The sequence below is a fragment of the Orcinus orca genome, chromosome 2 (assembly GCF_937001465.1).
Source record: "Orcinus orca chromosome 2, mOrcOrc1.1, whole genome shotgun sequence".
Taxonomy (NCBI): domain Eukaryota; kingdom Metazoa; phylum Chordata; class Mammalia; order Artiodactyla; family Delphinidae; genus Orcinus; species Orcinus orca.
Genome location: NC_064560.1, coordinates 191587187 through 191658011, shown reverse-complemented (window position 1 = coordinate 191658011; position 70825 = coordinate 191587187). Strand labels below are relative to the sequence as shown.

Below are 70825 nucleotides of genomic sequence, written 5' to 3'. Positions count from 1 at the left end.
TATTCATAGGATAAGTAAGCTGGGTGGTCTTAGATGTGGGGAAAGCAGATTGGCAGGGGGAGAAAGTGAGGGAATCAGTGTTCTTCGCAGGCACATCTGGGTTACATGCTTCTTCATGGGATACATGTTCAAAAATGGAAGGGCTTAGCATAATATGAGGGTGGAGTTTTCAGCCCTCCAACATCAAAAGGTCATCCGTCAGACACCTGTGCTGGCCCAGTCTGGAAGTCGGCGGTCCCAACCAGTCTTGGCCAGCTTGAACTGGGCAGGCGCTGACTCCAGGTTTCTGCAAAACAACTAAAGCCCCCCATTACTTTAGTGCCCCAAACATCAGTGGTGTTATCTATAGCGGTGGTTAGGAAGTCTTGTGATGTTACCTTGGCTACATGAAGCTTGGAGGGTATGCAATTAAAGGGAAAAAAAAGAAAGCGGCTTAATCAGTAAAGGCGGGTTACAGGCAGAGGGTTTTTGAACAGGCTGTTCCCTTGTCTGCTGTTCCGTAACGGCACAGAACACTCAATCCTGCACACTCAAGGATTTCTGTTAAGGCACCAGCTTCTGTGCCTGTGAGGCATGGTTTCAGGATGAGTAGCAAGAGATTGGCCTCCTCAGGTAGCCATAGACCCAGCGCATCCCCCCGGCCCCCACTGAACACGGTGACTCGCTGCTTGCTTTGTCCACGTGCATACCTGGACTGTGGACCCTTGGTGACCTTCATGTGAAATATCCGTGGATTATTTTGATGTATGATCCTTTGTCTTGAAAACGTATATGACGGCGCCCTCGACGTCTCACAGGTGGAACGGTTCTCAGAGCTTTCTGAGAATCTGCTTCCTGGGTGATGATCCTCAGTTTGGTGTGAATAAAATTTCCTTCTTTTCTTCTTGACTTGAAAGTTAATTGAATTTTTGTCAACAGTATGTATGAAAGTGTCTGTTTCTGCCGAGATAAGGATAACGGAGAAAGTAAGATAAAGAGAATGAGATGAAGAAAAGCAAAGCCAGACCCCATTCACAATGCTTCAATGCATGTTTCCCCACATTCCTTACCTGCCCATTAAGGAGCATATATGGTTATTACTGATGCATAAGAAGTCTCCATTGTGAAGACCATGAGGTCTCTACCACGCACACATGTTCCTGTCTGTGATTGGTCCTTATTTTGTGTATGCTGTGCAGAGTTTTAAAACATGATATTACTTTATATCCATCTTTCCTTTCATGGTTTCTGGCTTTTGTATATATAGTGCTTAGGAAGTTCACTCTAACAGATTTTCCTTTAACTTAATTTAATTTTTAAATGATGTGTTCATTTCCCAATATTTGTAGAATTGATTACCTTGTCTCCATTGTTTCAAAATGCCATCTTGGATGCAACGAGTTTTACTATTTACAGAATACTTCCTAAATTTCTTATGACTTGTATTTATACCTCTCTTCTTCTTTTTTTTTTTTTTTTCTTACCTGTCTAGATTTTTTTTTTTTTAGGAAAGAGTTTCAACATTTTGTACTGAAACCTCTTTGGGGTGACCTAAAGTCGTGTTGGAAATTGCTTTAAAAATAAATGTTCATGGGGCTTCCCTGGTGGCGCAGTGGTTGAGAGTCCGCCTGCCGATGCAGGGGTCATGGGTTCGTGCCCCGGTCACGGGAAGATCCCACATGCCGCGGAGCGGCTGGGCCCGTGAGCCATGGCCGCTGAGCCTGCGCGTCCGGAGCCTGTGCTCCGCGGTGGGAGAGGCCACAATAGTGAGAGGCCCGCGTACCGTAAAAAAAAAAAAAAAAAATGTGTTGAATGAATGGATGAGTGGAAAGGTAAGTTTGAGAGTCACCGGGCCTACTGTTGGTGTTTAAATCCACGACACAGAATGAGATCCCTCAGGAGGAAGAAAAGATATACAAGAGAAGAGGAGCAGTGGGGAGCCTGGGAGCACCATGGTGATGAGACAGGCAAGGAGGCGGAGCCGCGGAGGACGAGAGGAGTGGCAGTAGAGGACGGGGAGAGCAGAGGGCATGGACGTGGGTGGGAGCGCTTCGAAATGGAACAAAGCGTTGACTGTCTGGTGCCGCTCTCGGACATTTGGCTGCTGGCTCTAGCAAGGCAAGGTCAGCGGCAACTCTGGAGAAATGGGTTGAGGCAATAATGGGAGAACGTGGAGATGGTAGAGACAGCTTCTGCCCTGAAAGAAAGAAAAGACATGGGCTGGAAGCTGGAGGCGTGACTAGGGGCCAAGGGAGATGTTTTTGCTTTTGATTTGAGGATGGGGGTTGTTAGAGCCTGCAGTCTGCCCCGGAGGGTGATCCAGTAGATGTCATTTATGGACGGTGCAGGAGAAAAAGGAAACGAAGGCAGGAATGAGGTCCTTGCAGAGGCAAGAAGAAATGGGGTCCACGACCAGGTGGACAGGAGTCCAGGGTCCACAGGTGCCTCAGGACATCTGACCCCAGGCCCAGGGCAGGGAGGCCAACCCAGGTCCCGCCCACGGAGGACGTGAAACTGCTCCTTCAAGGCCAAGGGGAGACACTGACGCTGCTGAGAACCTTCCACGCATTCGCTTTAGCCCTCTTCTGGCCCCGTGGGTGCTACCATCGTCATTTTCATACAAGTGGCTTAGAGAGGTGAAATCATCTGCTCCGAGTCACAGAGCTCACGGAAGGCAGAGTGGATCTGAACTCAGTTCTGCCTGGCTTCCGACCTTAGGGCTCTGCTGCTTCTAGCACCAGGTCGCTGGGGTCACGATTAGCTCAGGGCTTGGGCATGGCTGAGGCTACAGTGGGGATACCCTCAATGGCTGCGCTGAAGGCGTCCTGAGACATGGGGACTCGAGGACATTTCTGTGGATGAGGGCACGGGCAGTTTTGATGGGAAATAGGAACACAGTTCAGAGAGCATGGATGTTTTAAAACCCCATCCCAGGTTTAAGGAGCCTCTCCTCATTCTGTGGATAGAGAGGAGTTCTGAGACCTCAGGGGCTGGGAGGACAAATGCCTCATCATCACCTCTCCTAAAGCTGCCTGGAAAAGCGGCAGGGTCCTTCTGCTCATCTGTGTCACTTTCTACTCCCTAGGGTCACAGATGTGTTTGTGCCCCGGATGTTCATCACCGGAAACCTCGACCTGAAAAAGACTCTCTCCTACCTGGGTATCACCAGAATCTTTGAGGAACACGGTGATCTCACCAGAATCTCCCGTCATCGAAGCCTGAAAGTGGGTGAGGTAAGCCTGCCTGGCCCAACGCTGCCCCCTCCAGCACAGGGAGTCTTCATACAGCCCCAGGCCAGAGCCACTGTCGCAGCAGCTGTACGAGCCAAGAGTTCACCCACCAGTCAGGCAGGGCTCGAATCCAGCTCCGCCTCTAACCAGCCGTATTGATCCTGAGCAAATCACATAACCTCCCAAGCCTCGTGTTTCTAGTCTTTAAAATCTGAACCATCAATCTCCTGGTCCTACTTTGGAAGTTGATTCAATGCAGCAAACAATGGATGGAGGCTTGGAACATTCATCAGGCCTAGAACTGACCCAGGCTTGTGAGGATTAAGTCGTAAACATGTTCTACGTAATGTAGAGATAAGCAAGCAAAGGACTCCATGGTCTCCAGCAAGGCTGAGCACCTGCCTATTGGCAGCAGTCAGAGAGGACCACTCGGGGTAGGGTGCCCAGATTTAGCAGATAAAACACAGGACACCAGTGAAATTCAAATTTCAGATAAGTGATGAATGATTTTTTTTCGTATAAATATATCCTGAATATTGCATGGGATATACTCGTGCTAAAAATTTCATCGTTTATCTGAAATTCAAATTTAACTGGACATCCTGTATTTTATCTGGGAACCCTACTTTTAGGCTTAAAGGGCACTGAGAAAGGGGAAGATTTCAGCAAGCAGAGAAGGGTGCGGGCAAGATCTTCCTGTAGGGGGAGCAGCATGGCCTAAGGATAGGAAGTGGGAAGGCGTGGAGCCCAAGTGGGTGGGGATTGGCTGGGGCTAAATTCAAGCCAATCTAGGAAGGATCTGAGTTGCCAAGATGAGCTGACAGTAGGTGGATCACTCAGCTGTATTTTCTAGCTTGCAACAGGAAGAAAGACAGTTAATAGAACTTTATTGCTTTTAAAAGTTTTCCTGCTGCAGACTTTGCATAAACATTCCATACCACCTGCCCCTTTCCTATAGGCCTTTATTGAGTTCAATGGCCCTTTTCTTTTCCGCAGTCAGATGTGCTGATAGCTGCGATTCTATACGTAAACATCAGCTCTTGGCTTGCCAGTAAAATTGTTAGCATTTTGTAGAATGGAATGAAATGTATCAGTATTTCACAGAAGCCCATCAATTTCCCAGCGTCAACTACTTAGCGACAGATGTTGATGCCTTTCAGGTGGATCTGGGGTCTGAGTCATCAGTCCCTGGAATCTGACTCCTTCTTAACGTTCCACCAGGAGGATGAAAGGAGTGTGAAGCGGGCTGGAGGCTTTGGGCCAGGGATGCCACCATCTCCCTTCCATCTAGCTAAAGTTCAGGATAGCCTTTCTGCCATTATTACCATTGATGCTGCCCTGTAAGTCATGGGAGTCATAGCAGACCCCACTCTGTCCCCCTCCCTGTAGCTGATGCTCCCCCTGCATCATTTCTTTCCTTCATGCTGCATCTACTGTTGAGCATCCTTCAGTGATGACAGCAGAAAAGCCAGGAGCCCTGGGGCAGCTGGCACCAGCCAAGTTACTGCTGTGCTGGGTGACTCTGGCAAAGGCCTCTCCCTCTCTGGGCCTCTTGCTGGCCTTTGCCCATCCAGGACCTCCAAGTGGCTTCGCAAGCACTGACTTCGCTCCTGTTTCCCTCAGGCGATGCACAAGGCTACCCTGAAGATGGATGAGAAGGGCACAGAGGGGGCCGCGGGCTCCGGAGCACAGACACTGCCCATGGAGACACCGTTTAAGGTCAAGATAAACAAACACTTTGTGCTGATGATTAGGGAGAATGGAATGAATAAGCTGCTCTTCCTTAGAAAGATTGTTAATCCTTCTGGGAGATAAGGGGGAAATCTGACTTGCTACAGACCTCAACTATGTTCTGGGGTTGAATGCGTTTTGTCTCCCTGGGATTGAGACCACAGGGACTTTCTCACCTAATCTCACACTGTCATGCGCTCCCCAAACCACTGTCCAAACAGGCCGCACCACTGACTTGTGGCCATCAGTTTTCTCCCCATTCAAATGTCAGGATTAGATGCTCCACCCACAACCACTTGACAGTGATCTTCTCCCCCTCTGGCCGGTGGAGGGGTTTTGTGATTTAATAAACAACACCCCCAAGGTCTGCTGACTGTTGGTGGACAATATGGGGAAGCTGTGAGCCACGATGAGTACCTGGGGTTCAGAATGAGTGAGACCCGGGTTCTAATCTTAGAAACAAAGTGTCTTTGGGAAAGCCATACCCTCTCTGTGCCCCTGTTTCCCTACAGAAACAGACAATGATTGAGGACAAATGATAATCCCCTCGAGGGCTCTGAGGAAACTAGCGCACTGCTTCAGAGAGGTTAATTCCCCTTTGAGAGCCCTTGGCTTTGAGTGTTTGGCACGTGGGCTACACAGGTATCTCCCCAACAGGGTCCACACGGGAGCTCTGGACTCAGCCCAGCAAAACAGGAGTGGGGCTGGTCCAGCGTTAGAGTACATGCAACCTAGAGTAGCCGCAGTCAGGACTCAATGCCAGGTTTGTCTGACTCCAGAGCCACTATTTCGGCCCAAAACGAAGAGCCCTGGGGCTTGAACCTGTCAGCAAGCTCAGCTGAAGAGTGAATGGGGTCCATGCACCGCCCCTGGAAAGCATGCCCCTGCAGGGTCTGCATATGACCACCAGGAGGCACTAGTGTTCACAGGGCTAAGAATATGAGTATGAGGTTTCTTTAAGCACTTGATTCCGTTGTTTCCTGCTGTGAATTCCCAAAGCCAACGCCGAAGGTGTTTTGGGAGGAGGGGATCCTCACTGGCTTGACCCTAAGGAGCCTGGGAGCTGGAAGCAGTTGCCAACCCCTAGCATTCACAGCTCACAGTGCCTTTTGTGTTCTGGTCTCAGCTACCCCTCCGGCAGTCAGAATGGACATTCATAGGCTAGATGTGGAAAGTGAGGCTCAGAGAGGTGAAGTGACTTCCCTTTGTCCTAGTGGCTAGGCGCAGGCAGCGAACAGCTGTGTCATCTGGTTTGGGCAGGAAGGGAGGGGCTCCCCATAGACCTGGGGGTCCAGTTAGTCATTCCTCAGCTCCAGTCCAAGGTAAGAGAGCTGCCCCGTCCCGGTTAGCGTGTGTGTGTGTGTATGTGTGTGTGTGCACGTGTGTGTATTCAATAAGCACCTTCTCCTCTGTCCTGGGTACCCGCAGGGCCCTGGAGATCTACCCCCCACAAAAGACGGTAAGGAAGGCAGCCTGGAGAGGGATAGAGCCGGTTTAGGGTGTTAAGTGTCAAGATTGGGGAGCACCAGAGTAAGCAGCCTCTCTCTGAGAGGGTGGGGAGGGCAAGAAGGTTGAGATCCTGCACCCAGGACACAGATGTGGGAGCAAAAGGACCCCCATGGAGTACTTTGCTGACAGTCACCATTCCCCTGGCACCAGCCTGGGGGTGGAGGTAGGAGGACACCAGATGAACACCAGAACCCTCATGAGTCATCTCAGGTCCATGACATATGCCACTGGGGACATGGGACAGGAGGGTAAGCCACTTAGTAGCTGGGTGACTTGGGCGTGTCATTTAAAGCCTCTGAGCCTCAGCACCCCCTCCTTTGTTGAAAGGTGCTGTCCCCTCTACTGGGCATGCTCACCTCCTGCCTAATGAGCTCCTACTCATCCTTCAATGCCCAATCCTTTATGACCTCTTTATGGAATTTTCTCTACCAAGAAGCCCTTCAGTAAAGTACTCACCTCCACGCATTGTGATGGCTCCTGGGTCTGAATTTTCCCTCCACCCCCATGTGGGCTACAATCAAATCCTGCATGAAACAATGACTTATGGGGCAGCAATCCCTGGGCTAGAAGCTGATACAAACAGACCTGGCCCCTGCCTTCATGGAGTTAATATCCAGTGAAAGAAACAGCCATGAATCGAGTAACAACACATAAATGTATGATCATGAGCTCTAGTGAACATGATGAAAGGCGGTCATGGGGTGCTTTGAGAGTTTGTAATGGGAGGGTCTGACCCAGTGTGGGGGATCAGGCCCTGGGAACATGACAATTGGGAAAAGCTCTGAATGCTGGGAGCATATCTGTTTTTGAACCATAGCTATTAATTAAAACTGCATATGGGTGTATTTTTCCTCATGTAGTTAATAATACGTAAAACACTGGTTGGTCTTTCAAATGGAAATGAAGCTTAATATCTAGTGCTTTATTCATCTTTATTTTAACTAACTTTATTCTAAAAAGGACTGTTGCACCTCTTCCATATTTTTCTATATGATTTCCTACTTTCACAGCCATATTTTCATTCTTCACTACAGAAATAAATTCTACCTGGGCAAAAAAGAGGAGGAAGCAGCTGGGATGGGGAGCAGAGGGAAACCGTACCAAGCAGAGGGAACAGTATGTGCAAAGGCCCTGAGGTGGGATGGTGGTGTGGACAAAAAACTGAAATGAGATGAACATGCCAGAGCAACAAAATAAGGCAGGAGGAAGTGGGCGGTGAGGCTGGAGAGGTAGGCTGGGGCCTCGTGGGCCACGGGGAGAATGCTGGTCTTTAAATGAAGGACTGTGGACAGCTTTAGCAGGCATTTAGTTGGAGGGTGACCCAGACAAACTCGTGCGTTGTTAAGTGTCCCGATGGCTGCAGACTGGGCATCCCTGTGTCCCCAGGGCCCAGAGCCAGGTCACATGGAGAACATGCTCAGTACGTGTTTGCTGAAAAGAAAGACTGTCCCAGAAATCACCCATGTTCCGGACACAGCCAGCCCCACCCAGAGCTCTCCTCTCCTCAGGGAGGGAAGGCCATGCGCCTTTGCCTGGCAGGCCTGCCGTGGGGCTCAGCCATGCCTGCTTCTTCAACACACCCTCTGCATCGCCACCTCCCTGCCCTGTTCCTGCCGTCCCACCCCGCCCGGATGCTCCCCTTGTTCCTCATACTCTCCCCCTCCCACCAGTTCCTTTCAACGTGTTACTCATCCATCCAGAAAAGGCTGACTGCTACTTCTTCTAAGAAACCTTACCAGGCCACATGTTTGGGGACTGACAGACCTCATGAGCGGATGAATGTGCTTTGACTTTGATGTAACCAACACTGACTATATGCCTCTCAGGAGCCTGGCACTGCATAGGGCCTTTCCCCAAACCCCTGACACCCCAACCCTTCAAGTTAGTGTGGCCATTCCATTCTACGGATGAGAAAACGGAGGCTCAGGGAGATCACTTAATTTGCCCAAATCCCCACAGCTAGAAAGCCACAGAGCTAGGACTCTGGAACATTTGTCCATCCATCCATCCATCCAACAAAGGTTTGCCAAGAGTCCACTCTGTGCCAGGGACTGTTGCAGGGGCTGAGACACATCAGTAAACAAAACATATCAAACTCCTTGCCCTTGTGGGGCTTCCAGGCTGGGAGACAGAGGCAGATGACAAACAGGAGTAATAACTAAATAAGAACATTGCATAGCGCAGGTCAGGGTGATGGGAGGGACTGCTGGTGGTCAGGTCGACCTCTGTGGGAAGGTGGCATCCCTGAGATGCTGCTTTCCGTGGTCTCTGAGGTATGATCGGTGTCTGGAGACTTCTGACCCAGGAGATGCCCACGAATGGGTGTACTTGATGAGAGGCGAGAGGCTAGCCTCGGCCAAGGACGGAAGTGCCCAGCATCACAATCCCATGCCCCTGGGACGTGATCCAACTTGACCTTCCAGTAATGCAGAAAGCCTTTATGTGACTTCCGAGCAGACGGCTTTTCAAGCACACGCAGGGTGCCAGGAGGCTGGTTTCCTGTCTGCCTGGGCTGAGGTCATTCGTGTGGTCACACACCGGAAGTGACAGGCTGGTGTGCTGGCGAGGATAATCACAGGTGAGAAGCCCTCCTTCCTGGCCCTGATTTTCCTGCAAACTGTGTGACTCGGGCAAACACCTTCTTCTTCCCGGGCCTCCATTTCCCATTTGTGCCATGATGGGGTGGCCCTGGATGGTCCCCCAAGGCCCTTCTATCTCAGACAATACTTTGACACTCATATCAGAAATGACAGAACTGACTCCAGAGTTTTATCTGCATGTTCATTCTTCCACGCATTCATCGAATCAACAAATATTTTTTGAGCATTTGAGTCTGTGCCAGACAGGGTGCCAGTGTGGGAAAGCCAGGCGAGAGCTTAGGGTCCCGTGGCCGGCTTCCTCTGGCTCAGGCCCAGCCAAGAGAGCGTTTCCCACCCTCCTGGGTCACCTCAGTGATCAGGAGTGACAATAAGAGTCCAAGGCCAAGGCACCCTTTTTCTTTGTGAAACGTGCTTTCCATTTCCACTTAATTTCCCAACTTTCATCCACTCCTGAACCACTTTTACGATTGTGGCTGAACCCCCATCTCTTTCATTCCCTTATTTACCTAGATTGATCTTTAAATCGATGCACGTTTAAAAAAAAAAAGTTTAAGCAGAAAAATTAACATCACAACCAAATATAGAAAACGAAAAATAAAGACTTGACACAAATAAAAATTAATGGTAAAAATATACAACGCAACCAAGGTGGTGATTATATTCCACCGAGACCGTTTTCTCCTGCAGCCTCTGAGACTGAAGCCTGCTCTCTTTGTTAAAAAGGAAAGTTAACAGCCACCCGATGGCTGTAGAGACATGCTGGCAACAAGGAGAGACCTCCTCCTTGAGGAGATCAGGAAGGAGAGCTGGTAAAGGAAGGATAGTGCTCCTGCACAGGTCCACGTCACAGGCAGAAAGCACTTGAGGTTGTTTCATGGAAGTCACCTTCCCCATCCCCTGCCCCGGAGTCTCAGGCCAAGGTTGGAAAGTGTTCATGACTTATGTGCCTGATTGGCCAGTCTTCTTTCTTAAAATAAATGTTAAACTTTTGAATCACTTTAGATTTACAGAAAAGTTTTGAAGATAGTACAGAGTTTCTGCCTCCCCTGGCCCCGATTTCCTCAATGTTAGCATCTTACGTAACCATGAGGCACCTGACACAATTAAGGAGCTAATGTTGGAACATTACTATCAACTGAACTTTATTTGGACTTCAACAGTTTTTTTTCACTAATATCCTTTTGTCTGTTCCAGGGTCAAACCCAAGATACTGTGTTGCGTTTAATGGCCTTTCACCTTAAGGACTTTGGCAGGGGCTTCAAGGCGCTGGAGGTTGGCAGGAGGCCCTGGCGTCAGATAGGCTGAACTTCAAATTCCAGCTCTGTCTTGCATTTGGTTTGTGACATTAGGCAAGGCACTTAGTTGGGCCCAATCCTTAGTTTTTCCTCTCTGTGAAGTGGGGATGGTCAGAGACGTCTCACAGGGTATTTGAGGGGCTTCCATGATGTAATGCGTGCGAATCTACTTTGCACGTGGTAAACATCCATCCGTATCTGTGACGGCTGTTAAAGGCATCCAGGCTGGGGAGGGAAGTGCACTGTGTGCGCTTCCATGAAAGCCGCTTGTCCTTCCAGCACAGGTAACATTTTGACTGTTGTTTTTCTTGGCATGATGTAAACAAAAGACTCACAGATTCCTGGAATAGGCTGGGGAAAGGGGCTCCCCAGGAGAAAGATCCCTTCTGGAGCGGGAAGCCTGTGTGTTTCATAACGTCGAAATAGAGACCTCCTTTCCAAAACCAACCAGAAACAGATGAACAGTCAGAAAAAAAAAACTCCTCAGGGCTTGGGCATCTGTCTAGATCTACCCACCTTCCACATCTCCACCCTCAGCTTGACTCAGATGCCTACAAGTCAGGTGATCATCCAGGCAGGCTAAGAAATGAGCAATGTTGCAGCAAAAGAGGTTGCCAGGAGCTCTGGGTAGCCCTTCCCCTTGAGACAGGTGCACAGGTCCACAGTGGGTAACGTTGGGAGGCTCTGAAGGGTCACTTGTGGTTAAGATGGCATTGCAAGGTCAGCCTTGAGGCACCCGATCTGCTCCACAGTTAATAGCAAAAATACATTAAATATATACATATAAAGAGAAAAGTATATGAAGTGATATGAAGATCTTCATAAACCAGGAATGGGACCAAAGCATAAAGATATGTGAGGCAGGCAGGAGGTCCTATAGCCCAGAAAGGAAGAGTCTAGAGTGGCCCGGACACAGCAGGAGAGGCTCCATGTTGGAGGATGGACTTGGGAGAAAGATTCCATCTTGATGGGACCATGGATGGGGGTCCGCTCCTGCTTTGTTGCTGAGCCAGCCAGATTGGTCTTATGATCTGGGGAGAAACAGGCCTTTGCTTTCCAGGAAGTCCAAGACCTCAGCAGCTGAGGAGCTCAGAGCCAAAAGTAATCATGGAGAGCTTCTCTCTGGGGCCAGGGCACAAGCTGTGTGGGGAGGGAGCGGCCAGCTTTCTCCACTCCCAAACCTTCTCATATTTCCCTGGAAAGTCTGACTCTGCAGTTCTAGGTTGGGCCTGGGAATCCGAACTTTTACAAGACTACAGCCAAGCTTGGAGAACCCCATACTCCTTTAGGTCGCCAACTTGTGTTTCGCCAACTGTAGGTCTTTACAAAAGGCCCTGGGCGTGGGTGAATCAGCAAAGCCTGGCCCTCGGGGCTCCCACCTTTCCTCCCACTGCCCTCCCACTGCCTCCACCATCTTTATATTTCCCTTTATTCTTCTCCCCATCACTCCCTGATCATAGTCCCTGTCCCGGAGGAAGCCACACAAGGTCCAGACTGTCTGACCAGGAAGACAGACACGTAGGAATGTAAATTGCTCTGGTTTGCTCCAGGTGTTTCTAAAGGGAGGCACAGACTTTATATGGGACCCAGGAATACTTGGTGAGTGGGTGATTTGGAACTGGAGCTGGCAGGTGGAAAGGAGTTTGTCAGGTGAGAGAGTGGCGAGGGCAATCTAGACAGACTGAAAATCATGTGTGATCATACCTCATAGGGAAAGAAATGGCAGGGCTGCATTCATTTCATTTTATTTTATTTAGTCTATTTTACTTAGGTATAGTTTATATAGTGTAAATTACACAAATATTTCTGGCCATTTTTTCTTCAAAGCTTCTTCTGTCCTCCCCTACCCACTTTTTGCCTAGACTGCAATTACACATATGTTAGGCCACTTGATTTTGTCCCACAGGTCACTGGGACACAGTTATTTTTTTCCCCCCAGTTTGCTCTCTTCAGTTTGGAGAGCTCCTATTGCTCTATTTTCAAGCTTACTGACCTCTTCTACAATTTAGATTTTCTTATGAACCTAGCCAGTGAATTTTTCATTTTGGTTACTGAATTTTTCATCTCCCAAAGGTCAATTTGATTCTTTTTTATACATCTGATTTTTCTCACATTATATCAATGTTTTATTGTTTAAGCATATTTAAATAGCTATTTTAAAGTCCTTGTCTGTTAATTCCATAATTTCAGTCATGTCTATGTCTGTTTCCACTGACTGATTTTTTTCTTCTGGACATGGATCATATGTTCCCATTTCTTAGAATATTTAACAATTTTTGATTGGATGCTGGACATTGTGGCATTACAATTTTTTGATCTGGGTTTTGTTGTCTTCCTCTATGGTGTGTTGACATTGGTTTTGACAGTGAACTAAATTACCTACAAAACTGCTTTATTCTGTCAATGCATATTTTCAGGTTTTGTTAGGGTGCCTAGAACAGCTTTAAACCAAAGTTAATTTAGCCTAATGTCAAGATGCAAAACTTCCAGGGTCTCTACTGAATGCCCCAGGTGTTCCATGAGGTCTCGTCACTCTGGCTGGTTATAACCTAAATACCTCCCCATGCTATGTGAATCCTAGGAATTGTTCTGCTTACATCTTAACAGCAGGGTTTTTTTGTTTGTTTATTTTTGTTTTTGACCAACTTTGTGGAATTTCACTTTGTGCGTGCAGAGCTGAGCACTTAGCTTTGGATTTAAGCTAATGTACATTTTTGCTGCACAAATTGTAGCTTCTTCAGCTTTCCCAAACTCTGATACCCATCCTCTAAGCAAATCTACCATGTTCTCCTTGGGCTCCCCTCCCTGTGTACAGAACGTGCCAATAGGCAGAAAATTGAAACAATTATAAGACTTACCTCATTTGTGTCCCTTCTCTGCCTGTTGTTCAGTGTCTGAATTGTTTCATATTTTTTGTGTCTCAACTGTTTCATATATTTTGTCCAGTCTTCTAACTGCAAGTCCAATGTCAGACTTATCTTGGCCAGAAGTGTAAGTCAATTCACATTTTATATACGTATATACCTGTGGAATGATCATCCTAATTAAGACCCTAAAAAAGTCTCTTTTGCTCGTTTCCAGTCAGTACCACCCCTCAGAGATAAATTGCTCATTTAATTTTATTTCAATTATTGAGCACTTATTATTGACCAAACAGTGCTGTACAGGGAGAACAATATAGACAACTTCCTGATTCATTAAATTTTCAGCCACACAAATAAAAGCAAAATTATGACAATGGTAGGTATTTCACTAAGAGGTTAATGGTGCTATGGAAACATTTCATAGGAGGATTTTTTCTTATCTGGGTAGTCAAAGAGATCTTCCTTGAGGAAGCAACATGAGCTAAGATCTAAACAATGAATATGAATTAATTAGGGGGAAGATCAGTGAGGGGAGTGTGGGTAACATTCTAGGAGTAGGGTCCAACAAGCATCACCTGTGAGGATCACGAAAATGGGCAGAATGGCTGGACATAGCAGTCTGAGCATTGGCTTTCAGATGTGTGATGAAGTTAGAGAGGCCAGCAGAGCACAGGCTCTGTGGGTTGGATTAAATGTCAGCGCCCACTCTGGGAAATAGGAGGCTGTTGGAACATTTAACCTACGTAAGTGATATGTTGACAAGGGGAGTGAGGAAGAAGGAGGTGCAAGGATGAGTCCTAGGTTTGAATAACTAGGTGAGTGGTGGTGCTGTGGAAGGAGATGTTGAAAGGAAGTTTCGGTTGTAACTTTGGTTGGGAGATGGTGCTTGGGAAAGAGTCTCAGTCCCATTTGGGTCACATTGAGCGTAAGGTTCATTTGTGACATCAGAAGGAGATATCAAGTAGGTGGTTAAATACATGAAGTTCAGAAGAAAGGTCTGGGCTGGAGCTTGAAAGTAATGAAAGATTTGCGTCTCTTAGTAATGAAACCGTGGGCATGATGAGGTCAGCTGGAGAGAACGGAGAGATTAAAATGAAGAGGGCAACACAGCCAAGTACAGATGCTGGCAGGCTCGCCAGCACGTGAGGACTGGGAGAAGAGGAACCAGCAGAGGACACAAGGGGGAGGAGCAGAGAGATACGATAAATCTAGGAGGACGCGGTGTCCCAGAGCCAAGGGGAGGGAATGCTTAGGGCTGAGTGTGGTCTCCAGTGTCAGAGGCTCCTGGGAAGTCAGGTAAGATGAGAACTTAGATATGTTCATGGCCTGGTCCTGGTTCTGTGGACCCAGAAGCCAGGCTAGAGTGGGCCAGGGGGTGAGTGGAAGGTGAGGCCATGAATACACAGCTCTTTCAGATTTGGGCCGTGATGGAGAGGATGGAGATAGAGCAATAGCTAGAAGGCAATGTGCTGGTGGTAGCGGTGGTGGTTTGTCTTGATGGACAAGACTTGAACGTATTTATAAATAAATAAAAACAAACTTATGGGTACCGAAGGGGAAAGGGGGATGGATAAATCAAGAGTTTGGGATTAGCACATACACACTACCATGCATAAAATAGATGACCAGCCAGGACCTACTGTATAGCACGGGAACTATACTCAATATCTTTTAATAACCTGTAAGGGAAAAGAATCTGAAGAAGAATAGATATATATGTATGTATAACGGAATCACTTTGCTGTACACCTGAAACTAACTCAAGTTTAGTTGTAAACTAACTACTTCAATAAAAGATAATTAATTAATTATTTTAAAAAGCCAGTGGCAAGGATCCAGTTGAGTAGCGTTTAAACACAGAAGAGAGAGATATAAGGGTCCTGCGATGGAGATAAAGGAAGGTTTCTAGAGTTTGGGGAGGGAGGTGGACCTTAGAAGTAATGGGGGAGGGGAGGAGTGCTGGGGAAAGCAGGGGTATGTCTGATGGGGGAGGGGAGGCAGTTCCTTTTCCGAAGGTCTCTCTTTAATGTGAGGTAGGAGGCAAGGTTGTCTGGTGTGTGTATGTGTGTGCACGCATGCGTGGGTACATACGTTTGTGGCAGGGTGAGGAGTCCATCTCAAGGAAAAGGAAAAGGTTGAGAGATTCCCCAAAGTCTGTGTGCGAGTGCGTTGGTGAGAGCTCTGTTGCCAGGCAAATAGAGGTGGCTGGTTGGGAATTCACAGTGGACCAGCCCGCCTTACTGAGCCTCCTTCCCCACAGCACTGGCAGAGAAAGAGCAGAGAGGTGGCTCATTCCAGGTGCGGGGACTCACCAAAAGTGAGTGTCACAGACACAGCGGCCCTGGGGAGCATAGGGTTTGGGAATGAAATGAAGCTCTTTGACAGCAAGCTAGATAAGGAGGCAAATGAAGACAGGAGAGGGTGGGTGGACTAAGGGAAATGGGACCAGCTGTCCAGGAAACGGGACCAGCTGTCCAGGAAACAGGACCAGCTGTGTGCTCCAGGATAAAGCTGGGGGGCAGGTAAGTTGGGGCCCAATGGAGAAAGACCTTGAATGCCAGGAGTTGGGCATCCCTCCCCAGATTGGTGGGGAGCCATGGAGGGATCTGAGCAGGTGGGTGACCCCCGAGATTTGCATCTGGGGGAAGCGCAGGCTGTCTGCAGTGTGGTTAGTGACTGGGGCTGGAAGACTGTCAGGGATTGAGGGGGTGTGAGCCTGTGGAGGGTGAGATGAAGGCAGTGGGGTCTGGGAAGTAGGACCCTAGACGGGGCGAGCACAGAGAGGACGGAGTGTCCCTGTCACCTCGTCAGGCAGAGCCCCCAGCAGGACGCACACATACCTCCATGCAACAGTCGTCACCACGGAGAGAGGGGCGAGGGTCTTCATGGGGCTGGGGGAGAGAAGGAGTGGCCTCGGGTGGACAGGAGTTTCGGAGGAGAGAGGACAAGCGGGGAAAGAGGTTGGATTTTTTTTTGTTTTTTGGTTGCACTGTGAGGCATGTGGGATCTTAGTTCCCCGACCAGGGATCGAACCCACGCCCCCTGCAGTGGAAGCGCCAAGTCTTAACCACTGGACCGCCAGGGAAGTCTCAGGAGGTTGGATTTGAAGAGCTGACAGAATAAGATATTTTCCTGGTGCTTTTCCCCCAAGAGCATAAAGACCTGCCTCTTGAGACCTGTGGACGTGGAGCCCAGGCTGTCGAGTAAGGAGCCCTTTGAGGCCTCCTCCCTGAGGCCCAGAGAGAAGCAGCAACTTGCCTAAGGTCACGCGGAGGCCAGCGCCATTGACGGGGCCGGGACTCCTAGCAGCCAACACCCATGAGAGGCTACTAGTTCAGAGGGTGCCCCCTGCTCAGCCCAGATCCCCACTCAGCAGGATGGGGGGCACGGAGTCCGAAGTCCTCCAGCAAGGCCGTGTCTGCTGATGGGGATGTGGGCTCCCGGGGAGGCACAGGGTGTTAGCGGGTGCCCCACCCCACCAAGACCACTCCAGGATGGGACTCTGGCCCCTGGTAGGTTGGCCCCGTGCTCCCTGGTGCCTCATCCCTGAACCTGGCAGCAACTCCCGTCCCTCTGGGCCCGGCCTACAGCCTCTCCCCGCTCACAGTCGCAAATATCCAGCCACAAGCCCGTCTCTCCACCCCGCTCCCAGGTGAAGAATGGAAAAGCACCAGAGCCATGAAGGAGAAGCGGCTTTGATCTATGCCCCCTGGGCCCAGGGTGGGATGGCTTAGGGGCTCAGCTTGGAACGTGTGGATAAAGGGTCCAGTAGGTGGGTGGATCTATGTGAGCCCCGCTTAGAGAGAAAACTCAACTCTAGTCAAACAGACACAAAGCTACAAAACAAAAAATGGGTGAATCAAATAAATGGAAATGGAGAGAAATTTGCAGTTTCCTAAAGGAATTACTCATTCAGCAGAAAGATTCCTCGTATACTTTCCTCTAATTTTAGTCACATTTGGTATAATAAAGTGTTATCCAATTTACATAAATTTAGTTTCAACAAAGAGGCTGTTGGGAGCGTGGCTATCACGTTGGGGCTGGCCTGACATAGGCAAGCGCCCTATTGCTCTCCATCTTCTCTGAACAACTCTACAGGGTGCAGGTAATTACCCCTATGTCACAGAGCGGAGAAAGAAAACTGAAGTCCAGAGAGGTTAAAAACTTGCCCATCGTGGGGCTTCCCTGGTGGCGCAGTGGTTGGGAGTCCGCCTGCTGATGCAGGGGACGCGGGTTCGTGCCCCGGTCCGGGAAGATCCCACATGCCAAGGAGTGGCTGGGCCCGTGAGCCATGGCCGCTAAGCCTGCGCGTCCGGAGCCTATGCTCCGCAACGGGAGAGTCCACAACAGTGAGAGGCCCGCATACCGCAAAAAAAAAAAAACTTGCCCATCATGAACGTCAGAGTTGATACAAGCCCAACACTGACTTACTCCAAAACTGCTGGAGTTTCCAACTGCTGTCGGGTCACTTAGTCTAAAATCCTCCCGGCGCCAGTCTTGCTGGATGAGGCCCGCGGAGGGAGCAGGAATTTTAGTATTCTTATAAGGCAGGTGTGCTAGGGACAAAACCTCTGTTTTTGTTTATTATTGGAAAATGTCCTGATCTCTCCTTAACTTTTGAAGGGTAGTTTTGCCAAATGTAGAATTCCCCTGGTTGACAGTTTTTTTTTCTTTTGGTGCTTTGAATGTGCAATCCAACTACCTTCTAGCCTCCCTGGTTTCTGATGAGAAATCAGCTGTGAATCTTACTGAGGATATCTTGTACATGATGAATCACTTTTCTCTCGCTGTTTTCAAGATTCTTTCTTTAGCCTTTGCTTTTGACAGCTTGATTATGATGTGTCTAGGCTCTGGATCTCTACGTTTATACTATTCAGATACTGTTGAGATTTTTGAATGTTGTACATGAATGTTTTTCATCAAATTTCAGAAGTTTTTGGACATTATTCCTTCCCATAATCTTTCTCCCTTCTTTCTCTCTTCTCTTTTTGGGATCCCATTATGTCTATATTGGTATGCGTTACAGACTGTCACAGGTCTCTGAGGCTCTATTCATTTGTCTTCATTCTTTTTTCTCTCTGTTCCTCTGACTATATAATCTCAATTGCTGTATCTTCTGGTTCACCAGTTTTGGGTTTTTTTTTTTTTCCCTTCTGCCTAGTCTAAGCTGCCATTGAGCTTCTCTAGAGAATTTTTTTTAATGTTTATTTATTTATTTATTTGGCTGCACTGGGTCTTAGTTGCGGCACGTGGGACCTTTAGCTGCGGCATGCAGGAACTAGTTGCCTAACCAGGGATTGAACCCGGGTCCCCTGCATTGGGAGTGTGGAGTCTTAGCCACTGGACCACCAGGGAAGTCCTCTAGAGAATTTTTTATTTCAGTTACTGTGCTTTTCAACTCCAGGATTTCTATTTGTTTCTTTTCAAAAATAATTTCTATCTTATTATTCATGCTCTTTATTGGGTGAGACGTCATTCTCATACTTTCCTTTAGTTATTTAAACATGGTTTCTTTTAGTTGTATGAACATGTTTAAAATAGCTGATTTAAAGTCTTTGCCTGAACTTCCTCAGGAAAATTTCTATTGATTTCTTTCTTTTTTTGGCGGGGGGGGGGAGGCTGCGTTGGTTCTTCATTGCTGCGCACAGGCTTTCTCTAGTTGCGGCGAGCAGGTGCTACTCTTCATTGCAGTGCGCGGGCTTCTCATTGCAGTGGCTTCTCTTATTGTGGAGCACGGGCTCTAAGCATGCAGGCTCCATAGCTGTGGCTCACCGGCTCCGTATTTGTGGCTCACGGGCTCCAGAGTGCAGGCTCGGTAGCTGTGGCGCACGGGCTTAGTTGCTCCACGGCATGTGGGATCTTCCCGGACCAGGGCTGGAACACGTGTCCCCTGCCTTGGCAGGCGGATTCTTAACCACTATACCACCAGGGAGGCCCTGATTGCCTTTTTAAGTTGACTTTATTTTTTAAGAGCAGTTTTAGTTTCACAGAAACATTGAGGGAAAGTGCAGATTTCCCATCTACCCGCCAACATGCAGATCCCCTCCATTACAAACATCCCCCACCAGAGAAGTATGTTTGTTACATTTGATGAACCTACACGTCATAATCACCCGAAGTCCGTAGTTTATTTTCACTCTTAGAGTTTTACATTCTATATTTTTGAACAAATGTATAATAATATGTATCCATTATCATGGCATCATACAGAGTGTTTTCACTGCCCTAAAAACCTCTGTGCTCTGCCTCCCACCTGATCTTTTTACTGTCTCCAAAGTTTTGGCTTTTCCAGAATATCATACTGTTGGAATCATACTGTGTGTAGCCTTTTCAGATTGGCTTCTTTCACTTAGTAATATGCATTTAAGCTTCCTATTTGTCTTTTCATGGCTTGATAGCTCAGTTATTTTTATCTCTGAATCATATTCCATTGCCTGCTTGTACCATAGTTTTTTCATCCATTCACCTACTAAAGGACAACTTTGTTGTTTCCAAGTTTTGGCAGTTATGAATAAATGCTATAAAAATACAGGTGCAGGTTTTTGTGTGGACATAATTTTTTATTCCTTTGAATAAATATAAAAGAACATGATTGTGGGATCATACGACAAGATTATATTTGTTTTTGAAAGAATCCACCAAACTGTCTCCCCAAGTGGCTGTACCATTTTACATTTCTACCAGCAATGTAGTAGAGTTCATAGCCCCACATCCTAGCTAGCATTTGGAGTTGTCTGTGTTCCAGATTTTGGCCATTTGAATAGGTCTGTAATGGTATCTCACTGTTGTTTTAATTTGCAATTCCATGATGACATATGATGTGAAGCATCTTTTCATATGTTTGTTTGGCATCTGTATATCTTCTCTGCTGCAGTATCTGTCAGGGTCTTTGGCCCATTTTTTTAATCAAGTTGTTTGTTTTCCTGTTGTTAAGTTTTAGGAGTTCTTTGTATATTTTGGATAACAGTCCTTTATCAGATGTGTCTTTTGCAAATATTTTCTCCCAGTCTGGCTTGTCTTCTCATTCACTTGTCATTGTGTTTCACAGAGCAGAAGTTTTTAATTTAAATGAAGTTCATCAATTATTTCTTTCATGTATAATGCTTTTGATGCTGTATCTAAAAAGTTATTGCCATACCTGAGATCATCTAGGTTTTCTTCTATATTATCTTCTAGGTGTTTTATAGTTTCGTATTTTAAATTTGGGTCTGTGATTCAAGTTAATTTTTATGAAGGGTATCAGGTCTGTGTCTATGTCTAGATTTTTTTTTTTTTTTTTTTTTTTTTGCATATCGATGTCTGTTCTTCCAGCACCATTTGTTGAAAAGACTTTTTGCTCCATTGTATTCCCTTTGCTCCTTTGTCAAAGTTCAGTTGACTGTATTTATGTGGGTCAAGTTGGGGGCTGCCTATTCTGTTCCATTAATCCATTTGTCTGTCCTTTTATCAATAACACACTGTCTTGATTACTGTAGCTTTGTAGTAAGTACTGAAGTTGGCTAGTGTCAGTCCTCTTACTTTGTTCTAGGGTTCCAGCCCTATGTTTTCCCTTCAGTGACTGCCAGGCTGCTATATCTCACTGCTAATTCAGGCCATTATACTTTCAGGCTACAAAAGAGCTGGGAAGTGGAGAATGGAACTAGGGCAAGTTAAAGTACCACAAAGCTCACTGTTCTTACCAAGATTTTGTTGTTTTTCTTTAACAAATTGTTCCCTGATTTTATGAAAGCATTTGGTTAATTTCCAGAGTTCTAAAAAAGTTAATTCTGACCATTGTTGCAGTTTTCTCATTGTTTTTATGGAGGAAAGAGTTTTCAGAGGTCCTTACTTCACCATTCTCGCTGTCTTCACCTCACTAATTGTACTTTGACATAAAGACGTCTCTTCTCTCTTTGTGCTGGCCAAGTAGGAGAAGCGTTTTAACCCTGCATACACAAGTCAAAGCTTCCCATTCCTGGTGGGCAAGAGGACCACTGTGCATGTTCCAATGATGCACCAGGCGGAACAAGTTGGTTTTGGGGTGGATCCAGAGCTGAACAGAGACAGAGACACTGTGGCCTTCTTTGTCCTCCCTGGCGAGGGCAAGATGAGGCAGCTGGAACATGCCTTGTCAGCCAGGACACTGAAGTGGAGCCGCTCACTCCAGAAGAGGTGGGTATGTATGCCAATTTGCTGTGGCCTGAGGCAGGTGATGGTGCACACCCAAGGATGAGGAAACTGTCATGATAACAGCTGTTGCATAATCACTCCTGCACATTGAGCACCAACTACATGCTGGACAGTGAGCTTGGGACCGCAGACATGTTCTCCTTTGAACTTCACGAATACCTGACAGATGAGAAGTGTTACCACCCCCATTCACAGATAAGGAAATAGAGGCTCCAAAAGGAGAAGTGGATCGCCCCAGGTCATGTAGCTAATAGATCACTGCAAAAGTATTACGTCACGGTAGCTATTCTGTGTCAGCAGAGCTCACTCTATCAGCCAATTCAATATTGAATTCTGTAGAATTATTGCATAAACACACACACACAAAACTTGCTATTCACCTATAAAATGAGGATAATAATATTATCAAACTCACAGGTTGTTGAAAGGATAGAATAAGTTGCTATTTTTAAAGTGCTTAGGAGAATGTCTGAGGGATGGTAAGTGTTCAATAAATGTTACTCAGTCGTAATAGTCTTAGTAGTTCTGTGGTTATTATGGAGGGTATCAAAAGGATGTTAATCATAAGATAACCAGGCATGTCAAGGTCTAATGCACAGTCTCTTAGCAATATTTTCCTGGCAACATTAGCATCATTCCCAGATGCTCATAGTCTAGGAGGAGAGAAAAGACAGTTTTAGGGATAACTGTAATTCAAGAAAGACAAAGGTCAATGGGTGGGCAGAGTCCTGAGGCGCTTCTGAGCAAAGAGAGATCACAGCTGGGATTGAGGGAAGGCGTCAGTGAGGTGACACATTTGAGCCACAGGTATGGAAAGGACACAGGGGCTTGGGAAGGGCATTCTGATGACAAAGGCAAAGCGGGGATCAAGGGACACTGTAGGATGCTTCAGGTTCCTTCTTTCCTAGACTGCAACCAGGGATGGATAGAGAAAGAGGAGGCAGCACGGAGACTGGGCTGGGGGAGGGCTCTCTAAAGAGCAGCGGACAGAGCAGAGAGAAGATGGAGATGGCCAAGCCAGTGCAGGAGACGGTAACAGGGGCGAGAGAGCTGTCCATTGTGCTAGATGTCCCAAGAAGTCCCCCAATGAGGAATTTAGATGTTCATCCAACACTTTTGTACTTTCACTTCTGTGACTAAGTACATGGCCTTGGGAAAAGCACTAAAACTAAGATTTACCATCTTTAACATGGAGATAATGTTGATGAATGTGTCTGGGACAATGCCTGGCACATAATAAATGCTCAGTAAACGTGAGCTATTCACTCTTGGTTCAGAAAAAACCATCGCAGAGAAAGAAAAGTGTACCAAACTCTAGGCCTATGCTGTTCGATATAGGAGCCACCAGCCACACGTTATAACCTAAATTTAAATGACTTAAAATTAAGTACAATTTTAAATTTACTTCTTGGCACTATCCACGTTTAAGTTGCTTAATAGCCACATGGGGCTGGCTAATGACTACCATATTGAACAGCACAGGTAGAGAATATTTCTAACTTTGCAGAAAGTTCTACTGAACTTTGCTGCTCTCAGGGATTAGCGGGGTTTGTCTCAGGAAGGGTGGTAAGAGGCACATTCTGGGCCAGGGATGGTAGACACACTTCCATGGCTGCCCAGTGCCTCCCCTGGGCCTCTGCTATAGTCATCTTTGCTTGTCCCCCTTCTCAGCTCTGCCCCCTACTTCATTAAGGGGCCCATTTTTCATCTCGTATATCTCCAAAGCTGGACTTGCTCATCCAGGAGGCTTACTTCCAGAGCAAACTGGGTTGGTGGTCTGGGATGTACTGATCCCTCTAGCAGCAACCGGTGCCTGGAGGAAGAGCGGAGGCTCCTGAAATGTCACCTGGAATGGTCACCATGGGCTTGTGATCACATCTTGTTCTTTCTTCTTTTCCACAGGTGCTTAGAGGTGTTCATTCCAAAATTTTCCATTTCCTCCTCCTATAACCTGGAAATATCCTCCCCAAGATGGGCATCTGGGATGCCCTTGACAAAGATGCTGATTTTTCTGGAATCACAAAGAAAGACTTCCTTCAAGGTTCCAAAGTGAGTTGGTTGATTAGCACATTTGCATGAAAGCGTGAGTCGGAAGGGCCCGTAGAGACTGGCCTGTGGAGCAACCTCATCTCGTTGATTAGCAACCAGAGGCCCCAGGAGGCAAAGTGACTTCTGTGTAACAGGAGGGCTGCATCTCACGGCTGCCAGGCCTGTGGCTTTATGGCCGTCATACCACTGATACACAGGCATCTTTTATCCCTCTTCAGATAAATGTCCAACTACAGTGCTCTGAGAATCAGACCTCTACTCGGCAGGCAGCTCTGCTGCCCCAAACCCACTGCAGATGAGTAGCTGTCCCCTGGCGTTTGACCTCACCTCCCTAAAGCCTAGGTGCTCACACCAAGGTCATAATGTAGCTGCTCATAGGCCATGAGTACCCTGTAGATGTGTTGTGTTTGGTCTGCAGTCAGAAGAAAGTAAGAAGGAGAAGAAGAAAGGGAGGAAGAAAACGAAAAAAAAGAGAGGGAGGGAGGGAGGGAGGAAGGAAAGAAAAGGAGGGAAGGAGGGAGGAAAGGGGGAAAGGGAGCTGACTTCTAAAATGTAACATACTGGACCTAAAAATTTAGATTCTGATTCTCTTTATTGAGCATTTACTATGTGCCAAGCCCAATTCCCACATGGCAACAGTGAGCCCAAACAGTCAGCCCAAGGGAGCCCTCCAGGTTCCCCATGTGCCCCCTGCTCTTACAAGACATCTCATCATCTCATGGGGGTTACCTGCCCAGCCTCTGTCCACATATGAGTTTCTGATTCCCAACCTAAAAATTTATTTTTATGACAGATTATAATGGTCAGAAGTGGTCCTGGGCCACAGAAGGGGATCTCTGTCACCGGTGTTCAGGGAAAGAATGCAGACAGGTCTCACTGGAATACGATGATCATAATGAACCTTTCCCATGAGATGCTTTTCTGCACATATGAAAAACAGTGATTAAAGTTCAAATTTTAAAAAAGAAAAAGAAAAACAATGGTTGTAATTGTCGGGAATTCTCCAGCCCCCTGCAGTTTGGGAGTACATTAATTTCTTCCCTAGAAGACCAAGCAGGGATCCAGCATTTAGGAATCCCTAACCTAGATCTCCTGTGCAACAATGGTAGCAATTACAAGTGCTAGCAAGTTCATGAGCACTTGCTTTGTAAGATCTTTAACTCATTGGATAAACTTGTGGGAGGCATGCAGGTACGATCATCATTTCATAGAAATGAAAATTGAAGCACACAGCACCCAAATAAGTTTTGCAACAGTAAGTGGCAGAACTGGGACTCATTTAACTCCGTGCTTAAGGGCCAGCTGACCAGTGACCACAACAGCTGTAGTTAGTTGAGCCAACCTAATGCCAGGTATCACCTTGGAGCCACCCGAGGGGGTGTCCCTGTTCCTAGGCAGAACACCAAAACTCAGTAAATAAAGGTGTCTGCATGTGAACTGCTAATGTTTCCTTTTCCCTTGGCAGGTGGCTCACGAGGCTGTGCTGGACGTCAGAGAGGAGGGGACCCAGGCTGCAGCAGCCACCGTCACCAAACTCAGAGTCCAGTCCACATCCCTTCTTACTCCACCATCTGTTTCAATAGGTCCTTCATGCTGCTGATTATAAACAAAGTCACACAGACCACGTTCTTCCTCGGGAAATTTGGGAACCCCACTAAGTTATAGGTGGAAAAAGCCCTGTCATCTGAAGACACACTGACATGCACAGAAAACGATCCTCCGCACTGCCTGACTCCCCAGATGTGGAGGCGTGCCGCCTTCTGCTCTCAGGTTCCACCTGACCCTGGCAGAGCTGCGTTCAACTCAGTCATCCAAGGCAGCAGAGCTCCCAGTCACAAGCCAGAGCCCATTAACCTCCAGTTTCTTTTCCACAAATTCTCCCAGGTGACTAGCTTCATGGAACAGTTCTGGGTTGGTGTATTTCCAGTCCTCGGAGCCCCTGGGAAGGGTGACATGTAGGTCAGTCACCTTTATTGCAGAATTACAAGAATAAATTCAATAAACCCCAAGTGTGAATCCAGTCAGCAGCCGTGTTCCCACACGTCTCCAGGGTCTTCACCTGAAGAGGGTCCATCGTGCTGACTGGCAGCGGCTGGGTTGTTAATATGTGACATTTCAGGGGCTGCATGAATTCATTCATCCATTCATTCAACAAAAACATTGAGCACCTACTATGTGCTAGGAGTCAACCAGACAAACGAGTCCCTGGCCAATTGGGCCCCCATGGGGGCAACCGACGGCCACCACCACAACTGTAAAACCAAACCTATAAATAAACATGATTGTTGCAGGTTACGATCAGTGCTGTGAAGGTACGGAATAGGATGATTTGAAGGAAACGAGATGGCGAGGGGCGTTTCTGTGAGCACAAAGGCTGAGTCCGGGGTGAGCAGGTGTGTTGGAGGGACAGTAGGATGCCCTTGTGGCTGGAATGGCAGAACCAAGGTCAGAGAGGTAAGGGGCGGTCAGACCGCGTAGGGTGTTATCGGCTAAGGAAAGGAGTCTGGGTGTGTGGGGAGAGGGCATTAAACCAGTTGAGTTTCTCAAACCGGAAAGTGAAGGGTTAAGGTATAGGCTGTGAAGACCTCTCTGAGTCTGTGCAATGGTTTTCCATCATCAGGGCTGCTGCCTTCCTGGCTCTGACGCTGTCACACACACGTACACACAGCCCTTGCGTTCGTCCTCCTCCCTGCTGGTTGGTAGTGACGACGGCCCAGCCGCCTTACTCTGATTCCTCAGGACCAGCGTTGCAGAGGGTGCAAGGGCCACAGGTGTCAGGCAGAGACCGCTCCATCATCCTCCCCCCTCCCCCATCCCAAAACCCTCTGCAGACAGGCTGTACTGGCTCCTTCCTTTTCAGATTCTGAGGGCACCAGTGTCCCACACCACCTCAGATGTGCTAGGGGGGCTCACGTTGTCTGTTCCAAGTTCTTTACACAGAAAGAAACGGGGACTGAAACCTGGCGGTCCAGTGGTTAAGACTCCACGCTTCCACTGCAGGGGCGTGGGTTTGAGCCCTGGTGAGGGAACTGAGATCTAAGTTCTAATTGATCCAACCTTCCAGATCCACCTAGCGTGGATGCTAGTTAGCCAGAGCACGGCAGCCACCGCCTTTGAAAGCGAACTCCCCCGCAGTGTCTACTGCTAATGGGATTCCTCAGCTGTTAACTAACTATCCCTAGAATGTAAATAAAAACAGTTGCTACCTCCCTCATGTCTGTGCAAGGACATCATAGAAATATGGTCACTCAGGACATTGGAACATCTGGCTTTTCTAGGTGAGTGTTTCTTCTCCACTCCCCAGTCACCTGCCCAGTGGACCCACATGCAGGCATTGAGGTGAGTTGAGTACATTCTGTGGACCAGACACGGCACTGAGGCTGAGGCTACAAGGAGCTAATCCTGCCTCGTGGGGTTTACAGTCCGGCGTGGAGGAGGCGGAGATACCGTAAGTGATGTTCAATACGGCCCTTCACGAAATTTTAGGACAAGAATCTGGAGCTACTGATGTGACTCGAAAGCATCCACTTGGGCACAAGCACTAAGAAAGCCCCCCGAGTGCAGCACAGTCACCTCAAGTGGTACCATGGCTCCCTGGGGAACGGCGGCCACCCATGTGCCGAGGCAGGCAGAAGCTGGGCCTGGGGATGTGGCATCCGTGACCGCCCCCCTGCCCCAGGTCCACCCCTGTGCGGGACAGCTACTCAGCACGGGGACAAAAGGGACAACGAAGCTCAGGAACAAGGATTTCAAAAGCCTCCAGTTCCAGCTCCCAGTCACGCTCGGAAACCCAGGGCTCATGCATCACTGGGTGGTCATGTGAGTCAACCAGAAAGTCCTCCGGACAATGCCTTGCAGACTGTCCACGTCCAGTGAAGGCTACCCGTTAATGTCATTGTTCTATTGTTTCCATATCAGGAACATGTTAAAACAACAAAGACGTTTCTTTCTTGCTCCTTTCCCAGCTGGGAGTTGAGAAGAAAAGGCAAGCATCTGTGCAGAACGTTGTGCCCCAGAGCATCCCTCACAGTGTGCCCAGCGTCCTCTGTCCCACTCAGACCTCAGGACCATCTACAACCCGAAGGGTCCCTTTTCATTCCCCGGTGTGTGGCTGATCTCTGGTACTAATGTACCCTCATTCCCCCCAGCTCAGCAGATCCCACAGGAAATGTGTTCAGAGGCCCAGCTTTTAAATGAAATACTACGGGGCATGTTTATTAGTTGAAGCCAAAAATTAAAATCTCTCTGTACCAAGGAACTTACATAAAATTTACTTAAGAAAGGAGGCTGATGTTGCCGTCCTTGATAAATAACGTCATTACTGAAGATGAGATGAAGCATTTAAAGAATTTTTAAAAGCCCTTATCCCTGAAAGTTTGCTCGCTACACTTTAGTCCAGGATCTACTACCAAAAGTGGAGATGACTGGCCAGGAGATGACTGGGTTAGGAGCACGGCTGTGGTGTCAGGTAGACGTGGGTGTGAATCCCAGCTTTGTCCTCTGCTAGCTGTGTGACTGTGGGTGAGTGACTGAACCTCTCTGAGCCTGGATCCAAAGCTCTAAAACAGAAACAGTAATAATACTACCTGCCTTGGTGCGATTGTGGTGAGGGTTAAATGAGGTACTGCAGATCAGGTGTGACATTCGGTGACGTTCGGCACAGGGGTGACCACTGTTGCTATTCAATGTACACAGTGGTCTAGGCAGAATGAGGGCTGGTAGCCCCACCTCCTCTAGCTCAGAAATGCCCCAAGGGACCCACCTCATATGGGCAGAGAGGGTTGGCCCTTGGGAGGGAATGGGGGCTTCTCTGTGAAGACAGGATCCCTCAGAGGAATATAATGGACTCATTTGTTCATTTACTCAATGTTTGTACACCTACTGTGTGCCAGCACAAAGGAGAGAATCATGAATTACATACAGATTATTCCAACAAAGATTTCACAGACTCGAGGAAATGAATCCGTGTATGTGAGCCAGCGTGATGAGAGGTGAGCACGGAGCATTATGGGAGCTCACAGAGCCTAACCCGGCCCAGGTGGAAGGAGAGAAGGGTAGCTGTCAGGAAAGGCTTTCTCAAGGAGAGATCTGAGTTGAATCCTGAAGAGTGGGTAGGAGCTGAGTTAGCCTGAGAAGGGGGAGGAGTGGAGAAGGATTCCAAGGCAGGAGGAACAGTGCCTGGCTCCCAGGGGACTCAGAACCCCATAGAATGTCCGATGTCAGCCAGGAGAGCATCATGTATTGGGTGCCTACTGTGTACATACATTAAGTCATCAAGCTCTCAGAACAAGCTACAAAATAGATACTATTTCCTCCATTACCGAGGAGGAAGCTAAGGCTCAGAAAGATGAGTAACTTGCTCAAGGTGGCCCCGCACACGACGGTCAGGGCTCTGGTATTCACTTTCAGGTCCATGTGACCCCAGCCCATTATCTTTCCCACAAAGCCTGCCGCCACTGCCCATCTCTCTATGTTTTAAAATGGCTTTATTGGGTTCATCATTTGCATACCGAAAATTTCACCCATTGTACATGTATAATCAATGATTTCTCATTCATTCTTAACATTCTGCAGCATCACCTCTATCCGGTTTTAGAACATTTTAACTACCAGAAAATGTCCTCAAGCCCATTTGCAGCCTATCCTAGTACTCATTCTCCGCTCCAGGCCACCACTAACCTGCTGTCTCTTTCTAAAAATTTACCTTTCCTGGATTTCTTATATAAGTTGTATCTTACATAGTCTTTTGAGTCTGGACTCTTTCACTAGACTAAAATGCTTTTGGAGTTCATTGATGTTGTAGCAGGTATCAGTATTTTACATTCCAACCTGCAATAATGTATTAATATGAGGGTTCCACTTTCTCCACATCCTTATCAACAATTGATATTTTCTTTTTTATAATAGCTATTCTGACGGGAGTGTAATGTTATCTCATCATATGTGAAATTTGCATTTCCCTAATGACTAATGATGCTGAGCACATTTTCACGTGCTCATTAGCTATTCATATGTCTTCTTTGGTAAAATGTCTATAGAGTCTTGCCCATTTTCTAAAATTAATTAATTTATTTTTGGCTGCGTTGGGTCTTCATTGATGCACAAGGGCTTTCTCTAGTTGCGGCGAGCAGGGGCTACTCTTTGTTGTGGTGCACGGGCTTCTCACTGTGGTGGCTTCTCTTGTTGTGGGGCACGGGCTCTAGGCGCGTGGGCTTCAGTAGCTGTGGCTCGAGGGCTCTAGAGCGCAGGCTCAGTAGCTGTGGCACATGGGCTTAGTTGCTCCGTGGCATGTGGGATCTTCCTGGACCAGGGCTTGAACCCATGTCCTCTGCATTGGCAGGCGGATTCTTAACCACTGTGCCACCAGGGAAGTCCCTTTAGCCTATTTTTAAATTGGGTTGGTTTTCTTTTTATTGTTGAGTTATAAGAGTTATTTGCATATTCAGGATACAAGTCCCTAATTAGATACACGTTTTACAAAAATTTCTCCCAGACTGTGCCTAGATATTTCATTTTCATTATGTCCAAAGCACCAAAGTTTTAATGAAGTCTAACTTATCAATTTTTTTATTCTTGTATGACTCATGCTTTTGGTGTCAGGTCTAAGAAGACTTTGCTTAAACCAAGTTCACAAAGATAATTTCCTCTGTTTTCTTCTAGAAATGTAATGATTTTAACACGAACTTAAATCTGTGTCCCATTTGAGTTGAATTTGGTAACTGTTGAGAGGTAAGGTTATAAGCTTTTTGGTTTTACTTTTGCAGATGAGTTCTCAATTTTCCAAGCACCATTCGTTGTAAAGACTAACCCTCTCCCCCTTTAATTATCTTGACACCTTCTTTTCTGATATACGTATTTAAAGTTATAATTTTCCCTCTAATAGCTGCTTTAGCTGCATCCCATAAATTTTGAAATGTTGATTTTTTTTGTTTCATTTACTTTAAAATATTTTTACTGTCCCCTGTGATATTTTCTTTGAACCATGAGTTATATAGAAGTGCCTTGTTTGTTTTCCAAATATTTATGGCTTTTTCAGATTTCTTTCTGTTGTAAACATGTCACAGTCAGACACCATACTTCTTATAATTTCTATCTTTTCAGTTTATTGTTAGACCTGTTTTGTTGACCAGACTATATACTATCCTGAATAACATTTCCCATCATTTTAACCTATTTATGTCTTTGAATCTAAGCTGTGTCTCTTGTAGACAGCATGTGGGTGGGTCTTGCTTTTTTATTCAGCCTGACAGTTTGTTTCACTTAGATGCAATGTTTAGTGCATTCATATCTAATGTATTTATTGATATATTTGAATTATGTCTCACATTTTGCCAGCCTCATGCCTTTTTTGCTTTTCTGTTCCTCCTTTATTGCCTTCTTTGGGGTTAAATAAAAAATTTTAGTGTATCACTTTAATTCCTCTTTGAAAATATTTTTCTTCTTGTTGGCTCGAGGGATTACAATATACACCTTAACTTATCACAATCTACTTCAAAATAGTATTAATTTCAGTAAAATATAAAAACTTGAGACCAATATAGCTTCATTTCCTCCTCCTCCTTTTTGTTATTATCGTATGTATATTGTGTGTATATATGTTATAAATGCAGCAACACATTGTTGTATTTATTGCTTTACACAATCTTATGTATTTTAGAGAAGTTAAGAGAAGAATGAGAAAACATATTTAGAGTCTCTATATTTACCATTTTTATCATTGTTTATTTCTTCCTGTAGATTCAAGTTACCATCTGGTGTCATTTCCTTTCAGTCTGAAGGACTTGTTTTAGTATTTATTGTAAAGGAGGTTCTCTAGCAACTATTCTCTGAGTATTTGTTTACCTGTAAATGTTATTATTTCACCTGCATTTTTCTATCCAGTTTTGCTGGATAGAATTCTTTGTTGACAGGTTTTTCTTTCATTCAGCACTTTAACTATGTCATCCAACTGCATTCCTCCCTCTATTGTTTCTAACTAGAAGTCAGCCACTAATTGTTTTGTTATTCCCTTGCATGTGATAAGTTATTTTTTCTCTTGCTGCTTTCATGATTTTCCCTTTGTCTTTGCCTTTCAATAATTTAATTATGGTGCCTAGGTGTGGATCTCTTTGAGCTTCTTGGATTTGTAGATTAATGTTTTTCCACCAAATTTGAGGAGCTTTCCATCAGTATTTCTTCAAATATTTTTTCTGCCCTTTTCTATCTCTCCTCTCCTCTGGGACTCTCATTACAGTTATGTTAGTATGCTTGATGCTGTGTCACTGGTCAATGAGGCTCTGTTTACTTATTTTTCAATTTTTAAATTTTCCTTTCTCTGCTCATATTGGAGCATTTCTATTGGTCTAGCTTCAAGTTCACTGATTCTTTCTTCCACCATCTCAGATCTACTGTTGAGCCCTTTAGTGAATTTTTATTTCAGTTATTGTACTTACAAATCCAGAATTCCCATTAAAAAATAATTTCTATCTCTTTACTGAGTTTCCCTATCTGTTGTATCAATGTCTTCATATTTTTCTTTCATTCTTTAAACTGGTTTCCTTTAGTTCTTTTGACATGTTTATTACAGCTGCTATGAAGTCTTTGGCAGCTAAATCCGACATCTAGGGACACTCAGAGACCACTTCTATTGACTTCATTTTTCCTGAGTATGGATCACACTTTCTTATTTCTTTTCATTTCTCACAATTTTTTTGGTTGAATTCTGGACATTTTAGATAACATATAGCAGTAACTGGATTCTGACTTTTCCCTCTTGAGAGTTTTTGTTTTTGTTTGTTTAGTAATTTGCTTGGTCTGAATCTGTGAAGTGTGTTTCCCCTGAAATTTATGACCAATGATGTTTCTTCTCAGTCTTTATTTTTAAACCTGCCTCCTAGAGGTCACCCCTGTGTCTGTATTGCTTATTGTTCAGCCACATATTGGCCAACCTCAAGTACCATCATATTTTACTTTCCCCCTTTCTCTCTTGCTTCCCCAAGGGCCAGGGAGGTGTGGGTATCTTGGGTCTGCTCCAGTCTCTGTTTGCACATGTGCAGAACCTCCTTTCAACTTGGGATATGCAGAGAGCTCATCAAGTCCCCAGTAGCTGTCACACCTCTTGGGACTCCCTGTTTAATCCCCTGCTAATCCATTAGTCCCTGTATTGCTCCAAACACAACTCCAGGCTAACAGAACCACTGCCCCCACCCACACTCACACACACTCTGCTTGCCACCGATGTCATCACTTTAACTGGCAATGCTCCAAGTCAAGTGAGTCTGCTCTGGCGACAGCAACCCCACTCCAGTTAGACAACCCACCAGCAGAGCTGGATTAGGGTGGGAGCAGCCCCAGACAAGCATGCCACAGGCTCACTCTGTTCTTACACAGAGTTCAGTACTTTTCATGAATGAACACTTATCTGTTTGTTGTGGGCCTTTGGTGGATTTTCTATAGAACCGAAACGGTTGTTTTTGACAATTTTGTCCACCTCTTTAGTTGCTATTGAAGAGAACATTTGGCATTCACCTCACTCCACCATGCCAGAAGTGAATTTCTCCTAGACTTGGAGAAACCCTGCACACACAGCCTTGACCACCACTCCCCCAGGGAACTTCACCCCAGCCCGGCATCTAGAATTTCCTCTTCAGGCTTCCTGGACAATACATTAACTCTTGTGTATTTTTTTAAGACTTAGAGGAAATGTTACTCAATCTCTCCTAATTGTCCTAAATTATTAACTGTGCCCTTCTCTTTCCATGCACAGCCCCTTACTGGTAATGTGGACTCTCCACGAACTAGTCAAAATGTAGCCCACAGTCCTTTTACATGTTTGTTTCTTCCTCAAAACCAAGATCTCCTTGAATTCAAGGGTGAAGTCTCCTCAAGGGTGGAGGTCAGGCCTGAAGCCTTGTGTTCCCCCAGTCCCTAGCCCAGAGCATGGCTCTTAGTAGGAGCTAAGTAAATGTTTGTTGAAATAACACAGGAGTAATTTAATGAACAGTAGCTCAAACGGTACAACAATCCATTAATTTGTTTATTGTCTCACTGGGAACTGAAATGATTCATCTCTTGTTTGTTCTGGACAATATTTGAACACAATCTTTTGGCCAAGTTAATATTAATTCAGGTTTATCCATTTCATTACACCAGTGGCAGTATAAATAAGTCACTGATGGATGCAGAGAACAGCAGCAGTAGACAACAGCAGGCTCTCCTGGAGGGTAAGTCATCTTTCTCCTCTTGGGGACAGTGAGGGTCCACATGGGTAGCATTTTATTGCTCTTTTGCTATGGTTCAAGTAGCATCTGCCTTAGTGCACAGCAGATGCTATTTCAGTAGCCATGAAAAAGGTCACCAGTGGTGGCAGTGATGATGCAGAGAAGTGGACCCTGTACCCAGAGCTGAGCTGGTTACTGTAGGAAAATAAGGAAGGGAGGACATGGCCCTGCCCTAAAGAGGTGAAACTTGAACGCAAGCTCAGGTCATGGTTCTCATCTTCTCCTTTCCCATCAGTGGGGCCAGAAATCCACCATGGGTGCCCCCTTCAGATGCAAGGCCTGACTTTTGGTCTCAGTCAATCATGGGGGGCACTTATGGGGGCAGAGAGGGTTTTTGCCCTGACAGTGGGTGAGGGACCATAGCTGTGAGCACAGGGAGGGCTTAAGTGAGGTGACCAGGATTTCCTGAGATGACCTTTGCCAGGCCCTTGATTCAGCTGATGTCCAAGTCGCCTGAGCACCACCTGGGCTTTACTTTAGAAATCACGCTGGCAGCTCTAAAGCCAGATCTGGCTGGGTTGCATCTGGGCCAGCTGCTACTAGCAAGTTGCTTTTGGCAAGATTGAATTTTCATGTAAAAACATGGATTTCTAGATGCTTCAGAAACAAAAAAATCCGGCACCACTGACCCAGCACTGCCACTAATCACAGCAGGAGCTGAGTGACACCTGCCTCTTCAGCCTGGCCACGATGACCCATTTTCCACAGTCCCCAGCACACCTTATTGCATTACACTTGCTGTCTTTCCACGTGGGTATTTCTGGCCAGATCTCTGCAGATGTTTGAATCTGCAATCTGTGCTCTCTCTCTCCTCTTGTTTCTTTCCTTTCCACACTTTTCAGGATTTTTGTCATGACCTCTGTATTAAAAAAAAAAAAAGAAGAAGAAGAGCAAGCAAAAAGGATAGAAGAAACCCCAGTGTGGTTGGAGAAGACCCACTTGCAGCGTAGGCTAGGGGCAGAACTGAATCCCTGTTAATCAGGTCACTTACCTTTAATTTGTCTGAAGTCATGTTCCAGAATACTCATTAGACTTTCCTTGTTAGACTTAGCTAGGATCCTTCAATTAAGGACAAATAGCGACCCCACCCAGGTGAACTGCACCCAGGTAAGAATGAGCCTTTTTCAATCCCCTCAGCATTGAGAACACGTTCCATAGAATATTCACCCGTATACCTCTTCCTTCCAATAACAGCTCTGGATTGTTGCAGAAATGTCCCACAGGAAAATACATCTGGTGCTGTCTCTGGTCCTCATCCTCTGTGGCCTTTTTAATAGCATCTTCTGTGAAAAGCAGCAAGACTCCCAAAAGAATATCAACTTAGTCTTATTAAAGAAAATTCCATCTCTCTCCCAGAAGACGGAAGCTGGCCATAAGGCGTTTGCCCAAAAATTGTTCAAGGCTTTGATAATTGAGGATCCCAGAAAGAATATCATCTTCTCCCCTGTGGCCATCTCCATCGCCCTGGTCACCCTCTCCCTGGGGATCAAATCCACAACGCGCACCAACCTCATTGAGGACCTGGGACTTGACCTCAGAAAAATCCAAGTGTTAGACAAGGACAAGCATCTTGTCCAGACGTGGAATGAGCTAGTGAAGCAAGAGCAACTGAAGCACAAGGACGTTCTCTTTATCGATAACAACAGGAAGATCAACCAGATGTTTCTGCAGCAGATAGACAGAGTACATGAAGTGGACATCCAGACGATTGACCTTAAAGATACAGAAAAAACCAAGAAGGCCATCAATCACTATGTGGCTGAAAAGATACATAAGAAAATCAAAGACTTAATCACCCACCTGGACCCTCAGACTGTCCTATGTCTTGTCAACTATGTTCTCTTCAAAGGTGAGGTTTATTAAATGCATGAATTCTCATTTGGGGTAAACTTTGCCCTTGTGTTTCCTAAAAGATTTAAGTCAGGAAAAAAAAAAATTTTGTCAGTATATCCCATTTTCCCAGAAACCAGTAGATCCAAAACTTTTTAAATGGACTTTGATATCATTGTGTTGTCTAACATTTTTCAGTATTTCTCCTCTTAATCTTCTCAGTCATCTTGTTTGCCGTGCTTAAGACATTTTGGAGTAAAAAGGCAATGACTCTTGCTGGTAAAAAAGAGAAAAAGAAATCTTTTTGCAGAGGCATGAGCATTGGCTAATTCACTTGTTTTGTAAGGTCAGATCAGCGTGAGATGAGATGCTTTTCGAAGTTTTGTCCATTGTTGAATTCAGGATCACACACCAGGTGTCTAAACTAGCAGTTTAAATTCCAGGTCACAGATCTTGACGTGGCCCTTGTTTCTTCAGGTGGGCTCAGAGTTACCGCTCACTGGCATATATTTATACCCTCTTCCTCCACTTAGCATTACCAGTCTCCTTCCGCCATGGACTCTCAGTCAATGGCCTTGCCTCCTGCCCGAATGGTGACAAGAAAGCAGTTCTGACAGGATGTCCTCCATGTGCTGCCCAAGGCTCACACACCTCTCCTCTCACTCTCCCCTCTGGTCACAGTGAGGGAGAGCTTGTCCCCTCCCCTTCCTCAGGGCAGGTCCCCTTCCATCCTCCCTGCCCAAGGACTCCCTCCACTTTCCTCTTACCCCATAGCTCATGCCTTTTTTGTCTCCTTTGCTGGTTTCTCCTCTTCTGACTTCTACAACTGTCTCCTGCCTCACCTGAGCTCACGACCTCAAACACCGTCTGTACTCGGACTATTCCCCGCACTCTAGATGCAGCCTGGACCACCTCTTCTGAGATCCAGACTCTAATACTCATCTGCTTACTGACATCTCTTTGGGGATGTTTCACAGACCCTCGAACACAATCCCCCCAACCACGCCCAGCATCTGCTCGCCTCAGAGAATCACAATGCCATTCACCCACCTTCTCCTGACAAAAGCTCCCCTCCAGCCTCCAGATTCAAGAACACAGTAAGTCCCATGGATTCTGCCTGCAGAGCTGATCTGGAGTGTGTTCGCTTCTCACCATCTGGTCTACCACATTTGTAGCCAAGGTCACCACTATCTCTTGCCTAGATGACTTGCCCCAGCTGTCTAATTACTATGTTTCCATTCGTGCCTGCCTCCAATCCCTTCTCCATTAAAAGACCAGAACAATTTTCTTAAAACATAAATCACATCATTCCCCCATCTGAAGCCCTTCCATAGCGTCCTGATGCACTTGGAATGCAATCCCACCCAGAGCCAGCTGTTTGAGCCCTGCTGATCCCTCCAGTGTCTCCCCATCACTATTCCTCTCATTGTTATGCTTTGCCCACAAAGACCTTCCCTTCTTCCTTAAATGCATCCTGCTTTTTCCTGTCTTAGTCCATGATGTTCCTTCCCTAGGAATGTTCTTCCTCCCCTTCTTTGCCAGATGGAGCGCCCTCTTCTTTTAAGCCTCCGCCTCAATGCTCTCTCCTCAAGAAGGCCTTCCCTGGTCTTTCAGAGGAAGTGCTTCCATGCTAGCACTCAGCTCTTTACTTGCATCTTTCCTAATGCTCATCACACTTTTAACCATTTACAGTGGTGGATTGCTTTTCTCTCTGTATCCCCCTTAGAAAGTAAACGCCATGAGGACACAGGTTCTCTGTTTTATTCACTGCTATAACCTCAGTACTTAGCGTGGTACCTGGCACATTTTTTGAGCTCAAGAAATTTCAGATTTGAATGAGTCAATGGATAAACTGTTGTGGATTAAACAGGGTTCCTACCAGGACATGCAGATTGTTTGTTCTTTACATGATAAGTGAAGGAAATGTTCATAAAAACAATGCTTCCCAGCACAGGATGCTTGCTCAGGCTACTGGGACCATTATTCATATTGGGACTCACAGTTCCAGACTAGGTGCCTGGGACATAGAAAGTGCTCCACAAATGATCTTGGAGGGATCATGTCTCTGGATGCTTCAGAGAACTCTCGGGCATGATTCCCTCTTAAAAGCTTTATCTATATCACACTTTAGAAGCCAAGTTGTAAAAAGAGAACAGAGAGGACCGTAAGCCTGGCTATAGAATCAGAAGCAAGGCTAACACTTGCAGAGATTTTCCAGACCAAACTAGATGGCCGTCACTCTGGGTGACATGCATTTTTTAACTGGTGTGTACCTTGAATCTTTTTTTAAATCCACTGGGGAAGTGCATTAGCTAAAGTAGGATTTCACGCAGGGGTGTGCATGTATGCGCAGGTGTGTGTATTCTGATGAAAAGTTTCCCTCCTGGAATAAGTTACATAAATTTTAAACAGATTTCTTTACCGCAGGACTTCTTTGAACTCTTAATACACTCAAATGCAGTGGGAGTTTTCAAAGAAGGTTGCTGTGGTCAATGTTTCCTAAATTATTTGATGACAGAATCCTTTCTTGGTGTAATAGTTCCAGAAGCAGGTATTTTGGTAAACATCCTTTGAGAAATACAGATTTAAAGAAATTCTATGGTGAATATCTTTGAAAATCATGTGTTAGCTTTTCTTTCCTTTGCACCAGTCTAGAATTTTAAATATTCTATTCACTATGGTCAAGGTATCACCAACAATAGACTGCTTCCTTCCCAAGCTGATGACCTCTGGGGTCCCCGAACCTGGGGGTGGTGATGATTTTCCGCCAGATCACTCTTTGACTTTTTCCTTCCTGATTCCCCCAGGCATTTGGGAAAGAGCTTTTCAGAGCAACCTCACGCAGAAGGAGGACTTCTTCGTGAATGAAAACACCAAGGTGCAGGTGGACATGATGAGGAAGACAGAACGGATGGTTTACAGCCGCTCCGAGGAGCTGCTTGCTACGATGGTGAAGATGCCTTACAAAGGAAATGTGTCCCTCATTCTTGTGCTCCCAGATGCAGGACAGTTCCACTTGGCTCTAAAAGAGATAACTGCTAAGCGAGCTAGACTCCAGAAAGCCAGTGACTTCAGGTATCCTGTTCAGGAGGGACATGCTATTGCATTGCATTTTTGCTCAGCCCTCACTTCCTCTATGTAAAAGCCTTATTGGTGGTGGTGGGGGGGGGGAGTTTGGCATCTGGTTATTTCCTAGCATATTTGTGGAAAATGAAACAAACCAAACAGAAAGAATAGCAGCCTGAGTCCCCTTACCAGCCAGAAGCCCCTTAAACTGTTAATTATGGTTCTTTTTGTCACATGTACAGCATCAGAAACCCACTTCATACAAGCTCAGGATGGGTAAAGAGAGGACTTTATTGGAAAGATACATGGGAATTTCACAGAACCCCAGGGAATATACACAGCCGGGTCTCATGAGGGATTGGAACAAGGGACTACAAGGGCACCCAGAACCCCATCTCTCTTGGTGTCACTAGTCCTTGCTTCTAACCTCTCTAGCTCAGCAAACCAGCTTTTCACACACATGTTAGCCCATGATCCACTCACCCAAAAAATATTTTCTGAGCACCTATTGTATGCAAGAAACTGCTTGGTGCTGGGAATATAATGGTTAGCCAAACACTTCCCTACTATCGTGGAATTTTCAGTCTGGTGGAAGAGGTAGAAAGTCAACTAACAAATACACAATTTCAAACTGTAGTAAAAGCTAAGGAGATAATGAGTAGGGTGACATCAGTGAATTCAGTTGTGAAGTATTAATTAGAGCTCTTAATTAGTTATGACGGTCAGGGGAGGAGCCTACGCAGGTAAATTTCAAGCTGAGACCACTGTAGACAGGCATGGCTCTCTTTCATTCAATCAAATGCTCCGCCCCACACTGAACTGAGTATCTTTTGATTCCTGCTGCATATTCCTGGAAGGGAGCATTGAACTAACCGAGCTTGGGTATGATATTCACCAAGGTCCCATCAAATGTGGGTAAATTAAATAGTGAAATCATGATTTTCAATGGCCCACTGATCTGAGCGGCAGGGTTGGGGAGACAGTCTTCAGGCAGTAAATGTGTAGATTGGGAAGAAATCTCTCAACAGCGTTTACTCCTACAGTTGAGGGCCACGGCAGAAGGGGTCTGCCATCTTCTGCCATGGTTGTGCCTACCACAACATTCCTGGTTGGGACAGAGGGGGTACAGCAGTAGAGAGACCCAACTGAACGGGTTGCTAGCCCATCAGAAGCTCAACACCGCACTGACATAGTCTAAAATGTTGGGTGGGAGGGCTGGCGCTACGCATTCTGATACTCTCCCTTAGTCATAGAGTGGCTGGTCTATAGAGGGAAGAGTCCTATCTGTTCGAAAGCTTATCATCCAGGCTGGAGCTTCCTCTCCTGTGAAAACTCCCTCTGCTCCACCTGCAGCATGGGGACCTCATGCCCTCCATCTCCCTCACCACATTTAGGGTCATTGCCCAGTTTAAACCCCTGCTTCCAGAAGAAGGGTTGGAGGGACTCAGGGCTGGATGCTCTTGGGCTGACCCTCATCTTCTCTTGCATAGAGAGCCTGTGAAGGGAATTATTTGAATAGCAAGGTATATTTTGAGTAAGTGGTTTGCTTGGAAATTCAACATTGCAGCTCATACCCTGGCATCTTTAATCTCTCCCCAACCCAGCACTTCAGAACAAACACTTCTGTTACCTTTTCACTCGGAAGAGGTCTTTCAGCCTAAGCAAGGTGCTTCCCCTAGACTCCAGGAGAGGGACGTTGTTCAGCTTCCTTGTCGTTTTCATTCTCAACAGATTGGTGCACTTAGTTTTGCCCAAGTTCAAGATCTCCTCCAAGATAAACTTAAAACATCTGCTTCCCAAGATTGACGTCAAAGATGCGTCTACTACAACAGCGGCCACCCAGAGCATCACAAAGAAGGCTTCTCTATCTATTTTGGAGGTGAGTGGGGCAATTTCTAGAGTCTCTGTTTTATCCACCACAGTCCTGATTGAGAAACATTTTTTTTTTATACAGCAGTTATAACTCTTATCTGACTGGGTCCCTGGGCTTTGGGGGTTCTTTCATCATTCACTCACTCAAAAGTAATTGCATCAAGCACTGGAGGCACTGAGGGTGAAGTCGTGAGCCAGCCAGACAACACCTTACTCTCGTAGCTGTTCCATTCTATTGACGGGGTAGGCAGTGAGCACGCCAACAGACAGATATGTATTACGTCCCCCAGTGATACTTCCTGTGAAGAAAGGAAAGCAGAGAAACTGGGAACGGCATGCTGGGGTGCAGTGAGCAGGTTTGAGAAGGCCTGGGTTGGCCTTTATGCCAAGGCCTGAATGAAGGGCAGGAGAGAGAAGGGAGCAAATACCTGGGGACGTGTGTTCCAGACAAAGAGAGCAAGTGTATCCTAAGGGAATGTGAACTTGAAATTTCTGAGGAACCCCAAGAAGGCCCAGGCAGTTAGAGTGCTGAGTAAGATGGAGCCTGGTAGGAAGTGAGGGCAGAAGTCAGTCAGGGCCAGGTCATGTAGGTGTCCCAGGCCCTGGACAGGACGGGGGTTTATTCTGACTGACATGGGAGACCACGGAGGCTGACATGAGCTGACATATGTTTTACAAAAGACCACTTCTTGCGTCGCGGAGAACAGGCAATGGCCCTGGAGGAAGAGGGGGACCCATTAGGAAGTTTGGTGGGTAACCCAGGTGAGAGGTAATGGAGGATGGATGGGGCCTTCGAGGGAGGGTTAGCTGTGGTGAGAAGGCTCTGTGTGCCTTTTGAAGACAGAGCTGGGGAGCAGGGAGGGAAGAGTCGGGCTTGTAAGCTGGACTGGAGCCTGGGAAACGATGAAGCCAATGCCTGAGGCAGGAAAGATGGAGCAGGAGTGGTTTGGGGGAGCAGACAGAGACTGGCTCTCTAAACTTGAGGTGCCAGTTAGACATCCAGATGCCGGGGAACATTTATTTATGAGATAGTTTTAGCCATCCCGGTGGGCACAGGGGCTGCCCTCCAATGACTCCACCAAGGTCACTAACTGGCTGGCTGCTATGTGGCCGCCATAGGGACCAGGATACTTTGAGGACTTTGCCCAGGACAAAAATAGCAAACACAATCCCTCCCCGTGATACAGCACCTGACAAATTACAAAGCACTTTTTCATGGTTTCTCTTGCTCGAGTCTCCCAATGACCTTGGGGGTCGGGACAGGGCAGGGGTCCTGTTCTTTAATTGGGAGATGATGAACCTGTCACTCACAGACACTGGATGGAGTTCCCAGGGTTGGGACCCCGAGGGGATGCCGTGCTTCCCGTGGCCCAGTGGGTGTAAGCACTACTTACCGTGTCCAATTCAAACAGAACCCACCCGGCAGGTGTGCACTGAGTGCTGGTTGTTGGGCTGGGTTTGAGAGATGTTGAATCCATCACCAGTAATGCAAGCAATGTCATGGCCACGTTCCCCAGCAGGGCCTCTTGCAGATCAGGGAGGCCAACATGCATGTTCCGGCACAAGCACTTTTACACGGAGGTTAAATTGTCCCTGCATGGATGGAGACAAGAACAACTAGCCCCCTAGTAGTTTTTATCACATTCTTCTTGAAAGTGTTGGAAATGACTATATCTCAGTCGTTCTATGAGATTTTTTTCTAAGCCTACAGACCACCCAGCCTTCCTCTGTGTTTTATTCCCCTTTCCTCCCTTTTAAACCTGTTAACACCTTGAGCTGTCTGCCTTGCGCTGAAAATGTCTGAACTCAACAATTACCAACCCTAGTATCAACCCCACTCGGGGACGTCTGGCCTTCAATGGTGAACCCAGCTGCTGGGAGCTGAGGGTGGTTTTCTAGGAATGGAAGTCAGCTTTCCTCCACCTGCCATCGGCCATGGAGGGAAGCTGCCTCCCTGATCTTGACCACAGGAGATAGTTGGGCACACTGCCCCGGCTTGCTCTCCAGCCAGCCAGGTGAGTTCACTCCCAGAGCTGAGAAGGAAACTGTCTCTCCCAGGCCGTGCATCAAGCTGAGATAGAGGTGAGCGAGCATGGCTTAATCACGGATGCAGCCAAGGACGCGGACGTGTGGAAGGTCCCCGTGGACACGAAGGAGGTCCCTGTGGTCGTGAAGTTCAATAGACCCTTCTTGCTGTTTGTGGAGGATCAGATGACTCAAAGAGACCTCTTTGTGGGCAAAGTCTTAAACCCCAAAACTGAGTAGAGGGGCCAGGCTGTGCTGCGCAGGAACTTAGCTGGTCATGAATAAAATGAATACAATTCACCATCCTGTGCATCAAAATGCTGAGACTGACAAGTGTGGTCTGGGAATGGAGTGGGGAGGGCCACTGCTGGTCTTCTGTCCAAGAACAGAGCAAGATAAGAAGCAGGTTGAGGGCCTGCCAGACACATTTGGCTGGGGCACCTTCTGTCCTGGAAGAAGGCTGACATAGGCATGGAAGCAATTCTGAGGGGGGTGAGCAGGTGCGGGGGAGCTGTTTCCCTCGGTGGCTGTCTCATCAGCCTTGCTTCCTGTACAGCTGGCAATCAGAGCCTGTTGTCTCATCTGTACAAGAGGAGCTGTACTAACTCCCCCAGGCAGCTGCGGGCAGAGGCATGTCCCACAGCAGAGAGGAGGCTGGGAAGAGGGTTGGTACCCACAGACACCTCGGTGGGCTTCCATGTGTTCACCCAGCTCCAGGGGGAAATGGGGATACCCGGAGAAGCAGAGGATCCCAGATATGTTGGCAGCATCTTCTCTGCCCCACGCTCTAGTCTCTTTTCATCTTTACAACAACCCTCTATGAGGGAGTTATTATTGCCCCCTACTGGAAACGAACTAAAACTGATGAGGGGAAAACAGGATTGTGTGTGTGTGTGTGTGTGTGTGTGTGTGTGTGTGTTTGAGAGGCTGGGACTTGGGAACTAGCTGGCTGGCCATGACTTGCCTTGGACATATGGGAGGGATCATGGAGTCTGATGGAAACCAGACATTTGACTAGGGAAGTCAGATCCAGAGGCCATGGGCACAGCTGGCAAAGACACTGGCCAAACAGGCTGACCCAAGAGTGATACCCAAGAGGCGGGACCTTGCCTGGGTGGGCTAGTTCAGAGCAGTAACTGCAGCAGACTAGGACAGAGGGTGAAATAAAACTCTTCCGGTAGAGAGCCCAGGCTCAGTGCTGAAAACACAAGGCCAGGAATGAGATTGGAGGCCAAAGATGGGGCAGGGGGGACTGACTGCAGAGCCATGCAATGACATGACCAAGCCAGAGCTACCTGGGGGCCCACAATTAGACCCAGGAGCCTTGGATTGGATGAGAGAGGGCTGGTCACCCCAAACCACAAAAGTTCCTCTGTGGTGGGGTTTAGGACACAACCCAAGTATTCTCTTCTGGGAACAATGTGACCCTGAAGGAACTCCATCCACTACCAAAGGAGTCACTTCAGGGCTAAAACGTCCATTCCTTTAACAAGGATGCTCAAATGCCCAAGAAAAGAGCTTGTCACTTGCATCACCACTTACAACCCAAGCTCCAAGAAAGGAGAGGCCTGGGGATGGGCCACAAGAGCAGCTTGGAGAAGTAGCTCAATAAGGAAGCTAACTTGAGAGAGGAACAGAAAAGTGGATTGTTCTAGAAAACGTGCAGGAAGTGAGTCAACAGCATAACCAGAGGGAGGAAGGGCTAGAGATCCATGCTTGTGTATGTCTTATCTCCAAGCAGATCCACGGCAGAAGCAGAGGGGGAAGGTGCTCGTGAGGATGTTGGGGGCCTGGACCCATTTAGTAGAGGGTATCCATGGAGGATATTGAGGGTCCAGTGTCCCACACGCTAAAGGGAGGTAGGCAGTGGCACGTGAAACAAGAAGATTATTGGCACATATAGGAAAAAGCCCGGGAAACGACTGAGAAGCAGTCGGCACCCAGGTCAACTCTGCAGACTTAACCAAGCCCACCTGCCCAAGCTCATGGCGAACTGCGCCATCTCACAAACTTTGGTGCCACAGATGCGGTGTCTTCACTAGAGGCCAGGGTGGGCTTTTTCTATGACTGCAGCAGTGAGCTGGTGTGATTCCAAGGTTGACGGTGAGAGGAGTTTACTTTCATACGTGTAAGGGCACATTTTCCTGCCCTTTGACTCTGAGATTGGACACACAGGTGAGGTATCTCTGCATCAAGGTCAAAGGTTTGCACTCCAGGAAGGAAACCAAGCAATCAAGGTCAAAGGTTTGCACTCCAGGAAGGAAACCAAGCAACCCAAGGAGGTGGTACTCAATCCTCTTTCCTACTAACACATGACATGTGTGATAGTTAAGTTTATGTGTCAACTTGCCTGGGCCACAGTGCCCACATACGTGGTCGAACATTCTTCCGGATGTTTTGGTGGGGGTGTTTAGGGGAATGATTAACATTTAAATTGGTGGACTTTGGGTAAAGCAGACTGCCTTCCATAAGTTGAAGGCCTGAATAGAACAAAGACTGACCTCCCCTGAACACGAAGGAATTCTACCAGCAGGCAGCCTTAGGACTTGACCTGCAACGTCCACTCTTCTTGGGTCTCCAGGCTGATAGGCTACTCTGTAGACTTTGGACTTGCCATCCTCCATAATCACGTGCGTGAACCAATTCCTTACAATCCCTCTCTCTCTCCTTGCTCTGGGCCAGGCACTGCATAAACGTTGCCCATGTACAAACGTTTCATTCCCACCACAACTCTGTGAGGGTCTCTACTGTGGTGGGGTCTGTAATCGATTCCAAAACGTGGGTCTCCCGGGATTGTTTCTTCTTCCCTAGCGTGTGACACACGATTGTAAAGAGCCAAGTAATTTATGTGCAAGCCAAGAGTGAACTGGATTCCTCTTAGGTGAGAAAGGAACTCTGGCCGTGTACTTCAATTTTTTGTTTATTCATACTGCAAATGTGTCTTTATAAAGCACCCAGAAAGTTCTCGGCACTGTTCTAGACCCAGGGGTAGCATCTCAAACATCAGTGGGTGTACCAGACTCCATCAGTGCCTGGCCAAAGTGTCCTTGGCTTTCACCTTTCCAGCACACACCTGTTGGGTCCTACTGTGAGTACCTTCTGCTCTCCATCTGGGGCTTCAGCACACCAGACAGGCCAGAGGTACCTCCAGCCCCACCCTATCATAGCATCAGATTCAGTATCCTAGGAGCCTTTATGTTTTAAAAGTGCCTTTTGATTGGAACCACTGTGCCGACCTGAATGAGCTTTTATTTTGCTTTACGTGTACAATTAAATAATTCTACTTTTTAACAATGTTTTATTGTTTTTTGTTAAAAATAAAATACATGGTCTTTTTGAGAAATTAAGAGAAGACAAAAATCTACAAAGAACATAAAAATTACCCAATTCCATCACCAAAAGACTCACTCATAAAAAATATTCATTTAGTTCCACGCTTGGTTCTAGATCTTAGGTAAACAAAAATCAATGATCGGGCTTCCCTGGTGGCGCAGTGGTTGAGAGTCCGCCTGCCGATGCAGGGGACACGGGTTCGTGCCCCGGTCTGGGAAGATCCCACATGCCACGGAGTGGCTGGGCACATGAGCCATGGCCGCTAAGCCTGCGCGTCCGGAGCCTGTGCTCCACAATGGGAGAGGCCACAACAGTGAGAGGCCCGCGTACCGCAAAAAAAAAAAAAAAAAAATCAATGATCCCACTTTACAAAGCTTTTGATATGGCGGGAGAGGAAATTTTGCTCTATTCTCTGAATTTCCTTCCAGTCTTTTTTTTCCTGTACATGGATCATATTTATTTAAAGCGTCAGTAAAATTTCGGAACGGTTTAGTGTTGTAGTGAAGGCCTTGGCCGGGGGGTCAGAGCTGTCTTCTGAGGATGGATGGCTCCACCACCCACTTACTGAGCGAACGAGTTACTGACCTCGCTGGGCCTCAGCTTCCCATTAGTAAAGTAGAGAGAATCATGCCTCTCGCATTCTTTAATGGTCCCAGTTTTACTGAGAAGTAATTGACATCCATCACTGTATAAGTTAAAGGTATACAGCATGACGGTTTGATTCACAGATACTGTGAAATGATCACCACTGTAGGTATAGTTAACGTTTCGCATTACTATTGTGAGAGTGATTCATAAAGAAAACTGCCTGGAATACACCAGACACAGGTAATGGATCTGCAGCCTCCACATCACGACCCCCTGCTGCCACCTCCAACATGAGAACATCCTCAAACCACGCTGGGTCCAGAGTCACAATTCGCTTTGTAGGACAGGCTGGCAGGGCAGAAACTTTGAAGAAAAGGTCACTTCCTGTTTTCATACCGGTTCCAGGAATTGACCTGACAAATATTGACTAGGCTGCCGTGACCTTCAAACACTATTTTCCTGTGGGTAGGAGGTGATGCAGCGCTGAAGACCCAGGGCCCCCAGCCCAGGGACCTTGCTGTGAGTACCACGCTTGTGTCTGAAATGAAGGCCAGGGTGGCAGCTCTCTCTCTCTCTCTCTCTCTCTCTCTCTCTCTCACTTTGGCAGAATAAATGGGAGAACTGAGTCCCCTAAAGGAAAAACGTGATGATGTACTCCTAAGGCTTGAAGTAGGAACTTCAGGTTTTAAATAACATTTTATGGATAGCTTGGCCTTTAAATGTTTTGAGAAATTCCCAGTATTCCTCAAAAAGTTAGACAAGAAAACGGAACAACACAACCCAAAATAAAATGATAAAGTTTTTGCAGCAACTTTATTGGAAACTCTGTTATATGAAAGAGTGATGATTCAGGGGCCTGGTCTGGAATTTGAATCATGCCCCTGCCACTTAATATGTGTTTCTCTCCTTAATAGGTGTTTCTCTCCAGGGATAATATTACCAAGGTCTTAAGGTTCTCGTAAGGATTCAATTTAAAGAAATTAAGCAAGTTTTTCTCCACTGGGGCACTGCTGGCATTTGGGACAGACCCTTCTTCTTTGGCTGTGACTATTCTAGCATTTCGAGAGTTTTCTCTCTCCCATTAAACTCCAATAATAGCACCTCCTTCTCCAGACTTTGAGATGATCCAAATACTATCCCCACTTCACACACATCCCTCCCCCTGCATTTGAGAACAAATCTGTCCGGGAACCAATGATACAATATAGCTAATATCCCTACCATAAAAGAAATAATAAATAGGGATATTATAATTAATTATGGAGTTCTTAATTTTCCTCTGGGATCTTTCTGGAAAAGGAATAAAGGAATAAATTGGGTGTAACTATATCCAGCCTCAGCAGAAAGGAGTGAAAATTAACACTGCATACTTCCTATGTGCTACGTGCTATATACATATTACGTCTTATAATCCACAAGCAACCCCACCCCCAGGAGGTAGGCATTGTCATTTGCATTTTACAAATAACACACTGCAGTTCAGAGAGCTTCCTTTACATTGTATCACCCAGTGATTTAACTGCAGAGCCTTGATTCAAACCCGGACCCCCTGACTTACAATTCAGTCCTCTGGGAAATAGATCCTCTGCAAGTTTGGGTATCCTGGGGGTTCAGTAGGTAGAAAATGGTGGTGAGTTCATTGGGGTAAGAAGAATAAACTGGAAATAGTTTTATTACAGCTGTACTTCTAATTTTCCCCAGGAGCAGACCAATTTTTAAGTTGTTCTGCTTCCCAATATGAACAGAAATTAAGCGGGCCTACAGCAAGCTGTGCTGGAGGGGGTAGGACGTGGCGTTGGGAAACTGCCTGCAGTACTTTGACCAGCAAATGTGTTTCAACGTAATCGATAACGCGGCTAGATTCGTCCCTCCTGACAACTGGCCTTGGGGGTTTGGTTGGGTATTTAGAGCACCAGGCGCTATAAATCATCTACAAAAATATGTAAGCGACCCAGAGATCATTGGTTTGGGCAAAAGGTATTAAAGGTGCTGATTAAGACACAAAATGTATCAGGACAGATGAGCAACAAGGATGGGGTGATTAGCTGTGGGCAGCCGCTGTGGCAATGGGACAACAGAAGGGTCAGTTTTGAAGGGAGCGAGGGGACGAGACTCCTTACGGAGGACAGCAAGGCGGGGAATGGGGGGTCCGAGTGTGTGCACGTGGGGACGTGTGTGTGACAAGCACATTGTCTACACTGCAGCTTCACCTTGAGCTGGAGCTTCGCTCCCAACCCTGAAGCACTTTGAACCCCTCGGGTGACACGAAGGCTCTTGTGGCACATTTTATAACTTAAAGCACAGGAGTTACTGCATTTGTTTCCTAGGGCTGCCATAACAAACTTCCACCCAGCTTAAACAACAGGAACGGATTCTCACAGCTCTGAGGACTAGATGTCCAAGATCAAGGCGTTGGCAGGGCTGGTTCCTTCTGAGGCTCTGAGGGACAGTCTGTTCCAGGCCTCTCTCTTGGCTGCTGGGGGTTTGCTGGCAATCTTTGGTGTCCCGTGGCTTGTAGAGCATCACCCTGATTGATTTCTGCCATCATGTTTACATCTCCTTCTCCTTGTGTGTATGTCTGTGTCCAATTTCCCCTTTTTATAAAAACACCAGTCATATTAGATTAGGGCCTATATTAACCTCATATTAACTAGTTACATCTCAATGACACTATTTCCAAACAAGATCACACTCTGACATGCTGGGGATTAGGACTTCAACATATGAATTTGTGGGATGGGGGCTACAATTTAACAGATATCTTTCCTTAAATTCTCCATCAACTAAGATACAGGTTTCAGCCCTTGCGTGTGACAAGAGGTACTCGAAATAGCAGGTTTGATGGAGACAGAGTAGATCTTTCTTGTCTCTTCCCCACCCTCAGGCTCCATCCATCCTGCGGCTTTGCCACCCCTCATTCCTCATGAGCTGCGCCCACCCACAAGGTCCCCAGGGCTGATCGTCGCATCCACACTCCAGCGAATGGAGACCAGAAAAGTAGAGGGCACTCCTCTTTCTGGGAGAGCCTGGCCCAGGAGTTCCACACATCATCCTCTCCCCTCCAGTCAGCAAGATTCTAGTTACTGGCAACACCTAGGTGCAGGGGAAGCCCAACATCACTTGTGTCACAGTGTCCTGACCATTCGTTCCATAGTATTGAGGGTTGCCCCAGTCTTTGAAAGTTAACGAGTGATTGAAAGAATGACTGGAAAGGAGAAAGATAAAAGAAAAAGAAGGAAGGAAGGAAGGAAGAGAGGGAGGAAGGATAGATACAGGGAGGAATGCAGGCAGAAAAGACCACAGAAGTTCTTTTTTTAATAGCCCAGAGTCCTTTTCCCAGCAAAATCTTACAGGCAAATCAATATGTAAAGCAGACAAGAGGCCGCTGCTCTGACTCTAGCCTGGGGGAAAGCATCTGGAGCCCACTGGCTCATCGCCGCCTCACCCTCCGTAGCAGCGGTCCTCAAACTTTTTGGCACCAGGTACCGGTTTCGTGGAAGACAATTTTTCCGTGGACGGAGTTTGCGGAGCGATGGTTCAGGCGGTAACGCAGGCAATGGGGAGCGGCAGATGAAGCTTTACTTGCTTTCCCGCCGCCCCCCTCTTGCTGTGTGGCCCAGGAGTTGGGGACCCCAGCTCTACAATACCCCGCCTGTGGGATCCAGTTTGGATGGGAGGTTTGCTGAATGTAAATGTAAATGTAAATTCCCTGATGAATGTAAGTGTGAAGCACTGTGAAGCTACTTATGAAGGAGAATGATGTGTTCACCATCTTGTTTTTAGAGGATGGGGCCAGCGTGGCAGTGGCTGCTGGGAGCGGGGATCCTGGCCTCTGTCTACTGGCAACCCTTTCCCGCCCACGGAGATAAGAGCCTGGGGGTGCCTGAAGCTCCCCGTGGCCAGCTCTCGGAAGCCCTCCCGGCCTACCGCAAAATCACACCCACCATTACCAACTTCGCTTTGCGTCTGTATAAGCAGCTGGCAGCAGAAACCTCAGGAAACATCTTCTTCTCCCCGGTGAGCATCTCCAGCACCCTGGCCCTGCTCTCTCTGGGGGCACAAGCTGACACTCCAGCTCAGATCCTGGAAGGTCTTGGCTTCAACCTCACGGAGACCCCAGAAGCTGACATCCACCGGGGTTTCCAGAGCCTCATCCACACCCTTGACCTGCCCAGCCCCAAACTTGAACTGAAAGTAGGCAACTCCCTGTTCCTGGACAAGCAGCTGAAGCCTCAGCAGCACTTTTTGGGCAACATCAGGGAGCTGTACCGGGCTTTCGCTTTCTCTGTCAATTTCACGGACTCTAATACAACCAGGAGGCAGATAAACGACTTCGTGAAGAAGCAAACGTATGGGCAGGTCGTGGACCTCCTGGAGGGGCTCACCCAAGACACGCTCATGGTTCTCTTGAATTACGTGTTCTTCAAAGGTGAGGGCTGCCTCCGGTTCCTCCATCCCCAGCCCTGCCCCTAAAAGGCACCTGTCTAGAAGCCTGTAGCTGTTTCTTCTGAAAGTTGCCTCTGTATATTTAAATAATGTTCTTATAGGGCTACTTCTTAATTTATCAATATTTGATTTCTCTTGCCATGTTTTTCCTATTCTAGTTTTATCCTGATTTTTAATACCACTGACACTCAATCTCACTTTTCTATTAATACTTCATTTTTTTAGAGAAATATTTTATTTTTTATATTATTGCCTATTTCAAACCTACAGAGATATGCAGAGAATGACATAGAATCCACCACGCACTCCCTCCCACCAAGAATTAGCAAATATTAACATTTTTACTATTTACTTCAGATTTTTTTTTTTTTTAAAAAATGTAATATTGCAGATACAGTTCAATTCCTTTTTAATCATCCCTTGGTCCCATTTTCCTCCTTCCATCCCCTGCCAGAGGCTACCGCTATCCTAGGGTTGGTGTGTATCCCTCACATCCATGGGTTCAACCATTACGGTCTGAGTCTGAATCATCTTTGATTCTCCAAAGGTGAGGAAAGGTCCAAGGAAAAGAGCTACCATTGACTTTCAAGAAACAAATTTCGTTGGACTGGAGCATAGAACACAATAGTGGAATGCCTAGGTGGGAGTGCTGAGAGTTGTAATAAAAAAAGTAATCAGGGGCTGTGTTGAGAACCCTAGACTTTATCTTAGGATCCCCAAATCACCAAAACGTTCAAAGCAGTGCAGTGACATACGTTGTAGAAAGTTCAGTCTGGCTACAATTTGGGAAATGAGAATAAGGGTGGAAGAACAGAGACAAGTTAGCTTGGTGAGATGGTTCAAAGTAAGACGGTGGTCTCAAATCAAGGTGTGGCTTTGGAGGCAGGATCAGCAGTACTTGGTCACTTGGAAGTGGGCGTGAGGGACAGGATGAACCAGCCCCCTCTCCCTGTCACCAAGATCGGCGCTGTCAGGAGGTGGTTGTCAGTGGAGATGATAAGTAGAAAGAGACGAGATACTGCACACAGGGACAAGACTGTGACAGATTCTGCATCTCTAACCAGTGTGGCTTAGTGCATGTCTGCCTAGACTTGCTCTCTTAGAGTGTGTTCTCATGGTTTTGTGGGTTTTGTGTTCCAAGCCAAGTGGAAGCATCCTTTGAATCGCTACCAGACCCCGAAGCAAGAGAGCTTCTTTGTGGATGAGAGGACCTCTCTCCGCATCCCCATGATGCACCAAAAGGAAATGCACAGGTTCCTCTACGACCAGGAGGTGGCCTGCACCGTCCTCCAGATGGAATACAGTGGAAACGCCCTGGCCCTGCTGATCCTCCCTGACCCGGGAAAGATGGCTCAGGTAGAGGCTGCCCTGCAGCCAGAGACCCTGAGGAAATGGGATCAACTGCTCCTCCCCAGGTAAGTGCCAGAGTGCAAGGACTTTGTTCAAGAACTCGAGCAGACCTTGATCAGCTCCAGTTGCAAGACCCTAAGCCCTGGCTTGGCTCACTGCCCTACCAGCTAACCAACTGTGTGGTCTTGGGCAATTCTTTCTCTTCGGGCCTTGAATTTCCTCACATGTAAAATGGGGCCATGATAACCACCACATTGGTTGGTTGGAGGATTAATCGAGTTAATATGTATAGAATATGAAATTGGTACCTGGTGCAGGAGAAGTGCTCACCAGGTATTAATCATTCTTATCCCCTCCCAGACATCTTTCTGCCTTTGCTCTTCTCTTTTTCTCCAAATAATAATTTACTACCAGAAGGTAGTTAAGTGTAGGCAACAAATCAGATCAAGGACAATTATTAAGAATAATTATGACCCCCACAGAATAGTGGGTATTTCTTAAGAGTGCCTCTGTTTTAATTAAAACATTTCTTTAAAAAATTAAATACCAAGAAAAACATTGTAAAAATCAAAATGCCAATTGCCAGTTTGGGGGAATCTCTACCTACCCCCTTCCATCTCACTTGCTTTTTGGTTTGTGGTTTTTCTCACAGTGGTTTTAGCCTTTTCTGATTTCCCTAGACTCCAGCTACCCATTCTTGAAGTGTATCTTCCTTTATGGGGCACTCTGGGATAAAATCTGGCCTCAAGTTCTAATTACCTCTTGCTGGATAACAAACCACCCCAAAATGGAATGGCTTGAAAAAAAACCCATCTGGTATCTCTCTCAGTTCTGTGGTGGACTGGGCTCAGCTGGGTGGTTCTCACTTGGGTCTCTCAAGGATGAAGTCAGATGATGGCCAGGGGGGGAATATTGAAGACTCCTCCACTCAGATGTCTGGAGGCTGGGCTGGCCGGCTGGCTGAGCTAAGGGCCAAGCAGGCACCTCTCTCTCTCTCCATGCAGCATGTCCATGAGGCTAGCTTGGGCTTCTGCACAGCAGCTCAGCACAGTTGATATTGTTATATGACAGCTCAGGGCCCCAAGAAGGAGCGTTCTAAAAGGCAGGAAGTAAAGGCTCCCACTCTCTTAAGGCCTGGGCTCAGAAATTTGCCAGTGTCATTTCTTCCATATTCTATTGATCAGATCATTCACAACCCACCAGATTCAAGGGACGGGGGGCGTATAGACTAAACATCTTGATGGCCATCTTTAATCCACCATCACCAACTGGTAGGCATCAGTCACCTGCATGTCCACGGGAGCCTTCTCTCAGCACCCCAGTGACATTGAGGTATCAAGGATAGAGAAAGGGTGTTTTGTTTGGGGTAGAGATTCAAGTACCAAATAAAAGAGATACAGGTCAAGAACAGAAGACAGGATTTAAAGTATTAGTCCTGTTGTCTGTGAATCTACATAGCTCTGGTCAGTTTCTGATTCCAGCCCCATATTCCTAAACTCCCTTGGAGTGAACCTGCCCCTTCCCCCATCACAGGAGGAAATACTATAGGATCTTCTAGACCAGTAGGTTTTCCCTTAAGAAGGGTCTCTTTTGACCTCCCACTTAGACCTTCAAAAATCAAAACCAATCCAAGTTATTTTTCTAAACCTCAGATGCTCCCTGATACCATTTCTTGTGCCCGAGAGTTACAATATCATGGCAGCATTTGAATGGGCTTTCAGACATGGAAAATTCAGGCTGCCAGGTTTCCCTCCATTCAGCTGTGAGAAAGATGAGTTTTTTCAGAGGAATCATGCTTCCTGGTAACTCCATTTCTTCATTTACACTGATTGAACACCTACTCTGCGTTGGGCTCTCTAACAGATACCCCTCAGCTAGACTGTACTCAAAGCCCCCTCCATGGTAGGGCCTACTCTCCAAGTTCTATCTGTGAAAAAATTATGTCAAGTTAGCCCTGTTTTCTGTTGTCCACATTTGTTTCCTTTTTTTCACCATTCAACCCCTGACTTCCAACTACCTCCCATTTCAGTTAGACATCAGGACCCTCATATTGGCCCAGGAGTTAAGCCGGTAAAGATGCTCTAACCTGAATTAGCATCTCTAATCTGAATTCCTTCGAGGCAGAAGTTTCCAAGCTGGCTATTAAATAAGCAAGCTTGCGGGTGTCATGGCAACTGTCAGACAATAATTCCAGAGGAGAATAATCCCAGGAAGAAAGGGACAGCTTTTCTATGGGTCACAAGAAACTTGCGAATGTAGCACAAGGAATATGGCAATCTGATGGCAAAGGCATGACAATAACAGGAGGGAGAGTTAGTCTATTGATTTGTGCCCACACTGTACATGCATGATCTCTCATCAGATCTTCAACAGGCTGTGAAGCTCAGACTGGTGAGAGATGGTGTACCTTCTATTAGGGGGTTGCCAGTAGATGGATTTAGGATATAGTTCAGAATCTGAGCCAACAGAGCTTGCTGATGAATTGGATATGGAGGTGGGATAATGTTAACCGTACTTAACTTCCATGGTTATTACATGGCTTCGATCAGTGAAGCCTTGTAATCCAATGTCTGGCACCTAGAAAGCCCTCCAGAAATGTGACAAAGATGAAGACCTATGGCTATGCCAGGAGTCTTCTCAGATCCAGACACAGACTCTCTGTGAGGTCTGAAGAGAAGGAAGCTCTGGGTTGTGGAATGTCCTGGCATAGCAGGTAGTGTCATGAGAAGACTGGTTCCCACACTCTGAGAAGCACATCTCCTTCCCAAAGCTCAGGCTGCCCCCAGACATGTCAAAAGCAGCACAGATAACAAGACAGCAGTGCTTCTCCGTCTGATTCTCTCCCCAGCCTGTTGGATTTGCATTTGCCAAGGTTTTCCATTTCTGGAACATATAACCTGGAAGAGATACTCCCCCATATTGGTCTCACCAGCTTATTCAACTTAGAAGCTGACTTCTCAGGAATCACTGGGCAGCTCAACAGAACTATCTCCAGGGTAAGGTGGTGAGTGTGGATGTGTGTTGGCAGAGGTGGGGTGTCTTTTCTCCTCTGACATGAGGTGCATTTGAAAGTCAAGTTCCCCCTTTTTTCTATTCTGGCTTTTTAATATCACAATCTTTAAGGCTTCTTTTCATAAGCATCTCTCTTTCCATCCCCACCCCCTTCTTCTAGACCTTTATATTCTTCAAAGCAAGGATGGAGTCTTGAATAGAGTAGACACACATTCAGGGTCATCCACAGAGCCAGAGTTTCCCCAGGTGTGGGACTAGCCTTGTTTTTATCCCTTAAACTTCCTCCGAGGGCAGGTAGTGAGACTCTATCTGCCTTTGTTATAGCTGTAGAGAGTAGTGGGCATGAACAGAAAATATATCCATCAGTTTTGCTGCAATAACAAATGATCCCCAAATCTCAGTGCCTTATCATCACAGAGATTTATTACCTGGCCATATGACATGTCAGAGGTGTGTCACTACCATCTGGCTACAGATCTACTTCTCATGTTTTCTTCCTTCTAGAATGTAGGTCAAAGGAGAAGCTCCTATTTGGGACATACCATTCTTATAGCAGTGGGAAAAAAGCAGAGATAATGTGCTATATCTCTTAACACTTCTCCTTACGTGTGGTCTCTGTCAAGGCCACTCACAAGTCATTGGCTAAAGCAAGTCCCACAGTCAAGACCACCGTCAATGGGGTGGGCTCATGTTCTCCTGCAGGAGGTACTGTAAGCCACAAGGCATGGGCGAGGGCTGATGAGATCCTACAGGAAGGGAGAGTTCATACTTGAGAATAATAATGCAATTTTCCACAGGAGGGAAGGCAATAAAAGACACTTCTCTGTTCTTCCATCATCTTCCTAAGATAGAGTCATTATCAGTTGGGTCTTTATTAGAAATTTCATAAGGAAAGTTTACTCTCTTTTATTTGGGAAAGACCAGCTGAGATTTGGAATGTGAAACCAAGGAACAGGGATGTGGTCTTGTGTGTGTGTGTGTGTGTGTGTGCGTGCGCGCGTGTGTATGCGCATGTGCACCCTCTGTGGAGAAGGTAAACAAAAAGGAAAAGAAATAGTTTAGTTTTTTACAGAATTTCTTCCACAGTGACCTCAGATGTTAGATTTATCTCTTCATAGACCTTTATGGAAATGAAAGAGACTGTGAACACCAATGTTTTTCAACTTTTTTTAGTTAAAGCCTCAGAATCCTTCCTAAGGAGTTGTGTGAAAATGAGGTTTTAAAAAAACAGAATTCTTTTCATGGAGCCCAGTGGAGGGCTCGGCACATCACACAACCTGGTTTCACTGAGCTTATTTTGAAAACCATTGATTCAGGCTGAGCAATCCATTTTGCTTTTCATGTTTTTTAAAAAAAATTTCTTTTTTTTTAATTTTATTTTTTAACATATTTATTGGAGTATAACTGCTTTACAATGGTGTGTTACTTTCTGCTGTGTAACAAAGTGAATCAGCTATACATATACACATGGCCCCATATCTCCTCCCTCTTGCGTCTCCCTCCCTCCAACCCTCCCTATCCCACCCCTCTAGGTGGTCACAAAGCACCGAGCTGATCTCCCTGTGCTATGCGGCTGCTTCCCACTAGCTATGATTTTACATTTGGTAGTGTATATATGTCCATGCCACTCTCTCACTTCGTCCCAGCTTACCCTTCCCCCTTCCCGTGTCCTCAAGTCCATTCTCTACGTCTGCGTCTTTATTCCTGTCCTGCCCCTAGGTTCTTCAGAACCATTTTTAAAAAGTTTCTTTAATTTATAATCATACTTGCCCTATCAAATCAGGACCTTGATCCATAAATTGCAACATTCTAAACTGCAAATCTTTTTTAAGCTGGGAGCACCTTTCACCATATCTCTAAAATGCGAGTGCTTTTTTTTGGAGCTCCTAATCTAATTGGGATATATGTATACATATGGCTGATTCACTTTGCTGTATGGTATACACTAACACAATATTGTAAAGCAACTATACTCCAATAAAAAATAAATAAATAAAGCCAATTAGGTGAGCAAGCTATTTTAAAGATGAGAAAACTGAGGCTAAGAGAGGGCAGATGCAGCTCGTAGCAGAAAATGACACGTGGGTCTGTGCCACGTGCACCCAGGTGCTTGGGAAATGCCCCTAAAAGTCGCTGTTGGGTTTTTGCAGCCTGGTGCATGCTCAGGTAGCCTTCAGCCCTGTTCAGGCCCATCTGTCTCCCCTTCAAAGAACAAACAGCAGGGTCAGGGTGACTCCCCAGGAAATGATGGAGGCGGAGAAACCGGGACGGGGCGGGAAATGAAATAAAGGTTGGAGTGCTGCCTGGGAAGGTGGGACCTGAACGGGGTGACTCCGCTTCCATCTCCCTCGTGCCGCGTGAGGTGGCATCAGCCCCTGGAAACGCCCTGCCCCGATGCTGTCTCTGCCCCTCTTCTCTCCTTCTAGGTGTCACACAAGGCGGCAGTGGACGTGAGTGAGCGGGGAACAGAGGCAGGTGTGGCCTCCGGCCTCCTCTCCCAGCCCCAGTCTCTGAACACAACGTCGGCCCCACACGCCCATTTCAACCGACCTTTCCTGGTGCTGTTTTGGGAGGTGACCACCCAGAGCCTACTCTTCCTGGGAAAAGTCGTCAACCCAGCTGCGGGGTGACGGTGGTAGGAGGCCAGGGGGTGTCCTGTCCCCTCCCTGAAAAACAGGAAGGCCAGCGCCAGCCTGCATCTCAGGGTTGCTCTGAGGACCATTTAATCAGTGTGCAAAAATGCTAATAAAGTTGGCCTTGGGTTTTGTGAACAGTGAGGGGCGATGCTTACGGGGGGGGGGTGAGCACGCAGAGCAGCGGTCAGTCATTCACTCTACAATCTCTTCCAATCTAGAGTCAACTGTGGTTAGAAATTTGGAGGTGAGAACAGCCTCCAATTATGGTCTCCTCAGAGACGTCCACCACTTCTGCCGCCACTGCTGGTCTTTCCTGAGTGTCTTTTGGGTCCTAGGAAAAGGCACAAAGGATATCAGGAGGAATAAGTGAGTCTCTCACTTCATAGTGGCCGATCTTGGCTATGCAGCAAAGTGAGGTCGTCCTGAAACGTCATTGCCTCGATGTCAGGAGTTAGTTCACCTTGAGAGGAGATTGAAGCCAGGGCAGGGGCTCTAAGACATGTTCTATGAAAAGAAAGGGATGTGAGGATAGGCCAATGCAATAATGGGCCAATCCAGAAACGGAGGTCAAACGCCCAAGGACAACCCCAAGATCAAAGAAAGTGGAAGGGTTGACATGACCTGGTGAGACAGTGGGCTTAAGGCACAATCTTGGTCAGTGGGATGAATGCGGGGGCTGTATTCAGAGGCAATGATGCATTGTTTAGAGGTCAGAAGTCCTACTCCCACAAGTGTGCCCCCCAGTCTTAAAAAGGCATCAATCTGGAAGTAGTGGGGAAACTCAGAAATGCCATCTTAGCTGCATGTATGTACCATACATGTGACAATACATCCCCACAATGAAGTCATTGTCGAGACCTAGAGGGTGGCTGTGTGTGGTACATGTCTAGGAAGAAGCTGTACCAAAAATTGCAAGTGGTAGAACTCCCCCATGCCCACCCAAAGGAGGCAAGACTCGAGTTGGGTCTTGAAAACAAGGGAAGCCTTAAATAAAGGGAAAGAGGGTAAGATAGTCCCGGAGAGGGCGGAAGAGACACACTATGGGCAAAAGCCACCAGGGAAAAGAAAGAAAAATGTATGTTCTAAGAAGAGAAAACCAGTTTTGCAGCAGCAGAAAGTTCATGTAGGGTCACAATGGAAGGTCATGCTGGAGAGGAATTTGGAGGTAAAGGGTTGGAGGCTTTGGATGCCAGCGTTGAGGCAGACTTCCGGACACTAGTGCATTCTTGCCACCTCCCACTGGTCAGCCAACCTTGGACATGATGCTTGATCCCGCTGTGCCTCAGTCTCTTCTGAAGAATGGAAAACATAAAACCTAAGTTACAGAATTGTGAAAATCAAATGAGGTCACGAATGTGAAGCATTAAGCACCTGGTAAACCGTAGGTGCTCAATGAACATTTGTTCATCTCCACCCTATTCTTTTGGCTGCCCCAGCCCTCAGGGCTGTCCTTTATTCTCACGGAGCATAGCTCAGCTCTAGGGAATGTCCAAATCCCCCAAGTGGCCACTGGTCCAGGTGCCAGATGTGAACCCTCCCAGTGAAATCATATAGGTAGCACATCCTCAGAACCCAAAGGTGTAGATGGAGAATCTTCAGGGACTTTGCCCAGGCATGAAAGATTCCATCTGGAGGGCAAGACTGCTCCTGCTGCAGGGACATTTGCTGTGACAGGGACATTCACCGTGACAGCACTGTGGCGCCCAGAGGGAACCGCTGGCCCAGGGATCAGAGCTGAGACTGTAGAGGCCCACGTGGATGACAGCCTGCAGGTTTTCTCTAGAAACATTATTGTTAGTGTCACTCACTGAGCTGTTTCTTCCTTCCCATCTTAAGCTGTCACTTTCAGTCATCTGTGCATTGAGTAAATTTCTCCCCAAGTGGAGATTCCATATGTATTTATACTTCAAACTGAACTTTTAACCATCTAGAAGAACCCGATCATTTTCTTTTTTTAATTTTCATTTTATATTGGAGTATAATTGATTAAAAATGTAGTGTTAGTTTTAGGTGTACAGCAAAGTGACTCAGCTATACATATACATGTATCTATTCTTTTTCGAATTCTTTTCCCATTTTGGTTATTCAAGAATACTGAGCAGAGTTCCCTGTGCTATACAGTAGGTCCTTGTTGGTTATCTATTTTAAGTATAACAGTGTATACATGTGTCAATCTATCCCTGCCACCAACAATTCCTCCCTGGTAACCTAAGTTCATGAAGAACCTGATCACTTTCAAGGTAAGTCAACAGCTCCCTAAAATGTATATTTTTAAAGATCTTGTGATTCTCTTTGGTGGGTCTTGAACCATTTCTGCCATGCCATTGAGTCCTAGCTACACTTATGTTGCCCCTGGGTCAAAGGAGGTAAATAGGCTTTGAACATTCAACTAAGCCCCTGGCCAGGTACAACCTACACGAATACACAGGACCCTGTGTGGAAAATAGCATTAAAGCCACTGTCACCCTACCTCAAGTTTCCATGAGTATCACAGAGTCCACGAAAATGGGCACAAATGTTCTCCCTTCATTCCAGCCAGGAACAGAGCTGAGAGCTTTAAAGTTGTCCAAGTAGGAGAGGGTGTTTTCTAGACTCCTACTTACTCTTCTGTTGAACTATTTGTCTTGTCTTGCGTCAGTACTACACCATCTTAATTATCGCAGCTCTGTAAGTCTTGATATTAAGTCAAGCCCTCCAGCTTTGTTTTTCAGAAGTCCTTGTTGGCTTGTTTTAATTTGTTTTGCTTTCAATGTTTGTTTGCCATCCTGTCCACTCCAGTAGTTCAGGCTCAAGTAGTTGGTGACTTTCTCTGTTCCCCCAGCTGCAGTCTCCCAGCACTTCATACCGGCCCCAATCCACCCACACTCATGGGATCCCCAGTTCCTATAATAAAACCCTTTATTACAAAAACTACTTGCAGTGCCTCTGTTTTCCTGTTCAAGGAACCAGACAGATTCAGATAAAAACACCTTTGTTTTGCCTTCATTCTTGAAGGATAATTTTACCGGGTATGGAACTTTAAGTAGGCAGATGTTTTCTTTCAGTGCTGGAAATATGTCACTCCATTATATCTGACTTTCACATTTTTAGTTGAAAAGTTATCTATAATTTTTATAATCCTTTGAAGGTAATGAATTTTTCCCCCTCTGGTTTCTTTACATTCTCTCTCTCCTCTCTTTTTTTTTGGTCTTTCACCTCCTTTAAAATGATGTCACTAGGTACAGTTTTTCATGTATTAATCCGGCTTGGGGTTCATATAACTTCTTGAAAATGCAATTTGAGTCTGTTTTGAAAAATTCTCAGAGACTGTCTCTTTAAAAATTGCTTCTATTCCCATTTTTTTCTTTTTCTGGGACCACAGTCATGCATATATTAGATGTTCCAGGCACGTCCCATATGTCTCTTATGTGCTTTCCTGCATTTTCTATTCTTTTTTCTCTCTGGGCTTAATCTGGATACTTTCTACTTGCCCATCTCTCACTTCTGCTCTCTTTTGCTCCATTTGATCTGCTGTTAAACCCCTCTATTTTATTCTTAATTGAAGATATTTTAATTTTTTAGTACTAGAGTTTTGATTCTTTTTATGGATTCCACTTCTCTGTGAAATTTTCTATCTTTTCATCTATTTTATTATACAGAATAATCATGGTTGAAGTCTGTGTTTGATGACTCCAATATCTAGATACCTTTGAGTGTTTATTCTCTGCTTTTCACTTTCAGTTATTTTTTTCTGTTATTTGTTATGCCTGGTCATTTTTTATTAGATGCCGAACAATGTACATCAAAAATTATGTAGCTGTGGCTATTTCCTTCCTCAAGAGGAGATTTGATTTTCTTCTCTCAGGCAGATAGAGTACAGACTGGGTTTCAGTCTCTTTTGGGGTCAGGTTTATTTGGCCTCCCCCGTAATGTAGCAGTGAGGAGGTATCCACGGAAAGTGTGGCTGTTTTCCAGAGCCCTGGCCCCTTCACATGTTCACGCACAAATTTTTGTTTCCTGAGTACTATGAGCCTACTAAAATCTGTGTTATTTTAGCTGGTGACTTTCTCATGATTATTCAGCATCTCATCCCATACATTCACCACTCAGGAGTCAGAAAATTCTTTGAAGGGAAATTGTATGCAGAACACTGGATTCACTTCCTTGTGGTTCTCTATTCTCTAGGAACTTGGTCCCTCGAGTCCTAACTTCTTGTTGCTTCTGAACTCCCGTTTTTGTTTCCCCAGCCTAGTGACACTATTATAGGCTCTAGGCCACTGTGTCCTGTGCCCCAGATTGCGAATCAGCAAAAGTCCCAGAGGGAAAAGGCAGCAGCAAATGTTAGCTTCACTATAACACAATTCCTTTCTCTCTGGAATCTTCTCCCCATCCTTATCTCATCCTTCTCCATTGTTCTCCAGTACCTTTAACCATCTATATTTTTTATTTTATTCAGCATTTATAGTTTTCTTGAGGAAGGATGAGTCTGATATTAGACTCTGTTCCATAATCAGATGCCAGATGTATTCTTACAAAGAGAAGTCCATGCTACGATTCCACGCCCACTGTAATAACCTCATATTAGGTGTCAACTTGGCTGGTCCATGGAGTGCGCAGACATTTGGTGTCCAGACATTATTCTGAGTGTTTGTGTGGTTTTTGGGTGAGATTAACATTTAAATCAATAAACTAAGTAAAGCAGATTGTCCTCCATAATGTGAGTGGGCCTCATTCAATTCACTGATGGCCTGAATAGAACAAAAAACTGACCCTCCCCCGAGGAAGGGAGAATTCACTTGCCTGATGGCCCTCACGCTAGGACATCAGCTCTGCAGATTTGGGACTTGCCAGCCTCCATAGTCACTTGAGCAAATTCCAATAAACAAAGATGATAGATACATACATACATACATACATACATAGAAATAATCTCTCTTATTGGTTCTCTATAGGGAAACTTTTTTTTTTCTTTTTAGAAGAGACCATTGTGTAATAATAAACAAGAATAAAATGCAATTCTTTATGGAAAAGAATAGTAATAAACTTGTATTTGCCAAAAACACAGTAGCTGATTATATACAGACTATTTACTGATGGAATGATCGATTTTTAACTTGATCTTATTTTATTAATTAAAGCAAAATTGCACTGATGCCAAAAGAGACAGATCAATGAACCAGTACATAAAACATGTAATAGACCCAACTGCATCTAGGCATTTGTTTCTTTTCTTTTTTTTTTACTGGTTTTAAATTTTTTTAACTTTTTATTTTATATTGGTGTATAGTTGATTAACAATATGGTGTTCATTTCAGGTGTACAACAAAGTGATTCAGTTATACATATACATGTATCTATTCTTTTTCAAATTCTTTTGTCTCTAGGGAACCTTGACCACACCACCCCACACTCATCTGCAATATCCAATGGCAACTCCACTGTGTGAGAAGATCCTTGGTAATGAGAAATCTTGTTACCTCTTCTCTGGATCTCTCAACATTGTAGAAGGGGGTTTGTATTTATTTTGTTCACTAATGTGTTAGAAACCAGTGTGCTATTAAAATTGTAAAAGGGCAGGGATCTGGAAAGCCCCATGGTCTACTCCAATTCACAGTCCCACCTCTCCAAGAGTTTCCTGATAGTGATGCTTGAACAAGATGCAAAAGGCAAATGGAAATCCAAGGTTTGTTTTACTGTTGGCCATGGCTTTGAACCGATATCATCCACAAAACCCTGGTCAGCTGAGCTGGACCCAGTGACATCTGCCTCAGACCCACAAGAACTGTTTCCTTCAAAGCCCAAACCCAAATCTGGAATCCTACCATTAAGACGGTTCAAGATAGAAAGCCTGTGGTAGATGGAGGGATGAGGGAGTATGGGATGAGAATGTACTCAAAGAGCAGACCGAGAGGGGATATGTTTGCCCCAGTGCCTCATGCTCCAAGTGTGATGGGGGAGGGGTCCATTCAAGAAAGAAAGCCCTCCTCGCCCCCAAGTTAGAGGAAGGGATGACCCTCTTGAAAGCCTGCCTGAAGGGCTCTGGCCTGGACTGACTGCTGTAGTTATACAGAGATGTTAGAAAGTGAGTGTCATAGCAGAGCCTTCTCCTATGTGGAGAGAGGGCTGGACATAAGATTGGGTCTGCACACATAGGCCCAAATCCAAATCCTGAGTTCAGCTTGTGGGCCACCAGTTTGAAATACCTATAAAGCATCCAGGTTGCTAAATGTTTAAATAATATCAGGATAGCCTGGGCCCAGAAGCCCATGGACTTCAGCACCAAATAGAGTAAGATTAATGAGGCAATACCGAATCTTGTGTATCTATGGTGATGCCTTGATCGGCTTCATGTTTGAGAGGGAAATGATTCTCGAAGTAATTGAGATCTCTCAAATAATGGGTACCCTCAGCCTACATTTTATCACCCACCATTTACAAGGAGAGAGAGACTGAGAAGATGTTGATCCCATACCCACTGCCCTATTATCGAAGACTAGCCCTGCCCCCTGCTGGTTATAGAGGATCATTGCCCATCCTAGAAGCAGCCCAGCACCCTCTCCTCTCCCTTGAGGCTGGGCCAAGGAGGACTTGTGGGAGGGGAGGGTTAACAGACAAAATAAGAACACCCAATTAAAAAATTTCAACAAGTAGGGGCTTCCCTGGTGGCACCGTGGTTGAGAGTCCACCTGCCGATGCAGGGGACGCGGGTTCATGCCCCGGTCCGGGAAGATCCCACATGCCGCGGAGCGGCTAGGCCTGTGAGCCATGGCCGCTGAGCCTGCGCGTCCGGAGCCTGTGCTCCTCAATGGAAGAGGCCACAACAGTGAGAGGCCCACGTACCAAAAAGAAAAAAAAATTTCAACAAGTAATCTTTTAGTTTAAGTATATCCCATGCTATGTTTGGGACATACTTCTACTTTAAAAAAAAAAAGGTGGTTGTTGTTTATACAATATTCAAATTAATATTGTCATATTTTTATTTGCTAAATCTGGCAATCCAGGGAGGGGTATAAATGCTCAATATTTGTGATGGGGTCAGAAGAAAGGAAAGGTCTATTAAGCTGGAGGGCAGGCTGGCTGGGCATCAGGGTAGAAAGAGCAGTGAATATGGTTAAAAGAGAACTTAGAAGAGACATCTGTGAGGCAGAGACAGCTCTGGACCCTTGCATGTGAGCAAATCCAGGCTGACCTGCTGAAGGATCAGAGACACATGGCTCAGGATCCTCCATCACCATGGCTGACATCCAATCTCTTGCAAAACCGTGAGTGAGGCCGTCCTAAACCAGTGGCCCAGCTGACCTGCCAGCTGACCACAGCTGCTGATCTAGCCCAGCCAAGATCAGCCAAGCCTGGGCCAGGCCAGAACTGCTCAGCTGACCTAAAGGTTTATGAGCTAACTTCCGGAGTGGTTTGTTATGAAGTATAGGTAACTGATATAAAGGGGAGAATGGGTGTGGGGATGGACCTCGGGAATTCCAGACCAAGAAGACAATATGATGAGTTGTGGTGCCTGAGTGCCCAAGTTCTCTAGGTCCTCCCCCCCCCTCCCCAAGGACTGAAGTAGCAGGTTTTGAGGTACCTGCTCATGTCCCCATCTCAAGGAATCTGATGTCCCTGAAGGCCCTTGAACAGGGCCAGCTGAGCGAGGGATGGGACTTGATTCAAGGGTAACCCGTCCATTGGTTGGCTGCCCATGAGTTGTGGCTGAGCTCAGAAAGATGAACTGGACCAATCAAGAGCTTTCCTGGCAATTCGTGAAGTACTGTGACACCAGAGCTGAAAGGTCATGGGTCAGCCATTAAAGGCCACTTGTGAAATGGAGAAGCAGAGGATGTTGTTTAGAAGTGAAGGGAGCAGATGCACAGAGGGACACAGTGGCAGAGAGATGGGCCAGAGAATGGCTTTCCTCATTTTCAGTACTGGTGAAGGGATTTGTTGGTGATCGTCTGGGCCTAGGGAGCAGAAAACTACTCAGGCTGGTATGAGAAGAGGGGTATCCATTGTAAGGATGTAGGGCCATCAAAGAACCCTCTGAAAACCATATAAGCATTTGCGGAAAAGTGGAAACTGCAGAGTCATCAGACAGGATAACCTCTCTCTCTCACCTTCTCTCCTGCTTAGGCTCTGTCTCAATGCCAGATCACCTTGCTTCATTTAATCCAGTGTTTATCAAGGTCATTTGATCACAGATATATTTTTGTCTCATAACACTTACTAACATCCCACAGATTTGGTGTTCTGTGTGACCCACTTTAAGGAAAAGGGCTCTGTGGTCTGCATTATGTTATCTATTGTTCTTTCTTCTTTCTTTTTTATTTTCCTTTTCTTAGGAAGCTCCTGAGGCCTAAAGAGATTGTTGTCCTGCCCAAGGTCACCCAGTTTTTTAGGGGCAAATTTGAACTAAGATCAGGATGCCCTTCCAGCATAGACTATTAGGCTACATTATTTATACTATTTATACAAGAAAGAAAAAGAAAAAAAACAAGAACAGCAACTATCACCACTGGGCATTAAGTGACAGGCACTGGTGTGAGATATTATGGGGGTTGAGAGGCAGGCGACAGATAAACCCTCCAATTGAAAGACAGGTAAGACCAGAGTGAGACTTCCCTGGGAGGAGAACTAGAAATCTTGTACAAGCCCCTGTGTCCTTGTCTTTTGAAGTAAAAGGCTGACTCAAGAGTTAATGACTGGGAAATGAGAAAATGTAAAAACGAAGAATAGCTGTTGGGCCGGGGAACTGGTAACAATTTAGACTATAAGTCCGCCACATAGCAGAATCACCAAACTCACAGTTCCCTGAAAGACAGAGATAAAGGTCTGAGACACATTCCTACCAGATGAAAACTGCTGACCATAAGAACATAGACCCCAGATTGTTTGGAAACAGAAGGTTGATGATGCTGACTCCCCATTACCTCAACACCAACCAGTCATAAGAACAACCACAAGCTGATCATGCCCTGCTCCTTGAACACTATGACTCCTCACTACCCCCTCCAGGGCAGGACACAGTCTTGAGGGCATTAGCCCACTGTGGCCCCCGTTGCCTGGCAAAATAATAAGAGCTACTCTTTTCTACTTCACCCAAAACTCTGTCTCCATGTTTCTATTAGGCACCGGTGAACAGAGGCCAAGTTTCAGCAACAAGTTCCCCGCTGTTCATCTCTGCACTTGGACACCTGTGCATACACCCCTGGATAACTCTCTGCACCTGGAGGCAGAGGCTGGACCACAGGGGCATGGGGCTCTCGAGTCAGAGTAGGCTGAATGAATTGGCAGATTGGCCATGAGTGTCTGGGGCATTGATGAAGGATCGGAAGCCCTGGAGCCAGAGAATGTAACAGATAAGAACAAATATAACAGAGAAGAACAAATGTAACAGAGAAGAACAAACTTGACTCCATACTGGATCTATTCCTTAGCTCTAACTCTTGTTGCCTGTGCTTAGTCGTGCTGGCTCTGCATCTTTGTAAAAGAATGTTGCCTACAGCCTGAAATATAGGCAATGATACACCATTCTCAAGGCTCTGATCCTTAAAGGTATAACCCTTTTCCATTCATATAGAGATAAAAAGTTGCAGAACAGAGAATAATATTTGTCTTGTTGGAGGCTTATAGGAACATTGTGACAAGACCAAACTGGACAGCTACAAGAACAAAGGATTCATACACCAAGAAGATTGCAACAACCAGCCACACGCCCTCCCCTTTTAGTAGAAAAGAAGCCTGAATTCTAACTTGGGTAAGATGGTTCTTTGGGACATGAGTCCACCATCTTGTCAGTCTGCTGGCTTTCCAAATAAAGTTGCTATTCCTTGTCTCAACAACTAGTGGCTCAATTTATTGGCCTGTTGAGCAGCGAGCAGTAGGAACTTCATAACACAAAGGGCTCCCTGTCACTGAGTGATGGAGTGAACATCCCCACTGCAACCGTAACCACCACCACTGGTCCTCGCTGTCAGTGCCTGCAGCCCTCCATGTGCTGGAAGAGACACCATCCTTGGCTCAGATGCCTCCACCCACTGCAGGCTCCCCATCCTCTGGCTTCAACGCTCCTGGAGGCTGAGGCCTGAGTTTTCAGGGCTAGGAGTGCTCCCTTTTATGGCCTTACAAGTGCGAGAAGGTCAGACAGACCCCACTGCACCTGCCAGCGTTGCCGCTAGGAGGACAACGCCTACTACTGCTGTGGAACTGAGTTTTGATCTTGGGGCCCTGGCTCTGTAACTGTCACTGTGCCTCCTTACAAGCCAGGCTCACTATTCATATCTCTGAAGGTCAGTTTCTGTTCTCAGCCTCCCTGGGAAGGGCTCCCAAATCTAACTTTCTTCCAAAAGGATTTCAAGCTATTTATGGAACTAAATAATATGAAAGAACATAACTTAAGATTTAAAAAAATGCAAAAAAGGCCATTTTAAAAGTATGAAAAAATGCAGAAATAGAAGTTGTCTATCATTTATCTTGTCTATACATGTACACTGAACTCAGATATAAGTTCTTGGCTTTTGAAGCAAAAGGAAATGTATTGGCTATGTGGTGTTTAGTGGCAAGGGAGAGCATAGACGTTTGTGGGCATAAAAACACTTATTGTTTTCTTCCTGGAATCCAGCTCCAGTTGGTCTTTGTATTAGCGCAATTCTTCTTGTTCTGGTTTTAAGAGGCACAGAAGCATTGTTCAAATGACTGATGCCTGCAATCAGAAAGAAAGATCAAGAAGATGCCACGATGTCTGCCTTGGCTGAACTACATAAGGCAATCTGAACAGATGGGCTTTGAAGTTGAAGCTCAGTTTTCAGGTGAGACAAATAGGAAATTAAACGGGGTTCAGATTTTTCACTGTCTGCCAAGACGCTGCTGCTCCCTGAGAGTGCTTCCGCTTAGGATGTATGTCGTATGGCTGGATAAGTAGGACACACGGTGATGTCATTAATTGTATGATTCAGCAAACTAGACCGACCTGCTCTAGCAATGAGGGGCTTTGAGTCTCCCCTTTATTATTAATGTTTAGTTCCCTGAGCCACACATGATCACTGTGTGCACTTCATAAGATCCATAGAAGTAATATGAAAAATAAAATTGTTACCCACCACCCAGAATGAGTCCTATTAGCCTTTGCCATATTCTTTTCTTAGAATATATACATTGCTAAAATAAATAGACACACACACACACACACACCCCCCAAAACAAGATCCTACCATGTATACTGCTTTTAAAATTTTATTTGGACATAACAACATATTATTTTAATGACTGCATAATATTGCATTTTTAGGTGTGCCATCCATAAGTCTTTAGTTTAAAATTCTCTAACAGGTTTTTTTTAATTTTAAGAACAAAAAGATGCATATCCTTTGAATATATCTGTGCAGTTAAAATTGTTCACTCAAAGGAGATACAAATTATAGGATATTGAAGCCTTTTTTTTTCAGATTATCTTCCCAAAATAGTTGTGTCTGGGTAGCCAGAGTTGATTTGAATTGTGATCTTTTGTAAATCAAATTCTCCTATACACATGAATCTGTTTCTTGACTCTCTCTCAGCCAGCGTGAACTGTCTGTGTTTTCGTACCTGGTACTTCATGTGTTAATACTGTAGTATCATTGTATGGAACAAGTCCCCCATATTATTCTTATTTTTTTAAAGATTTTTCCAGGGTTTTTTTTAAATAAAATGAGGCTTCTAGATGAATTTTAGGATCCTTTTGTCAGAGTCCAAGAAAAATTCTGCTGGGTTGTTGATAGGAATTATACTGTATGTATAAATCGACGTAGAGAAAATGTACATCTTATAAATTGTAGAGTCTTTCCATCAAAGAACAAGATGAATCTCTTCTTTTACTCGTCTGTATGTGGCCCTTACCAAGTTTTCCTTTTTCTTTTTTCCTAAAGACCTGGCGCATCTCTTGTTACTGTCATTCACGAGTGTATTACACACCTTGTTGCTCTTGTGCGTAAGATTTTTCCTTCCATTGGCTGGCTGCCTTTTCTACCATATATATGAAAACTACAGACTCACGTCTTAACTCACCACCTTAATGAATATTTTGAATGTGTTAATCGTGTCTAATACTTTTCAGTTTTTTTTCTCTTGGCTTTTCTAGCACTATAACAAGGTCATTTGCATAAAATGATTATTCTGTTTCCTCAAAATGATTTATTCCACTCAGGGCCAGAGATGGAAGGGAGAATCTTGAAATTTGGATCTGCAAGCAGGATGGGGTGACAGTTTAGCACTTATCCTTAGCCAAAGGTGGCCTCGGGTGGAAAGTTCTCTAAAACTGGATTTTTTTTTTTTTTTCCGGTACGCGGGCCTCTCACTGTTGCGACCTCTCCCGTTGCGGAGCACAGGCTCCGGACGCACAGGCTCAGCGGCCATGGCTCACGGGCCCAGCCGCTCCGTGGCATGTGGGATCTTCCCGGACCGGGGCACAAACCCATGTCCCCTGCATTGGCAGGCGGACTCTCAACCACTGCGCCACCAGGGAAGCCCCTCTAAAACTGGATTTTTACTCTCCCTGCCCAAAGCTTCCAATTCTTTACCTGTAGAGGCCATGATCCATCTGCATCTGTAGACAAGTGTGACTTGCTGCACATGACAGCTCCTGGTTAGAAGTTCCTTTCTGTTACCCATCACATGAACTCTAGTAGCCTCTAAGTCCCCCTGATTCAGCCTGAGAGAATTTCCTTCTCTTCCAGCTGGAGGATGCCCATCTGCACTCCATTGCACTGTCCAGCCTCTCCTGTTTCTAGGCTGTGTCGTGGGGCAGCTAATGATGTTTCCACCCACATGCTCCATCTATGTGAAGTTTGCTTTTTTTAAAATGGTCTGTGGGGTCCAGCACAGAGCAGGCAGAGGTGAAAGATCAGGAGGCTTTCACAGATTCGCTCTGGGGCCTTGCACTGCCCCAAACCAATAGTGAGATCTCAGCCCACAGGAAGTGTCTTGGGGACAATAATGCCCAGAGGAGTGGATGTTGACAACTGACACACTGATGTTTTAA

The 70825-nt window shown here is 46.0% G+C and overlaps 2 protein-coding genes across 2 annotated transcripts; both read left to right on the top strand.

Annotated features, from left to right (window-relative positions):
• The first annotated feature begins 34897 nt into the window (after positions 1–34897).
• On the top strand, positions 34898–42746 carry LOC101274625 (uterine milk protein-like). The gene is made up of 4 exons (XM_004262369.3): positions 34898–35534; positions 38323–38590; positions 40313–40460; positions 42512–42746. Exons 1-4 carry the CDS (start codon positions 34898–34900, stop codon positions 42716–42718), a joined length of 1260 nt encoding a protein of 419 aa, XP_004262417.1. The 3' UTR covers positions 42719–42746.
• A 4017-nt stretch (positions 42747–46763) lies between these two features.
• SERPINA11 (serpin family A member 11) lies at positions 46764–57978 on the top strand. The gene is made up of 5 exons (XM_004262368.4): positions 46764–46918; positions 50183–50828; positions 51987–52260; positions 55044–55191; positions 57634–57978. Exons 2-5 carry the CDS (start codon positions 50186–50188, stop codon positions 57835–57837), a joined length of 1269 nt encoding a protein of 422 aa, XP_004262416.1. The 5' UTR covers positions 46764–46918; positions 50183–50185; the 3' UTR covers positions 57838–57978.
• The last annotated feature ends 12847 nt before the right edge of the window (positions 57979–70825 follow it).

Coding starts and splice junctions, on each gene's coding strand:
- LOC101274625 (XM_004262369.3), top strand. CDS start 34,898: ATGTCCCACAGGAAAATACATCTGGTGCTGTCTCTGGTCCTCATCCTC. Junction 35,535..38,322: donor CAACTATGTTCTCTTCAAAG/GTGAGGTTTATT, acceptor TGATTCCCCCAG/GCATTTGGGAAAGAGCTTTT. Junction 38,591..40,312: donor CAGAAAGCCAGTGACTTCAG/GTATCCTGTTCA, acceptor CATTCTCAACAG/ATTGGTGCACTTAGTTTTGC.
- SERPINA11 (XM_004262368.4), top strand. CDS start 50,186: ATGGGGCCAGCGTGGCAGTGGCTGCTGGGAGCGGGGATCCTGGCCTCT. Junction 52,261..55,043: donor GATCAACTGCTCCTCCCCAG/GTAAGTGCCAGA, acceptor TTCTCTCCCCAG/CCTGTTGGATTTGCATTTGC. Junction 55,192..57,633: donor TCAACAGAACTATCTCCAGG/GTAAGGTGGTGA, acceptor CTCTCCTTCTAG/GTGTCACACAAGGCGGCAGT.